Here is a 72,089-nt window from a genome sequence, read left to right as displayed (position 1 = left end):
ACCCAGGCATGAGAGGATGTTCCCATTCAACCTGTATACGGGTGTGGCCTTTTTAATAAATAATTAATTGATTTTGCTAAATCTATTTTCAATTCATTCTGTTACCTAAAAACAACTCAAACAGCAACAAGATGGTTAATTTAATAAACCCTAAAAGGTATTCAACAGGTGGGGGCTCGTAGTTTGGACCTATGTATCTCAATCTCTTCATCGAATTCTCAAAGGGGTGTGCCAGCCAGCCAGCAGCTGAGGATGGAAGGAATATCCCAAGTCATTACAGCACTGGAAAGTATAGAATATCATGGTATGTGCTATATTCCAGTACATGCTGTTTCTATACCTGCCAGCTGTCTGTGTGATTTTATATGTAGAATGTGAGAATTAGGAGTGGAGAGATTGACTAAGATAGGAAAATAACCCAGGGATCAGTTTGTTGTTGTGTAAATATGATAAAGTAATCACCCTATGAGTAATTCTGTGAGTGAATGCTTGGATTTTTTTATGAGGTTTGAATGAGTTCCAATCTGAGCTCACAGTTAACTCTGTGAGTGTCAGATAAGATAAGGACCAAAGTAATGTGAAAACACATAAATCACATCCCTAGTGAATAGCGACACACATGTGCAAGAAGGGTAAATGAAATAAATAGGGTGATTACCCGAGGTTATAGTTGATTAAATATAATTTGATTGAAATTTTATACTGTAATACTGTGCAGCTGCTGATTGTTTTAATCATATATGGATTCTGGTAAATAACGGAACCTACGGACCAAGTATATTCTAAGTCTGTTTATTAACATTGTTTATTGTGCACAAAAGAACTGAGCAACTCTAATGAGGTGTTGTGTTAACTATAACCTAAGTCTGTTTGCTAACATTGTAGTGCACTAAGAGACAAGCAACCTTTAAATTGGCATGTTGCTGTTAGTCGCCGGGGTCCGCTTGTCTGCGCGGACCGACGCCTAGCAACTAGAGACGCCGTGCGCGTACAGCCGTCGGCTCCCTAGCAACGCTAGACGCCGGGCGCGCTGAGCCGCACGGACCCTAGCAACGGGGACGCCACTGGCGGACCGCGTTCCCCGTTGCTGGGTTTTTTGTAGTAATAGGTTCACCTGCTCTCTGGCCGTGCAGCAAGGCAGCTGCACGGCATTTATTATAATCAGTCCTTGTTGCAGCTGCTTGGAGGACTCCTGGTTAAATACACTCCCAGGGCTTCTCACAGATGCCGGTAATAGCTTCCTGCATGCTGCCTTTGTTTGCTGAGAGTCTGTTTCCAGTCCTGCTGTATCCGGTCATTCCAGTCCTCTGAAGTCCTGTACTCGGGAGTTATCATCTCGTCCCTGGAGTCCTGACTGATCACCGTTTAACATCCAGTGGTGTTCGTGAGTCGCGGCTCTGCCGTGTGTAGCGGCTCGGCCGCTTTACCCTTTATAATTTGTGTTTGGAGCATTTTGCGGAGGGTTCCGCTTCCACAGGTCCACTCTGGTATTCGGCGGTGCTGGGTAGGAGTATTGGACAAGTGGATTTTGGTTGTCCTTTTCCCTGGCGGTTTTTCCGCACATACTTTAGGTTTTTCTTAGTTAGCTCGTAGCCCCTGGCCTGTTTGTTAGTTAGAGGGCCTCTTGTTATCATCCTGCCTCGGATTTCCCTTTGTCTCTCATTAAGACCGGTGGGCATTGGAGTTGGGCAGACATAATCCGCCCTTCAAACGCGGCTGCCAAGGGCTCAAGAAACCATAGTCTCGCAAGGGATTTCTGACAGCACGGGTGAGACAACAGAGTTAGGGCGCCAGGGGCTATTATTCTTTTCTGCTCCCGTCCCTAGCATTCCATTCCAGTGCTCCGGTCCTTGTCATAAGATCTCCTCTGACCAGGAGTGCTGGAATCATAACATTATTACCGGCCATACCAAAACTTAAAATTAAACGGGGTTTAATTTTTTCTCATTCAGTTTTGTGAGAGTTTATCGGCCTCATGAATCCAACAGGTTTAGGGCCAAATCCTGGTTAGCTCTTAGTCAGCCAGATTCAAGAACTTACTCAGATGGTTCAGGATCTTTCTCTTCGGGTGAAGTTGCAGGAAGATCTTTTGCGAGCTTCCCCGAAGGTAGTCCCTGAACCAAAGATGCATTTGCCTGACCGTTTTTCTGGTGATAGGAAAGAGTTTTTTAATTTTAAAGAATCCTGTAAACTTTATTTTCATTTAAGACCGACTTCCTCGGGTACTGAATCTCAGCGGGTCGGGATTATTATTTCTTTGCTCCACGGGGATCCTCAGACCTGGGCATTTGGTTTAAAAGCAGAGGATCCGGCATTGTTGTCAGTTGACGCTTTTTTTGGGTCTTTAGGGCTCTTGTATGATGACCCTGATAGAGAGGCGTCCGCTGAAAGTCAGTTGCGCGCTCTCAGACAGGGTAGGAATCATGCGGAGGTTTATTGTACAGAGTTTCGCCGTTGGTTGAACGACTGTGGCTGGAATGACCCAGCCCTGCGCAGTCAGTTTCTCCTCGGCTTATCAGAGTCTATAAAAGACAGTCTCCTTCAGTACCCCGCTCCTGAGACTCTCGATAAGCTCATGGAGCTTTCTATTAAGATTGATCGTCGTCTCAGAGAGCAGAGGGCTGAAAAAGGAGCACCTGTAAGGTCAAGTCCGTGTGTATATTCCATTCCTGAAGACGTAGAGGAGCCCATGCAGATGGGTCTCTCCCGGCTGTCTCCTGAAGAAAGAGCCAGAAGGCAAAATTCTGGTCTTTGTCTGTACTGTGGGGGTAAGGGACATTTTGCTCGTAATTGTCCGAACAAGTCGGGAAACGCTTTGACCAGGTGAATTGTGAGGGGGTTCACCTAGGTCTGCAGCTTATCTCCTCGAATAACTCCCTTTTAGTCCCAGTTAAAGTTTCCTTTGGCAGCCTCAGTTCTTCGGTGTCGGCTTTTGTTGACAGTGGAGCTGCAGGAAACTTTATGGATTTAACTTGGGCTAAGGCCTTGGGCATTCCTCAGTTACCTTTGGGTAGGTGTGTCACCATGCATGGCTTAGATGGGAGTCCACTGTCCAATGGGTTTATTTCTCTCCGTACACCCCCTGTATTACTTACAGTAGGAGCTCTACATTCTGAAAAAAATCGAGTTCTTTCTTACTCATTGCCCAGCAGTTCCAGTTGTTCTGGGTCACCCTTGGCTGGCCTTTCATAATCCCACCATTGATTGGCGGTCAGGGGAGATTTCACAGTGGGGTACTTTTTGTGCTGAGGAATGTATTACGTTTCCAGTCAGAGTAGCAGCTGTCATTCCAGAACTCATTCCTGTGGAATACCAGGAGTTTGCTGATGTCTTTTCCAAAGGCAATGCGGACATTCTGCCTCCCCATCGGCCTTATGATTGTGCTATTGAGCTAATTACTGGTGCCCCTTTGCCAAAGGGAAGACTATATGCATTATCCGGGCCAGAAACTGCGGCTATGAATGATTATGTTAAGGAGAGCCTAGAGAAAGGATTTATTAGACCATCAAAATCTCCTTTAAGTGCAGGCTTCTTCTTTGTGGAGAAAAAGGATGGCTCGCTTAGACCTTGCATTGACTTTAGAGCCCTGAATAAGATCTCAGTTAAAAACACATCCTTTGCCGCTGATTTCTGTACTCTTTGATCAGTTACGTTCGGCTGTGATTTTTTCTAAAATTGACCTTAGAGGAGCGTACAACCTCATCCGAATTAAATCTGGAGATGAGTGGAAGATGGCCTTCAGTACTCAGTCGGGTCACTACGAGTACCTGGTGATGCCGTTCGGCTTGTCTAATGCTCCAGCAGTTTTTCAAGACCTCATTAACGATGTGCTCCGTGACTTCCTAGGGAAATTCGTGGTCGTTTACTTAGACGACATCCTGATTTATTCTTAATCAATGGAACAACATGTTACCCAGGAGCGTCTGGTTCTTCAAAAGTTACGTGAGAATCATTTATATGCCAAGCTGGAGAAGTGTGAGTTTCATGTCACGGAAGTATCTTTTTTAGGGTACATTATTTCCCCTCGGGGATTTTCCATGGAACCAAAGAAGCTCCAGGCCATCCTTAGTTGGGCGCAACCCACCAATTTAAAAGCAATTCAGCGCTTTTTAGGGTATGCGAATTATTATAGGAGGTTCATTAATTCTTTTTCTGACCTGGTTGCTCCCATTGTAGCTCTGACAAAGAAAGGAGCGGATCCTACCAACTGGTCGCGTGAAGCTGAGTTGTCCTTCCGGGCCATGAAACAAGCCTTTGTCTCGGCTCCAGTCCTCAGACATCCCAATCCAGAATTGCCCTTTGTTGTGGAGGTTGATGCCTCGAAGGTTGGAGTGGGGGCTGTCCTTTCTCAAAAGGATCCGGAGTCTCTGGAGTTACATCCTTGGGCCTTTATGTCCAGGAAATTCTCCTCCGCTGAATCCAACTATGACGTTGGTAATCGGGAGTTACTGGCGGTAAAGTGGGCTTTCGAGGAGTGGACGCATTGGCTGGAGGGAGCAAAACATACTATTTCAGTATTGACTGACCATAAAAACCTGCAATACATCGAATCGGCTAAACGGCTTAATGCCCGGCAGGCACGTTGGGCTTTATTTTTTACTTGTTTCAAATTTATAATCACTTTCAGGCCTGGTTCCAAGAATACTAAGGCTGATGCCCTGTCACGCAGCTTTCTTCCGGTTCACAATAACAGTCCTGTTACTCCCATACTTCCATCCTCGGTCATCTGGGCAGGACTCACACAAGATTTATTTACCCAGTTAAAACAGCTTCAACACCAAGCTCCTGGAAATACTCCTGCTGGTCGTCTTTACGTCCCTGAGTTTTTGAGAGCTACTGTTTTAATGGAATTCCATGATAACAAAGTTTCCGGGCATCCGGGAATCTCTAAGACTTTGGAGTGGCCTGGTCTTTCTAAAGACGTTAAGGAGTTTGTTTATTCATGTCAGGTCTGTGCACAGCATAAGGTTCCCCGTTCCTTGCCTATCGGGCAACTTATGCCCTTAACTGTTCCTCTCAGGCCATGGTCTCATATTTCCATGGATTTTGTGGTTGACCTTCCCCTTTCAGCCGGATTCCGAGTCATATGGGTGGTAGTGGACCGTTTTAGCAAGATGGCTCATTTTATTGCTCTTCCCCGATTGCCTTCTGCCCAAGGGTTGGCAGTTTTGTTTCTCCGCCATGTTTTCAGACTTCATGGGTTGCCTACTGATATTGTTTCTGATCGGGGTCCACAATTCATCGCACAATTCTGGAAATGTTTTTGTGCCTCATTAAAGATGAAATTGTCGTTAACATCCGGTTACCACCCACAATCCAACGGGCAAACCGAGCGAGTTAACCAATCATTGAAACAGTATTTGCGCTTGTATTCTGCCAAACTCCAGAATGATTGGTCCGAGTTTCTTCCGTTGGCGGAGTTTGCTTACAATAATTCTTGTCATTCCTCCACTAAAGAGTCTCCATTCTTTTCAGTTTTTGGTTTTCACCCCAGAGCTAATTCTTTTTTTTATCATTCCTCAGTCTCCTCGCTACCCTTAACCTCCCATCTCAGAGCCATTTGGAAAAAAGTGCACCTTGCTCTCAGAAAAGCGGCCTTTCGAGAGAAGAAATTTTCTGACAGGCTCCGACGTCCTTGCACTTTTAAGGTGGGAGATAGGGTATGGTTGTCGACTCGTAACATCAGGCTTCGACAATCCTCAGCGAGATTGGGACCCAAATTTATTGGGCCTTTTCTTATTATTAAAAGAGTCAATCCAGTTGCCTTTCGGTTACGTTTACCAAGATCTCTCAGGATTGGAAATACGTTTCATTGTTCCCTGTTGAAACAATACGTTTCTTCCAGTAGATTTCCTCGGAAGATCTCTCAGGGTAGATCTCCAGTGGATGTACAGGGACAACAGGAGTTCTTGGTAGAGAAGGTTCTCGATTTCAAATTGTCCCGGGGTCGGCTGTATTTTCTAGTTCACTGGAGAGGCTATGGTCCGGAGGAAAGGTCTTGGGTCCTGGATAAGGATCTTCATGCCCCGAGGCTCAAGAGGGCATTTTTTCGGGAATTTCCTCAGAAACCTGGCTTTAGGGGTTCCTTGACCCCTCCTCAAGGGGGGGGGTACTGTTAGGCGCCGGGGTCCGCTTGTCTGCGCGGACCGGCGCCTAGCAACTAGAGACGCCGTGCGCGTACAGCCACCGGCTCCCTAGCAACGCTAGACGCCGGGCGCGCTGAGCCGCACGGACCCTAGCAACGGGGACGCCACTGGCGGACCGCGTTCCCCGTTGCTGGGTTTTTTGTAGTAATAGGTTCACCTGCTCTCTTGCCGTGCAGCAAGGCAGCTGCACGGCATTTATTATAATCAGTCCTTGTTGCAGCTGATTGGAGGACTCCTGTTTAAATACACTCCCAGGGCTTCTCACAGACGCCGGTAATAGCTTCCTGCATGCTGCCTTTGTTTGCTGAGAGTCTGTTTCCAGTCCTGCTGTATCCGGTCATTCCAGTCCTCTGAAGTCCTGTACTCGGGAGTTATCATCTCGTCCCTGGAGTCCTGACTGATCACCGTTTAACATCCAATGGTGTTCGTGAGTCGCGGCTCTGCCGTGTGTAGCGGCTCGGCCGCTTTACCCTTTATAATTTGTGTTTGGAGCATTTTGCGGAGGGTTCCGCTTTCACAGGTCCACTCTGGTATTCGGCGGTGCCGGGTAGGAGTATTGGACAAGTGGATTTTGAATGTCCTTTTCCCTTGCGGTTTTTCCGCACATACTTTAGGTTTTTCTTAGTTAGCTCGTAGCCCCTGGCCTGTTTGTTAGTTAGAGGGCCTCTTGTTATCATCCTGCCTTGGATTTCCCTTTGTCTCTCATTAAGACCGGGGGGCATCGGAGTTGGGCAGACATAATCCGCCCTTCAAACGCGGCTGCCAAGGGCTCAAGAAACCATAGTCTCGCAAGGGATTTCTGACAGCACGGGTGAGACAACAGAGTTAGGGCGCCAGGGGCTATTATTCTTTTCTGCTCCCGTCCCTAGCATTCCATTCCAGTGCTCCGGTCCTTGTCATAAGATCTCCTCTGACCAGGAGTGCTGGAATCATAACAGTTGCTTTGTGATAGTAGTTTGTGATAAGAGGGACTACTGCAGTTTCCCAGTTGACAGACGTGTCACGTTTGTGAAAGATTGCAGAGATTGCAAATTTTTCAGCGTATGGGAAGGGCAGGGAGGATTAACTCTAAGTGTGCATATCATGTTATGGAAGAAATATTCCATATATGCATAGAGTTTTTACAGTACTGTGACCTAAGGGTACAGTCTACAGAAAATGTGAAGAAAAAACAAACTATGTTGTGCTTTTAAATTGTGCTGCATAATATTGGCCTGATCAACCAATACTAAGCATATTTTGAAATCGGCAAAACTGTTGAAATCTGCAAGATATTAAAGTCTGCAAATGGTTAAAATTTGCAAACTGATTTTTATTATTTCATTTATGGGCGCCCTACTTAGGAAACTATAAAACTATGGTACCAAAAGAACATGCCCTTGCGCTGGCGAATCTGTATGTTTTGTGTTTTATGATGTCTTGTGTGTGGGACATAAAAGTTCAGTGTTTGTTCCGTTAAGTATATTCTCAGATCTGTGTCTAATAGAAACCTTCTGTCTGTGACTGTTTGGCATGGTTACAAGTTTTGTAAATAAGGTTATATATATATGTGGTGAACTGAGGAAACAAAAGAGTTAATGTCTGTGTTCAAATGGCTTTTGGAAGATCTGTAGTTAAAAATATGTGTTTATCTAATGTTTATCTGATGTTAGTATTTAACTATGAAGCAAAGTTTCCCATATGGGTTTAATACGTAAATATTCTTTAATGCAATATATTGTGAGAAGGTCTGCCAGCAAACTTAATGGCTGGATGCCGTGTGTTGTATTGCGATATAAAGAAGGGAAAAAAAGTTTTTCTTCCCTGTAAAATAAGTAAAAAAAAGCCTTCAGTTTCCAACGCTGTGTAGCACGGAGAGCTAGGGAGCTGTGACAGCCCAAATCTTGTGCTCACCCCCTTCCTGCAGCATCCATTATGACGTAGTAAAAAAAAGAAAAAAAGAAAAAAAAGTGTTCAGTGAGCTTTGACCTTTTTTTTTCCATCTAATAAGATGGATCATAATAAGCAGCACTCTAAATATATTTTGTGCTACAAATGCTGTTGGAAGACAATGATTTGCAATTTTAAATGTTTGTTATACAAACGATCTACTCTAGTTTTAATATAAGAACTAATATCTTAAACAGATAGTCTGTAGAGAAAGCTGCCAATAATAAAAAAAGTGTGGTTATGGGAGCATAACTGTAATTAGGAAAAATCCCAGCAACATATACAGGCTAGAAATGGCAGCTCTAACAGCGTTAAAGCTAACAGATCTGCATCTGGCAGACAGTCAAGAAAACAACGCCCTATCGCTGCACGGGGGGAGTTTTTCAAAACCGCTGCAGCTAGAATCATAGGGAAAGATAAAGGTATCATTCTGTAAAGTATATGCTGTAAATCACAAATTGCTACAAGTAATTAATCACTACGATTCCAGTATTAACATACTTTTAGGCAATTCTTCAAATTTATTCGGAAGAAACCTAATTAGTAAGATACAGTGTAAAATATACTGTATCACGGAGGAGGTATTTCTACAAATTCCAGAAAGTATAGATCAGGGACAGATTCAGTTGGATACATAACATATATATATATATATATATATATATATATATATCTATATCACTTACCCTGTGATTCTATGAATGGAGGTAAAGGATATGCTTGCTAAAATCCATAACAAAGTATAGGCATTGATATATTAGATATAGATTGCAAAAGTTCTTAGTGGACTGCACGATATGCAGTGATGAACCAGGTTCCGTAGCCAAAAAGTGTGGGGATATGATTGTATAGAAAAGCACAGATAATGTGAGCGATGGTGTTGTTAAGTAAGTGAGTTTTCAGGAAATCCGTGTGTGTGGCAAGGCATTCCATAGAATGGATGCAGTCCAAGGAAAATTTGTAGTTTTGCTTGAAAGCAAGTAAGGAGTGTGGATGTGAGAAGTAGATCTTGTGAAAAGTGGATTGAGAGGACTGTCCAGTCTTAGAGATATTTTGAGATAAGCAAAGAAATGTATAGTATGTTAGTGTAGTAGGATTACTAACCTGGTGTGTAAGTAATGGTAGGATACAGACTACCCAATGAGAAAAATGTAATGTTGATGGAATAAATGACACTGTATTGGACTAGATTATGCAAAAGATTTATAGACAATCTTTCTCTGTACTTGCAAAAATAACCTACATTCTTTTGTACCTACATATGATGTACCTGATGTACCCATTATGTGGATGATCTACTGTGGTGCTATAAATTATCTGAAGTGTTGGTGTCAGATACTAAACAGTTGTGTTTTCTTGCAGAACAGGACACAAGGTGTCTCAAGACAAAAGTCAACCGTGTGTTGACATAGTTAACTATCTAGGTCATTATTTGGCGCTAGGCCAAAGATAGTTAAAACCCTTTGAGGGTGGAGCCTTGGTATACATTTATTAATAGATATTTATGTATGACCAGATGATAAATCTCTAGATACAGCAATTTTTTTTTGTAAATGCTATGTGCATGCATTCAAGTTCATAACCAAAGAAATTATAGAAAGTAATACAGTATTACACTTTATCATAAATAAGACATTATGGATACAAAGTCAGAGCCAAACCATGAATTTATGTATAAGCAAGAAAAAAAATATGTTTAAGACTGTGGTTAAACAGTAGATTTTGTATGATGTGTACATCTTACCTCTGACAGTATACAACTGTTATGATTCCAGCACTCCTGGTCAGAGGAGATCTTATGACAAGGACCGGAGCACTGGAATGGAATGCTGGGGATGGGAGCAGAAAAGAATAATAGCCCCTGGCGCCCTAACTCTGTTGTCTTACCCGTGCTGTCAGAAATCCCTTGCGAGACTATGGTTTCTTGAGCCCTTGGCAGCCGCGTTTGAAGGGCGGATTATGTCTGCCCAACTCCGATGCCCCCCGGTCTTAATGAGAGACAAAGGGAAATCCGAGGCAGGATGATAACTAGAGGCCCTCTAACTAACAAACAGGCCAGGGGCTACGAGCTAACTAAAAAAAAACCTAAAGTATGTGCGGAAAAACCGCCAGGGAAAAGGACAACCAAAATCCACTTGTCCAATACTCCTACCCGGCACCACCGAATACCAGAGTGGACCTGTGAAAGCGGAACCCCCCGCAAAATGCTCCAAACACAAATTATAAAGGGTAAAGCGGCTGAGCCGCTACACACGGCAGAGCCGCGACTCACGAACACCACTGGATGTTAAACGGTGATCAGTCAAGACTCCAGGGACGAGATGATAACTCCCGAGTACAGGACTTCAGAGGACTGGAATGACCGGATACAGCAGGACTGGAAACAGACTCTCAGCAAACAAAGGCAGCATGCAGGAAGCTATTACCGGTATCTGTGAGAAGCCCTGGGAGTGTATTTAACCAGGAGTCCTCCAATCAGCTGCAACAAGGACTGATTATAATAAATGCCGTGCAGCTGCCTTGCTGCACGGCCAGAGAGCAGGTGAACCTATCACTACAAAAAACCCAGCAACGGGGAACGCGGTCCGCCAGTGGCGTCCCCGTTGCTAGGGTCCGTGCGGCTCAGCGCGCCCAGCGTCTAGCGTTGCTAGGGAGCCGGCGGCTGTACACGCATGGCGTCTCTAGTTGCTAGGCACCGGTCCGCGCACTCAAGCGGACCCCGGCGCCTAACAGTACCCCCCCCTTGAGGAGGGGTCAAGGAACCCCTAAAGCCAGGTTTCTGTGGAACTTCCCGAAAAAATGCCCTCTTGAGCCTCGGGGCATGATGATCCTTATCCAGGACCCAAGACCTTTCCTCCGGACCATAGCCTCTCCAGTGAACTAGAAAATACAGCCGACCCCGGGACAATTTGGAATCGAGAACCTTCTCTACCAAGAACTCGTGTTGTCCCTGTACATCCACTGGAGATCTACCCTGAGAGATCTTCCGAGGAAATCTACTGGAAGAAACGTATTGTTTCAACAGGGTACAATGAAACGTATTTCCAATCCTGAGAGATCTTGGTAAACGTAACCGAAAGGCAACTGGATTGACTCTTTTAATAATAAGAAATGGCCCAATAAATTTGGGTCCCAATCTCGCCGAGAATTGTCGAAGCCTGATGTTACGAGTCGAAAACCATACCCTATCTCCCACCTTTAAAGTGCAAGGACGTCGGAGCCTGTCAGAAAATTTCTTCTCTCGAAAGGCCGCTTTTCTGAGAGCAAGGTGCACTTTTTTCCAAATGGCTCTGAGATGGGAGGTTAAGGGTAGCGAGGAAACTGAGGAATGATAAAAAAAAGAATTAGCTCTGGGGTGAAAACCAAAAACTGAAAAGAATGGAGACTCTTTAGTGGAGGAATGACAAGAATTATTGTAAGCAAACTCCGCCAACGGAAGAAACTCAGACCAATCATTCTGGTGTTTGGCAGAATACAAGCGCAAATACTGTTTCAATGATTGGTTAACTCGCTCGGTTTGCCCGTTGGACTGTGGGTGGTAACCGGATGTTAACGACAATTTAATCTTTAATGAGGGTCAAAAACATTTACAGAATTGTGCGATGAATTGTGGACCCCGATCAGAAACAATATCAGTAGGCAACCCATGAAGTCTGAAAACATGGCGGAGAAACAAATCTGCCAAACCCTTGGGCAGAAGGCAATCGGGGAAGAGCAATAAAATGAGCCATCTTGCTAAAACGGTCCACTACCACCCATATGACTCTGAATCCGGCTGAAAGGGGAAGGTCAACCACAAAATCCATGGAAATATGAGACCATGGCCTGAGAGGAACATTTAAGGGCATAAGTTGCCCGATAGGCAAGGAACGGGGAACCTTATGCTGTGCACAGACCTGACATGAATAAACAAACTCCTTAACGTCTTTAGAAAGACCAGGCCACCATACTGAGCGAGAGACTAACTCCAAAGTCTTAGAGATTCCCGGATACCCGGAAACTTTGTTATCATGGAATTCCGTTAAAACAGTAGCTCTCAAAAACTCAGGGACGTAAAGACGACCTGCAAGAGTATTTCCAGGAGCTTGGTGTTGAAGCTGTTTTAACTGGGTAAATAAATCTTGTGTGAGGCCTGCCCAGATGACCGAGGATGGAAGTATGGGAGTAACAGGACTGTTATTGTGAACCGGAAGAAAGCTGCGTGACAGGGCATCAGCCTTGGTATTCTTGGAACCAGGCCTGAAAGTGATTATAAATTTGAAACAAGTAAAAAATAAAGCCCGACATGCCTGCCGGGCATTAAGCCGTTTAGCCGATTCGATGTATTGCAGGTTTTTATGGTCAGTCAATACTGAAATAGTATGTTTTGCTCCCTCCAGCCAATGCCTCCACTCCTCGAAAGCCCACTTTACCGCCAGTAACTCCCGATTACCAACGTCATAGTTGGATTCAGCGGAGGATAATTTCCTGGACATAAAGGCACAATGAATGAACCTCCTATAATAATTCGCAAACCCTAAAAAGCGCTGAATTGCTTTTAAATTGGTGGGTTGCGCCCAACTAAGGATGGCCTGGAGCTTCTTTGGTTCCATGGAAAATCCCCGAGGGGAAATAATGTACCCTAAAAAAGATACTTCCGTGACATGAAACTCACACTTCTCCAGCTTGGCATATAAATGATTCTCACGTAACTTTTGAAGAACCAGACGCTCCTGGGTAACATGTTGTTCCATTGATTCAGAATAAATCAGGATGTCGTCTAAGTTAACGACCACGAATTTCCCTAGGAAGTCACGGAGCACATCGTTAATGAGGTCTTGAAAAACTGCTGGAGCATTAGACAAGCCGAACGGCATCACCAGGTACTCGTAGTGACCCGACTGAGTACTGAAGGCCATCTTCCACTCATCTCCAGATTTAATTCGGATGAGGTTGTACGCTCCTCTAAGGTCAATTTTAGAAAAAATCACAGCCGAACGTAACTGATCAAAGAGTACAGAAATCAGCGGCAAAGGATAAGTGTTTTTAACTGAGATCTTATTCAGGGCTCTAAAGTCAATGCAAGGTCTAAGCGAGCCATCCTTTTTCTCCACAATGCGGAAGCCTGCACTTAAAGGAGATTTTGATGGTCTAATAAATCCTTTCTCTAGGCTTTCCTTAACATAATCATTCATAGCCGCAGTTTCTGGCCCGGATAATGCACATAGTCTTCCCTTTGGCAAAGCAGCACCAGGAATTAGCTCAATAGCACAATCATAAGGCCGATGGGGAGGCAGAATGTCCGCATTGCCTTTGGAAAAGACATCAGCAAACTCCTGGTATTCCACAGGAATGAGTTCTGGAATGACAGCTGCTACTCTGACTGGAAACGTAATACATTCCTCAGCACAAAAAGTACCCCACTGTGAAATCTCCCCTGACCGCCAATCAATGGTGGGATTATGAAAGGCCAGCCAAGGGTGACCCAGAAGAACTGGAACTGCTGGGAAATGAGTAAGAAAGAACTCGATTTTTTTTCAGAATGTAGAGCTCCTACTGTAAGTAATACAGGGGGTGTACGGAGAGAAATAACCCCATTGGACAGTGGACTCCCATCTAAGCCATGCATGGTGACACACCTACCCAAAGGTAACTGAGGAATGCCTAAGGCCTTAGCCCAAGTTAAATCCATAAAGTTTCCTGCAGCTCCACTGTCAACAAAAGCCGACACCGAAGAACTGAGGCTGCCAAAGGAAACTTTAACTGGGACTAAAAGGGAGTTATTTGAGGAGATAAGCTGCAGACCTAGGTGAACCCCCTCACAATTCACCTGGTCAAAGCGTTTCCCGACTTGTTCGGACAATTACGAGCAAAATGTCCCTTACCCCCACAGTACAGACAAAGACCAGAATTTTGCCTTCTGGCTCTTTCTTCAGGAGACAGCCGGGAGAGACCCATCTGCATGGGCTCCTCTATGTCTTCAGGAATGGAATATACACACGGACTTGACCTTACAGGTGCTCCTTTTTCAGCCCTCCGCTCTCTGAGACAACGATCAATCTTAATAGAAAGCTCCATGAGCTTATCGAGAGTCTCAGGAGCGGGGTACTGAAGGAGACTGTCTTTTATAGACTCTGATAAGCCGAGGCGAAACTGACTGCGCAGGGCTGGGTCATTCCAGCCACAGTCGTTCGACCAACGGCGAAACTCCGTACAATAAACCTCCGCAGGATTCCTACCCTGACTGAGAGCGTGCAACTGACTTTCAGCGGACGCCTCTCTATCAGGGTCATCATACAAGAGCCCTAAAGACCCAAAAAAAAGCGTCAACTGACAACAATGCCGGATCCTCTGCTTTTAAACCAAATGCCCAGGTCTGAGGATCCCCCTGGAGCAAAGAAATAATAATCCCGACACGCTGAGATTCAGTACCCGAGGAAGTCGGTCTTAAACGAAAATAAAGTTTACAGGATTCTTTAAAATTAAAAAACTCTTTCCTATCACCAGAAAAACGGTCAGGCAAATACATCTTTGGTTCAGGGACTACCTTCGGGGAAGCTCGCAAAAGATCTTCCTGCAACTTCACCCGAAGAGAAAGATCCTGAACCATCTGAGTAAGTTCTTGAATCTAGCTGACTAAGAGCTGACCAGGATTTGGCCCTAAACCTGTTGGATTCATGAGGCCGATAAACTCTCACAAAACTGAATGAAAAAAAATTAAACCCCGTTTAATTTTAAGTTTTGGTATGGCCGGTAATAATGTTATGATTCCAGCACTCCTGGTCAGAGGAGATCTTATGACAAGGACCGGAGCACTGGAATGGAATGCTAGGGACGGGAGCAGAAAAGAATAATAGCCCCTGGCGCCCTAACTCTGTTGTCTCACCCGTGCTGTCAGAAATCCCTTGCGAGACTATGGTTTCTTGAGCCCTTGGCAGCCGCGTTTGAAGGGCGGATTATGTCTGCCCAACTCCGATGCCCCCCGGTCTTAATGAGAAACAAAGGGAAATCCAAGGCAGGATGATAACAAGAGGCCCTCTAACTAACAAACAGGCCAGGGGCTACGAGCTAACTAAGAAAAACCTAAAGTATGTGCGGAAAAACCGCCAGGGAAAAGGACAACCAAAATCCACTTGTCCAATACTCCTACCCGGCACCGCTGAATACCAGAGTGGACCTGTGGAAGCGGAACCCTCCGCAAAATGCTCCAAACACAAATTATAAAGGGTAAAGCGGCCGAGCCGCTACACACGTCAGAGCCGCGACTCACGAACACCACTGGATGTTAAACGGTGATCAGTCAAGACTCCAGGGACAAGATGATAACTCCCGAGTACAGGACTTCAGAGGACTGGAATGACCGGATACAGCAGGACTGGAAACAGACTCTCAGCAAACAAAGGCAGCATGCAGGAAGCTATTACCGGCGTCTGTGAGAAGCCCTGGGAGTGTATTTAACCAGGGGTCCTCCAATCAGCTGCAACAAGGACTGATTATAATAAATGCCATGCAGCTGCCTTGCTGCACGGCCAGAGAGCAGGTGAACCTATTACTACAAAAAAACCAGCAACGGGGAACGCGATCCGCCAGTGGCGTCCCCGTTGCTAGGGTCCGTGCGGCTCAGCGCGCCCGGCGTCTAGCGTTGCTAGGGAGCCGGCGGCTGTACGCGCACGGCGTCTCTAGTTGCTAGGCGCCGGTCCGCGCAGACAAGCGGACCCCGGCGCCTAACAACAACTTTGATACAGCTGCATACTTGTCTTCCTCACCCCCAAAAGTGGGGAGTATAAGGAATATAATGTGGATGAGTAAGACAATTATAAAGAATTACATTGCATTTAAAGAAAAAAACTGACAGTAACAGGAAAATAATTTCTCTAGCATCCATATGGGATAATGGGATGGTGAATTACAGTGTGTTAACTGAAATTAGTATGGGAATTAGTGAATTAGTATTAGTAATAATAAAGTGTTTCTGCCGACTTTTATTAAGGGGAAAAGTCATGAGTTATGCACATCTAAGGGTAACTAGCATGAAATAGATTCACAAGCTTTCTATGGTAGGATGAAGTTTAATGGAGAAGTGTACATTGTGTTCTGGCATATGACCAAAATAACAAATTATGTGATAATGAGAGGGATAGTGATGGTGATAAAGAAAGCTATAGCATGTTTTCTGCAGATGTTTGGGTTGATTAAAAACAACATTGTTTTAATACAACATAGCTTAATGTTAAAAAAAGGAACTATAGTATGTGTAACTGTTAGGATCTCCTGCTCTGTGCTGCCACATCGCCATGGCAACCTGGAGGCAAGTGTTAGCGAAGTAACCTGAGCGCAGCTGATACTCCGGTCCGGGTTTTTACTGTGTAGTGGTTACAGGCTCTGTGCACGGCAGGGAATCCGGCGCTGGTTTTGTGCTCACAGTCTGTGAGGTCTGAGTGGGGCGTGGACAGCACCTGCTATATAAACCAACCTCTCAGGCTAGGCAAATGCTGCTGAATCTTTGTTTGTTAGTCAGTTCCAGAGAGTTAGCTAGTACTGTGTGACTTTGTATTTACTTGTTGCTTACTGCAAATAGGCCTTGGGATTCGGTACTTCATTCTGACAATCCGGACCTAGCAGTAAGACTGGAGTCCGTTGTTTAACCTGCTGGGGTTCTTTTGCTATTCTGTGAACCCAGCAGGTTTACGGCTGTACTCTCAGACCTGCTTGCTTAATCCTCCCTCACTGTGCAGGGCGTCCAGGTGTCAGTTTAGTGGCAGTAAGCTGAACCTGTGCCCTGCAAGTGGGGGTTAGGATTGTGGATACTCTCCTTGTGTCTATATTTCTATCTCTGACCAAGGAGATTATTCCCACACCCGTTGGTAACCCTTTGGGGTTTTTTCTGTTGCTCTTAGCAACATCATTTCGGGTGCTCCACATGTTAAATCACTACATCTCGCTTCATTGTCCGCTCTATTCCATCTGAGCATTCCTGACACTAGGGAGACACCCAGTTCCTGAGCCTTTGGGCTTCTCCGTTCACTTTGTGTTTATTAGTTATTCCATCACCTCCTGTGTATGTTATGTTATACTGTCTTTGAGTGAGTTTGCTTCGCATCCCTCTCTGTTCATACACCGGTATACTCCTGTTAGCACTGGTGTGCGTAACAGTAACAGGTGTTAATGGGTAAAGTAAAGCAACAGTGTTCTATGTGTGATCTATTGTTTCAAAGACAGTAAAGTTTCTTTACTGATAGAAAGAGTTTATAGGAGTTTTAAAAATATTTTGTGTTTAATATGTGTAATGTTGAGAATAAAAAGTCATAATTTGACAGGGAAGATTTAAAGAATTAAGCATTATTAATCTACAAAAGAGACAGGAAAGGCAGAATTTGAATCATGGCATGGTCCAATCATTGGTTCAATAGTGGTAGAATTACACCTAAGCCTCTGCTTAGTCTCTCTTCTATATAATTTTTTTGTTACTCTTTTTGGAATCCAGCAAATATATATTATCCAGAGCAAATATATATTATCCAGAGCAAAGATATATTATCCAGAGACTGATTCAAAACTACAAAATGATTTGACGGTTCAAATGTGTCACACAAATTATTTAAACAGTTACAAGAGTATAATAAGCTGCAAGAACCTTGGAAAGATTTTTAAACAACACGAAAACACACAGTCCGGCACAGGACAATCACTAAAGAAAGTGAAGACAGTGTTATGGTTAGAGGTTGCTTATGTTTCGGTTCCAATACAGATCGCATAGGATGGTCCTGGGCAAAAGTACAGCTGACTACTGATACAGCCGTTGCAAAGGCTGCAGAAGAAGGACACCTAGATCCATGAGCTTGCAATGAAATGAAAAGGTCAGAGAACAGAGCTTAAAGGAACCTAAAACAAAAAAAAAACAATTGTATGGAGATACAGAGACTGTTACTACTGTTATTACCACAGAGTTATATTTGAATGAACCCTTCAATCGAGATGGAGATGATTATGATCATTGATAATAGACTATGTGCTTATAAGCTAATATCCTACAGAACTTTTAACATTTCTGAAAGTATACTGGGAGCGATGTTATTTATAACAGCATTAAGACTGACTTGATTTTTTTTCTTTGAAGAGAGAGCGAGCAGACGTGTGGTGTAGGTATGAGTACTCATCCATTATTGTGGATGGGAATTATTTCAATAAGACCCTTCCTTCCTCTTTTCTTTTCTAAGCAGGAAATCCAGAGAGATTTATGACCGGTGTAACAAACACACCTTGAAAAACGTGGTTGTGAGTATTATACTCCACTTGAAGAGAGATATATAGATTAATGTATGGATAATTTAATAATTTATTATAGTATTCTGAGGAGTATCCAGTCCAGCAATACCATTAATTGTTGGAAAGGTTTTGGGTACTGCTGCTATATAAATTGTATTGCTAATTATCATTATTATTATAATTGTTAGATATATATACAAAGACATCAGCATTGTATAATAGCAGGCCAAAGTTCTCTATGTAAGTTACATTTGATGTGATTACCAAAACTTTATAGAGTTGTGATAATAGTGAAACAGGTATATGTGTATAGATACAACAGTATCTCAAGAAAGAACCACTAGTGATAATATCAGCTACACATATGGGGTGTATTTCAGTTAGTGGAAATAAAATAGGTCAATAATACAGAAAAAAAAATTATCTTATGCAGATAGGAAAGGTTGATTTAAGGGAATGTGAAAGGATTGTTACAATATACTAACCTAATGTTTCTAGATGTGCTAGAAATAATGAGTTAGGTATATAAATACTAATGGTTACATAGGATGTTCATTAAAGTTTATGATTTAGTAAATGTATTTTAACAGGAGTAGATTCAAAAGCTAAAGAAGATATCATACATAACGGGGAATGTTAGTTGTCACTATGTCCTTAGGATATGATATACAATTGGTTACCTAATAATTCTGAAGATGTTTGTTATTTAAGAAGATTCTTTTAGCAATCTTATGCAAAAACACATAATAACTTGAGAAAAGTTTTCTTGCAGGATGAACTATTCCTAAAAAGAGTAATTGACTCAGTAATCAGGAAACATGTTCCTGCCACCAGAGTATCAATAAAACCTTGAATTGGTAAAGGTGGCTAATAAGTTCTCCTATGGCTAATGAAGTCGTATGATTGATCAACTGGGAGTTGACGTTTTATTTCGTTTAAGTTATTGATAACATGATTGAACTTTATGATAGGACATTCCAGGACAGTGGACATTTATGATGATTCCAGGACATTGGACATGAACTATTACAATACCACATTGTTCTACATTCTTTAATGCCACAAATTGGAGGATATTGTTGATTTCCGGAAACAGCACTTTGAGCTCACTGCTGTGCTTATTTGACCAAAGACATTACGGATACTGATACGTGTATTTGAAACAAGAATATTCCAGCAAAAAGGCGCTCAGTGCAGTTTCATAAGAAATAATAATACTTAATGTCCATAGATGTCAAGAAAAATCTTGCTCCTATATGTCTCCTCCTGCAGTGATGAGGATCAATCTTCCACTCCACCAATTATTTCATGAAGATATGGAAAAAAACATAAATAAAAACACATCATAGTGTAGTATGTCCCATATAAAATCTGTGTCAGGCTGCAACAAATCCACTAAAAGCAGATGGCGTACCCCACTCACAATCAATGTAAACGATTTCCACATATAAAGGTATCTTTATCTGTGCACACAGAGAAATGAATGAATGGTGATGCGTACCATACTTACTACCGTAATTGTAAAGCATGGATCCTCCCATAACGGTTTCTTTGAATGTTGGTACCAAATCAGTCACCTTTCGTGTCCAGAAATGATGCAGAATGATGATTAATTAAAATATACTTTTATTCACTAAAAAAGTTGGCATAGGCAGTGTAAATGTACAATTAACAAATCTCAAGAGAGGAGTTGAATTACTGGTATGGCCGTCGGCCGAAAACGGCACTGACCAGTAGATGGTAACACACAATTCCAACCTCAAGAGAAGTGTCTGACAGAAAACAAATGCCTGCGCTCTTCCAACGCGTTTCTCCCTGTTATTAGGGCTTTTTCAAGGAAAAAGAGTGCTATTGAATACCCAGTATTTAAATCTAAAAACCGGAAATGTATGCAAATTAACAATCACGCTAAAACGAACTGGTTGCCATGGCAACACGTGTACACGTGTGTCCATAATTCCATGCTTCTAAATTGGACTTCCTATGTCTGCGCGCCGTCGATCTCCCTTAACAGGAGACGACTTCCGCCCTTACATGACGTGTTTCCCGTCCGCGTCATTGTGGTGACGCGGACGGTCCGGAATGGTTATCGGCTGCATCTCTATGGCAACCGAGTTGGTACGTCTCATAGCAATGGCACCGTGTATCCACGGCAACCAATACATACCGATGAACCGCCTCCTAAAAGACACGGACAGATAAGATGTAATACTACGTTTCCATGGGAATTAGCATAATTATAATGCCGCGTCTCCACGGCAACCAGTACAAATTTCTGTATAGGGATTATACCTGCAGGTCACCTCTTAAATAGGTTAAGTCTCTAGAGAAATGCTAATATGTATTTAGCATCCCATCAACAGTATATATAGGACTCTGAAACTGGGAAACGTTTTATAATGAATCCAAAGGGTAGGCATGGTAAATAATAACACTTTCAAAATGAAGTTGCAGTTATGTGAGATCATAATTTTTTTTTCAAAATAATACAACCAGAAAAAGATCTATAAAAACCATCGTAGTTCAAATTCATGATTCAACCCATTAGGTGCCAAAGTCTGTAAATTAAAAATCCATCTCATTTCGCTTCTAGCCAGTCTATTGTCCCTGTTATTATTTCGCCATTGGTCCTTGGTCAGTTCAATCCCCCAAAATGTCACAATATGGTCAGTGGAACAATTATGACTCTCTTTAAAGTGGAGGGAAAAAGGGTGGGTAGCCAACCCCTTGCGTATATACGGTATACAGTGTTCCTGTAAAAAACTTTATATAGGTAAGACCAGCAGAATGTTAAAAATTCGCTGGGCAGAACATATACGAAATATACGCAAGGGGTTGGCTACCCACCCTTTTTCCCTCCACTTTAAAGAGAGCCATAATTGTTCCACTGACCATATTGTGTCTTTTTGGGGGATTGAACTGACCAAGGACCAATGGCGAAATAATAACAGGGACAATAGACTGGCTAGAAGCGAAATGAGATGGATTTTTAATTTACAGACTTTGGCACCTAATGGGTTGAATCATGAATTTGAACTACGATGGTTTTTATAGATCTTTTTCTGGTTGTATTATTTAAAAAAAAAAAAAATTATGATCTCACATAACTGCAACTTCATTTTGAAAGTGTTATTATTTACCATGCCTACCCTTTGGATTCATTATAAAACGTTTCCCAGTTTCAGAGTCCTATATATACTGTTGATGGGATGCTAAATACATATTAGCATTTCTCTAGAGACTTAACCTATTTAAGAGGTGACCTGCAGGTATAATCCCTATACAGAAATTTGTACTGGTTGCCGTGGAGACGCGGCATTATAATTATGCTAATTCACATGGAAACGTAGTATTATATCTTATCTGTCCGTGTCTTTTGGAGGCGGTTCATCGGTATGTATTGGTTGCCGTGGATACACGGCGCCATTGCTATGAGACGTACCAACTCGGTTGCCATAGAGATGCAGCCGATAACCATTCCGGACCGTCCGCGTCACCACAAGGACGCGGACGGGAAATACGTCATGTAAGGGCGGAAGTCGTCTCCTGTTAAGGGAGATCGACGGCGCGCAGACATAGGAAGTCCAATTTAGAAGCATGGAATTATGGGCACACGTGTACATGTGTTGCCATGGCAACCAGTTCGTTTTAACGTGATTGTTAATTTGCATACATTTCCGGTTTTTAGATTTAAATACTGGGTATTCATTAGCACTCTTGTTCCTTGAAAAAGCCCTAATAACAGGGAGAAACGCGTTGGTATAGTGCAGGCATTTGTTTTCTGTAAGACACTTCTCTTGAGGTTGGAATTGTGTGTTACCATCTACTGGTCTGTGCCATTTTTGGCCGACGGCCATACAGTAATTCAACTCCTCTCTTGAGATTTGTTAATTGTACATTTACACTGCCTATGCCAACTTTTTTAGTGAATAAAAGTATATTTTAATTAATCATCATTCTGCATCATTTCTGGACACGAAAGGTGACTGATTTGGTACCAACTTTCAAAGAAACCGTTATGGGAGGATCCATGCTTTACAATTAGTAAGTATGGTACGCATCACCATTCATTCATTTCTTTGTGTGCACAGATAAAGATACCTTTATATGTGGAAATCGTTTACATTGATTGTGAATGGGGTACGCCATCTGCTTTTAGTGGATTTGTTGCAGCCTGACACAGATTTTATATTGGACATACTACACTATGATGTGTTTTTATTTATCTTTTTTTCCATATCTTCATGAAATAATTGGTGGAGTGGAAGATTGATCCTCATCACTGCAGGAGAAGACATATAGGAGCAAGATTTTTCTTGACATCTATGGACATTAAGTATTATTATTTTTTATGAAACTGCACTGAGCGCCTTTTTGCTGGAATATTCTTGTTTCATATATTGTATTTATTATTGGTGAAGTGGCCCCTTTCAATTTCTATTGGCTGCATAAGTGTGTTTGCGCCTTGGGTACCTGATTTCTTCTTTTTTTGCCACTGATACGTGTATTGCCAAGTATATAAAGGAGGCCCATGATATAAAAGAAGAACTTTAACCAAGGCATTATGATATGGACTGGAAAAGATAAATGTTTAAATCCTAGTATTCAATTTTCAGGATTAGGAAAATGTTTTTTAAGTATATTGAATGTGATTGTATGGGATGATGTATTCTGTGATGAGGTTTATTCTTTGGTGACCCCGATGTGATTATAGCCATTCGTTTGATGTTCAATGCCTACAGGTGCGGCCTACGTTGTATTTAGAAGGCTACTGTTAGATGCAGAATAGCTATACTACATGAAATGATTATTAGCGAACTATACGTTCCCAGAAATTCTCCTGAGATGACAGGGCACATGGATAATGTCCCTCATCAAAGGGTGGAGCTGTCGAATACTGTGACATAGACAACCTGCTGAAGGCCTAACAGTTATATATATGTACTACGGGATAGTACGTATATTATGTATACACCTAATAATCACAATATCAAAGGTGATCTATTTTCACTAGTATAGTATAAAGCATAAGAGAATCCATTTTGTTTCTAGCTAGATGATACAGCAGATTCATCTTGAACTTTGTACAGACTAAGAAAGACGAAAAACAACTTTGTTGGCTAGTATTGATTCCACATACGCACATCCGAAAAGCTCATAGTGTCCAGCTTAATTCTTTATATGGACACATAGTTGAAGACCACGAGTATCTTCTTGTTTGTTCCTGCCAATTGTCCTAATATTGCATAACACTGTATTCCTGATGAATGAACTCATATGGGAGGGTTATAAGAATGGGGCGTAACTGGTATGTTGTAAAAATCATTGTTTTTACGTGTATCTGTTGTTGAAACATTTTGACCCAGGCTTGAGAGGATGTTCCCTCTCAACCTGTATATGGGCGTGGCCTTTTTAATAAATAATTAATTGATTTTGCTAAATCTATTTTCAATTCATTCTGTTACCTAAAAACAACTCAAACAGCAAAAAGATGGTTAATTTAATTAACCGTAAAAGCCATCTTTTGTGCTTAAACAATATTTGCTACTTCTTTCTCAATCTACACTGGCTTCATTTCCTTGTGTTTTTCCTAACACTTTTGATACAAAGGTCTGTTGCCTTTAATATTGCACTTTCTAATGTTTCCCACCTCTCCTGCAGTGCTTCCAAATTCCTCCATTCTGCCAAAGAATCGTTTACACATTTTCCCATCTCTACAATATCAGCCTTCCAAAAATCCAACACCTTTGTTTTTGTATGGGACGAGTCAGTCTCTGTCTTTATGCGGAACCATACTGTTTGATGATCACTGGATCCCAAGTTTTCACCCACTTTTAAGTCTGATATTCTGTCTCCATTTGTAAGTATTAAGTCTAATATTGCGTCTTTCCAAGTGTGCTCCCTCACCAATTGGTGTACAGATTCTCCCTGAAGGGAATTTAAAATGTCTATACTTCTAATGGAATTAGCAACAGACACTTCCCAGTTTACAGCAGGAAGATTAAAGTATCCCATGATAATTACCTCTCCTTTTAATGACATTTTAGTTATGTCCTGCAATAGGTGTTTGTCCAGTTCTTCTTCCTCTCCTGGTGGCCTGTATATCATGCTAATATGAATAATCAACTTCTCCCCTGTTTCTATGGTCACCCAAAAGGCCTCTGTTTTTTCTTCAATACTTTGTATTAAGGTAGTATTTGAGCTTTTTTTTATATAAATTGGTACCCCTACTCAAATTTTTCCCATTTTGTCCTTCTCAAATAATGTATATCCCGGTATATCTACATCCCTGACATGATTTTCATTGTACCCTGACTGTAATTGCCACACTATCTAGATCATCCCTTGTCATCATTGCAGTTATTTGACGATGAGGTAAGTGTCGCGCGCAGTTCTTGCAATTGAGAAGATCATTTTTCTTTTTGGAATGAGTGTAAGACATAAGGTTGCCCCTGAGGACAGCTTTAACAGCACCCCAAAACAACAGCATATCTGCACCCTGTTTACTATTATCTAAAGAATAATTAAGCCAAGTCTGTTTGAGGTGAAGAAGAAAATCAGTGGAGTAGCGTAGATATGTGGGGAAGCGCCAACATGTAGAAAAATGGTGGGGCCGTACTAACTGAATATGTAGAGATAGGGGGGCATGATCTGATATCACAATATTAGCAATGGACATGTAAGTGTTCTTAGAAGCAAGATGTGTAGTAGTAAAGAAATAGTCAATACGGGAGTGAGACGAGTGAGGGTGAGAGTAGTAAGACTATTCTTTTTGAGTAGGGTGTAATATGTGCCAATGCTCAAGCAAATCAAGTTGTGAGCAGAAGGAGGGAAAAAGGTGAAAGAGAGGAGCAGCAGAGCAAGTACTCACCTGAGATCTATCCATGGATGGGTCGGCGACATGGTTAAAGTCTCCACCAACAATCAGGGTCTGACCGCCCCAAGGGAGAAGCATCATAAAAAAAGCTGCAAAAAAAGAGTCAGAAGAAATGTTGGGAGTGTACAGGTAAGAAGGGTATAAACAAGTAATGTCAATGAATAAATCATGTAAAATAAGTCTGCCATCAGGATTTAAAAGCTTCCTGTGAATAGATTATTGTAAATTGGCATGAAAGAGAATAGCAACACCTCTAGATTTAGTGTGGTGTGGTGCTGAGATACACTAACCAATGGGATACAGTTGTTAAGTCGACAGTCATTAGATCGACAGTCCTTAGGTCAAACACTATTGGTCGACATGCAGTAGGTCATCAGGGTTACCATTTTATTTATCTATAGATAACCTGTGTTGCTCAATTAATCTTTTCAGTGCAGCCTGGTTTTACTCATTAGGTCCACCAAACCCATAAAAGTGTTGTATACCTGCCATCTTACATACTTTCCTTTATATACCATGTATTCCTTGTTTTTAAAAAAAAAAATCCTTTTATTTATTTATTGAGGTCCACCGCTTCCTGTGAGGCTGGACGAGGCCTTGAGTCCACCACATGGTCCGGAAGTGTTCTAAATATAAAAATGTACCCCTCACCGAGGTAACGGACCTGACACAAAGGAGTCTGTCTCAGAAGTACGGGACTTCCGGTGTGGTGGAACGCATTTGATGGTAGAACGTCACTTCCACTTCTGCCGGATGGATGCGGTGGAACGCATGGAAGTGATGGGTGGATGGCAGTGTGAACATTTGAAATGTTGGTGCCCAGAAACACATGAACTGGTAGGAGCTATTTGGCCTTGTTTAGTATAAATATCTGTATTGTGACACTGTACACCATGCTTCTGAGGAAGGTCCAAAATGTGTTAAGCAGGTGTTCTTTTGAAACTTGGATGGAATAGGACTGGTACTCTTCATTGGATGTGGTGAATCAGGATATTTGGGTCGAACCCACCATGGTTTTTATTAGAGATGAGCGGGTTCGGTTTTACTCGGTTTTACTCGGTTCTCAAAACGGCATCTAATTGGCTCACGGATGTCACGTGTTTTGGATAGCCAATAAGGGTCGGTTTTGAGAACCGAGTAAAACCGTGTAAAACCGAATCCGCTCATCTATAGTTTTTATGAGGACCAGACTTTCCTTATGTTTTATGCTTTTTATTATATATGAAATGTGAGTGTAATTTTTAATTACATTTTTACGGAAGTCCAAACAATGTTGCACTAAGTGTATTTCCTTCCGAAGTTGACCTGAAGATATTTGGAAAAAGATTTTGTGCCTGAATAAGTTTGGAAACTTATGATATGCAATAAACATTATCCATACATGTGAGTGGAATGAATTAATAAATTGAAGATATTTGATTGTCCGACAGTGCTGCACTAAATTATTTTTCTTCTGAGGTTAACTACTTTGGATTGAAGCTGTATGCATTAAAGGAAGGAATAATCAAGATATTTGACAACCCTATATTGTTTTAGGTTGTGTTGTTATTGCATGTTTCCTTTTTCTTGCGCCATGGGTTTCACTCTTATTTTTGCATTGCGCCAGGGTTACTAGGTCGACATGGTCTATAGGTCAACATGAGTTTTTCACAATTTTTTTTCTTCATTTTTTCAACTTATTCATACTTTACGATCCACTACAATTGGGAAAAGTAACCTGTGCTGAGCGCAGCGGTAGTGGAGTGGGTAATTGAGTGAGGCACCTTGTCCGAAACATGGCGAGTTAAGCCGGTACACTAATCAGGGTTCCTGTTCACTCTACAAAGAAAACATTACCAATTTTTTTGACTCGTGTCTACCTTTTTTCATGTCAACCTATGACATGTCGACCTATAGACCATGTCAACCTAGCAATCCTGTAGACCTACTGCATGTTGACCAATAGGGGTCAACCTAATGACTGTCAACTAAGCATGGTCGACCCAATTACCCATACCCCTCATTAATCCAGGGGGCATGTAGGGTATGTCTTGGGTCATCCAATCAATGTGTTTCTTGAAGAAACATAATATGGGGGGCCAAATGTTTTAAATGAGAATCACTTTCCTATATTTAACCAAGTGGTTGAGTCCTTCCACATTCCAGGATACAATTCTTAACAACTATCACAAGAATCTCCATCTATATGCGATTGGAGGGAGGTATGAGATGTTATACTAACCTACTCCCACAGCAGTAAAAAGTGGTGAGAGTAAAATTAGGATGAAATGGGGTCCATCCCCATCCCAGTGAGAAGTAGGGGGCTCTGGCCTAGGCAGACATAATATGAAAAAATTTGAAAACAGCAACAAGAACATCAAATAAGTCAAACATACAGAAACTGAACTAGAAGTGTAAATATACAATATACACAATACTTCACAGGTAAAACCAAAATTCAGAAATTAGATAACAACGAGCAAGCTTTAAGAGACATGTTAAAGTCAAGTTCAGGTCGGGAGAATTCAACTTTGCTGCATCAGGGTTATCATAGAAGAGCGGCTTTCTATCTTCAAAGATGCGTAGGAGAGCTGAGCAGAATAATGAAAACTTAACCTTTGTGTTGAAAAGATGCTTGCAGATGGGGCAAACTCTTTGTGTTTAGTAGCCAAGAGAGTGGAGATGTCCTGAAAGATGAGAAGGCAATCTCCTTTGTAAGACAGGCTGGCAGCTTTGTGATAATGATCAAGGAGTTTTATATTATCTGCATAGTTCAGGACTCTCATGATTATGGCGGGGACGCCTAGTAGAGCTTTTTCAGTCCAGACTAATTCTGTGGGCTCTCTCAATGAGAAGTGGAGTTCCTTTAAAATCCATAGCTAACTGTTCTGGGTTTTCTGATGAAATAAGATCCATAAGTTTATATTCCTTGACAGACTTCAGTATGCCTATGACTCACAGATTGTTAATATTGCTAAGATTCTACAAATCATCGATTTTGGCAGATACAGTATGAGTGAGATCTCTAGTTGCTTAGCCTGTTTGGTTTGCTGAGATGTGACAGGTCGTCTTCCAAAGATGATATCCTCTGCTTTGCCCCCTCCAGATGACCAGAGTGCTGGTTAAGCTGAGTTAGAGTGGACTCAAAGGCTTCCTTGATACCAGACAGTTTTTTGTCCAAAAGAGGGCCTAAGACATCCAGCAGGTCAGTAGGTTTAATTCTCGGTTGTTTGGCGGGCAGTCTGGACTTGCGTGTGTGCTGGGAGGCAGAATGCGAGGTCGATTGGTCATATTCAGAAGAGTTACCACAGGGAGTTTCTTCCTGGGGTAGCAATGCAGCTCCCGTAGCGGTCATTGACGTAGGCACTACAAACTTTTCCATGCAGATGTTACAGACTAGAGGAGCAATAAAAAATAGGAGCACGCAGAGAGTATGAGATGAAAAGAGTATGTCAGGTCTCACATATGTAGTACAAAGTTGTCAATTGGTCACATCTTGAACATTAAAGCACAGGGCACGGATACAGAACAGTATGGATATCCTGAGAACAGGTGGAAATCACATAGTGAGTGTAGTTAGTACCAAAAAGCTGGAAGTAGAGGACAATCAATGAATATGGGGGTATACATATAGCAATACAGTTCCACCAAAAAGGCAAGGCAATATAGCTGACGTAGATCAATTATCCAACACATGGGGGTTTATTTACTGAAGTCCCGATTTTGTCCGAATTTTTTTATTTCTAAGTGGCAACACAGGAATTAACTGAGCACAAATTTCGGCAGTGTTGGGGCTATTCGTTATGGTTTTCATGGCAGAGATCAGAAATATGAATGAATAGACCATCGGTCAAACGTGGCTGTTTTTCATACAACACAGGAATTTACTAATCATTCGTATTTGGGTGTTTGTCTCTGAATGGTCAATTGCGGTTGTATTTTTTTTGCGATTCGTTAAAACAAGCAGCAAAAAAATAGACATGCTTTTTCCTGGCATGTTTGGATAGTCATGCACGGACTTGTAGTTCTTCTACAAAAAACAATATTCTTTATTTTAACACTATGGCTATCAGCCTCCCATCCACCGCGCATGGATGGGGGGACAGCCTCGTGCTTCACCTCTGTTCCTTAGGTGGGTGGAGGGGGGACCCCTTGATTTAAGGGGTCCCCACTCCTCCAGGGTACCCCAGCCAGGGGTGTCTAGTTGGGGGGGGGGGTAATGCCACGGCCACAGGGACCAGTATAACAGTGTCTCCCAGCTGTGGCATTATCTCTCTGGCTAGTGGAGCCCGGTGCTGGTTTAAAAAATTCAGGGGACCCTTACGTCTTTTGTTCACCATATTTTTTGAACCAGGACTGGACTCAGAGCCCGATGCTGGTTGTTTAAATATGGGGGAACCCTATAAAAAAAATTCCCTGTATTTTTACAACCAGGACCGGCTCAAAGAGCCTGAGGCTGGTTATGCATAGGAAGGGGGACCTCACACAATTTTTTTCCAGTTTTTAACCCTTTCATCACTTCTCAGAATGCACACAATGAAGCCGTGCACGGATCTCACAGAACCGGCCGGGATTCATTGTCTTATGTTAGGCAGTGTTTTACTAATCACTCCCGTAAAACACTGCCCGACAACACGAATCACATCGACATCGGAACATATGGAACTAGAAAATTTGGCAGCTTAGTAAATTACCATGTATGGATGCAAAAAGTTGCAGTAAATTATGTCCGATAAAATTTGAGATCATACTCCCTTAAAAACGGCACAAACACGAATATTAGTAAATAAACCCCATGGAGTGTAGAAGAACAAACAAAGGGCAATGCCCAGTAAAGTTGCTTGAGTGGGGGCAGAAGTGATATGAAGGAGTAGTTATGAGTAGCAAGGATACAGGAGTCATGGAAGCAAATGGTGGTGACAGTGGTGGAAGGAGCAAATCCACATTTACTGGGGCTTACCAGCTATTCTTGAAGAGGAGTGGGGAGACCGCACTGAAAAATCTGTGCTCTGTCTGCTGTGCTCATCCCAATCTTAACCAAAGTCTGTAATCTCTCTCTGTCTACTGGTATCTTTCCTTCTCTATAAAAGCAAGCAGTGATTACTCCCATTCTGAAAAAAACTAAACTCTGACTCTAACTCTCATGCCCCTCCAAACTATTTGAAAGACTTGCCTACACTCGCCTCACACACTTTCTCAACTCACACAGCCTACTGGACCCACTTCAGTCAGGATTTCGTGCCCAACACTCCACAGAGACAGCACTGACTAAGGTAGTGAATGATTTGGTCACTGCTAAATCTAAAGGACATTACTCTCTACTTATTCTCCTTGATCTCTCTGCTGCTTTTGACACTGTTGACCACTCTCTTCTTATACAAACACTACAATCCCTAGGTCTTCAGGACACAGCTTTTTCTTGATTCTCATCCTACCTATCTAATCGCTCCTTCAGTGTTCATTCTTAGATTCTACCTCCTCTACACTACCTCTCTCATTTGGAATACCGCTAGGCTCAGTTTAGGTCCTCTGCTTTTCTCTATCTATACTACATCTCATGGCAAACTAATCAACTCTTTCGGATTTCAGTACCATCTGTGTGCGGATGATACTCAAATCTAGCTATCCTCCCCTGATTTGTCACCATCTGTATTGGGCCATGTCACTGAATGCCTTTCTGCCATTTCATCTTGGATGACATCTTGCCACCTCAAACGTAATATTTCCAAAACAGAATTAATTATATTTCCACCGGCCAATAGTAGTTTCCAACCTGATATCTCTATCACTGTTGAGAACTCGGCAATCATCCCTACCCCAAAAGCTTGCTGCCTAGGTGTCATTCTTGACTCTGAACTGTCCTTTATTCCTCACAATCTGTCTCAAGATCATGTTACATACATCTAAGAAACATATCCAAAACACGACCATATCTTACAGAAGACACAGCAAAAACTCTAATCCATGCTCTCATTATCTCCGGCATTGATTATTGTAATAGTCTCCTGACCAGTCTTCCCAAACATACAGTAGGCTCTTACCACAACAATCCTTTTTGAATGCAGCTGCGAGGCTAATCTTCATCGTAGACATTTGCCTGCAGATCCGCTCTGTCAGTCCCTCCATTGGTTACCAGTATTCTACCGTATAAAATATAAAATACTTTTACTGACATACAAGGCTATTATCCAAACTGCACCAACATACATATCTTCACTCATCTCAAAATATCTCCCTACCCCACCTCTCCGCTCTCCACAAGATCTACGTCTCTCATCCACACGCATTACTTGTTCACACTCAAAATTACAGGACTTTATCCGGGCTTCACCCACTCTGTGGAATGCCCTCCCAAGCACAGTAAGACTCGCCTCTAGTCTCCAAACCTTTAAACATTCCCCGAAAACTCACCTCTTCAGAGAAGCCTATCAAATTCCAGACCCACCCACATAACCTTCAGTGCTTCCCTATCTAATTACATCCTCTCTGTACAGTATACATAACATCACATATTTTGTATTTCTTTACTCTCACACCCTCCTGACACTTGGCCAACAATACGAGGTGATCATATCGTACAACCCATTAAGAAACTAGCAATCTGGTGGACCATTATGCAATAGGTAGCATCTTTCCTTGTGTATCAATGCCTATTTCCCTATAGATTGAAAGCATGTGATCAAGGTCTTTCTACCTCTATGTATGTCTATTTTTTTAAACAGTTTTGTTCTATTACTGTTGTTCTAATTGTAAAGTGCAACTGAATATGCTGTGCTAAATAAGAAACTGCTTATATATACATAAATAAATAAATAATATGTTCTGTGTGTCATTTTGCTTTGTTCTAGAGCAGTATGTTCCCGTACCACTAGGTGTCATCAGGGAGCATATTTGTGTGGCGCACTTCTGGATTCTGCCTAAAGGCCCATACACACGGTGAGATTCGGGCTAGGTTGTGTCAGTTTTGAATATCTTTTCTGCAACATAGTCAAAATTGACTTGTTTGCACAGTCTGTCTATGCTTGCGATTCCAACCGTGCGGGACTCTGCATCGGCATCAAATCGGGATCGCAAGGTGACTCTCACTTGCGATCTGCACTAACTTTTCTTATGATTTTGACTATATTGTTAAAATCGTAAGAAAAAATCTCCCCATGTGTATACACCATAAGACACTGCAGTTCTCTCTTGGAATTGTAGTAAGGTATCAGGTATTCTGATTTAATTACCAGCATGGAAAACACGTGACTCCTTGATTGGCCTACTTAATCCCCCTGGACCCAGCATTCAGTGCTGGGTCATTAATGTTGTCTGCCTGAAATCTGGATGCCTGTGTTAGTCCTGTGGATACCATTTTCATGTTTCCAGTTTCATTCCTGTATTTTGTGATTCTTATGGATTCCAGTATCAGCCACAGGTCTGTTACTCTTAAAGAACTTCTTCCACAGTTCAGGTTATCCCTCTCTTATTATTTCTGGACATTTGTTTGCTATTCATTCACATCAGGACTCCAGTTTATCAGTATGTGTCATCCCTGCACTTATGAGCTTGCTTGCATTCTGCTGTAATTCTGGATTTTAGTTTTTTGGCCCCTGAAAAGGGATTCCAGTTTGCCAGTTTCACAGAGAAACTTTGTGCCCAGCCAGAGTCTCCACCTGGAGCTTCCCAACCGGAGTCTCCACCCAGGGCTGCCCAGCCGGAGTCTCTACCCAGAGCTGCCCAGCCGGAGTCTCCACCTGGAGCTGCCCAGCCGAGTGACTAGTGACTATGCCCCAGGAGGGGTTTTGAGTGACTATGCCCCAGGATGGGTTTTGAGTGACTATGCCCCAGGAGGGAACTCGTGTGCCAAAGCCCCAGGAGGGAACTTGTGTGCCAAAGCCCCAGGAGGGGACTCATGTGCCAATGCCCCAGGAGGGGACTCATGTGCCAAAGCCCCAGGAGCAGAATTGTGTGCCAAAGCCCCAGGATGGATCCCTATTGCCCTTGCTTCCGGGTCTGAGGTTCTGTCTGCCCTTGCCTCCGGGCCTGAAGTTCTGTCTGCCCTGGCCTCTGGGCCTGAGGTTCAGTCTGCCCTGGCATCTGGGCCTGAGGTTCTGTCTACCCTGGCCTCCCGGTCTGAGGTTCTGTCTGTACTGTCCTCCATGCCTGAGGTTCTGTCTGCCCTGACCTCTGGGCATGAGGACCTGCCTGCCTTTGCCTCTGGGCATGAGGACCTGCCTGCCCTTGACTCTGGGAAGGAGGATGGCACTGCCATGCCTGAGGATTCTCCGAGGTCTGCCGTGCCTGAGCGGTCTCCGAGGTCTACTGTTCCTGACTGGTCTCTGAGGTCTGCCATGCTTGAGTTGTCTCCAAGGTCATCCGGGCCTTAGGAGTATCCAAGCTCTGTCATGCCTGAGTTTCAGCCGATGTCCTTGTCTGATATTCCATCGGCTTTTGAGGATACTCTTCGTAATAACCAGTCTGTATTTTATATAGAGATATATCCCAGTTTAAGTAATTTCTCCTCCATCTGGAGTCAATTGATACTACCCACACAGACACTACCAACTCAGATATTATTGCCAGTTTGTTTATGTGTTTCAGAGGAGAGGCACGTTCTTTAGTGGATTCTAAAGACTACACTTTGCTGGATTTGTCCATTTTCTCCAAGGCAGTAGTTAGCTGGTTCAGTCCACCAGATGACCTGGCTATAGTGGGTTATTCTTTCTTTTCTGAACAGTGTTTTAAGACCTCACTATGTTCCTTCTCTGATGGGACAAAGAAGAAAAGATAATCCTTAAGGCATCTGGAATCCGCCTACTGATAAAACTTTATTTTGAGTTCACTGCCATCTCCAGTCAATTGTGGTTTCTCTGTTACCCAGGGAAGTTCAGAACAGAGTGGTGAGCTGGTGTCAGAGCACCGGCCAGCATAATGAGAGCTGCAAAGCTTATCCCAGACAGGCAGGTGTGAGGCAGCAACTTCTGGGCTGACCCACATTTATTCAGGCAAATAATGGACCCCAGGCATGGAGAGAGGGTGAGCCAGACTGTCCAGCAGTGTGGCCACAGGTTCAGGTGACAGGCTTCTTAATAGCAGCCTTAGCAGGGACTTCCATGCCAATTGACCTTCCGCGGTGGAGACGCCAGTGTACTTGAGGCCACGGCTTCAGGAACAAAAGAGATTGAGTGTGTGTGTGTGTGTATATAGAGTGTCTGTGTATACTGTATGTCTAACTGTGTATTTGTGTAATGTATGTACAATATGTACTACAACGATATGTACGACAACTACAAAAACTCACACGAAAACTTGAACGTCAGTGGCGTAAATCTCGTATTTCAAGTGACTTCCTCACATATAAGACAGTCTACCATTCTTATAAAAATGCCCTGGACACTGCCAAACAAACATATTTCAAAACTCTTATCTCTGCTCAAGCCTCTAACCCCAAACGACTCTTTAATACATTTAAATCACTTCTGAATCCTCCCGCACCTACCCCACCAGCCACTATCAAGGCACAGGATCTTGCTTCCTACTTCAAGGAGAAGATTGATAAGATCCGAGATGAAATGGTATGCTCTTCGGCAGCCAGTGACCTGCTCCGTTCTTTACCTGAACCCTCTGGCACTCTTTCTTCATTTGATCCCAAAAATGAAGATGAAGTATCATCACTCTTCTCATCCTGCTTCTCTACTACCTCTCCTCTTGATCCTTTACCCTCACAAATAAGTAAAGCTCTGTCTCTGGTGCTCATCCCTACCTTAACTAACATCTGTAATCTCTCACTCTCTACTGGTATTTTTCCTTCACTCTTCAAGCATGCAGTGATTACTCCCATTTAAAAAAAACAAAATTCTGACCTTAATGCTCTCTCAAACTACCGCCCTATCTCTCAGCTCCCTTGTCTCTCTAAGCTACTTGAGAGACTTGCCTACACTCGACTCACACACTTTCTTAACTCATACACTTTGTTGGACCCACTTCAGTCAGGCTTCCGTTCCCTACACTCCACAGAGACGGCACTGACTAAAGTGGTTAATGATTTGGTCACTACAAAGTCTAAAGGCCACTACTCACTACTTATTCTTCTAGATCTATCTGCTGCATTTGACACTGTAGACCACTCTCTTCTCATACAGACACTACAATCCCTAGGTCTTACAGACACAGCCCTTTCTTGGTTCCTATCGTACCTATCTAATCGCTCCTTCAGTGTTCGCTTCTCTGAATCTACCTTCTCTTCGCTACCTCTTTCAGTTGGAGTACTGCAAGGCTCAGTCTTGGGTCCTCTGCTTTTCTCTATCTATACCTCATCTCTTGGTAAACTAATCAGCTCTTTTGGTTTTCAGTATCATCTGTACGCAGATGATACTCAAATCTACCTATCCTCCCCTGACTTGTCCCTATCTGTACTGGACCGTGTCACTGAATGCCTTTCTGCCATCTCATCCTGGATGACATCTCGCCACCTCAAACTTAATATTTCAAAGACAGAGTTAATTATATTTCCACCGACCAATAGTAGGTACCAACCTGATATCTCTATTACTGTTGAAAACTCGACTATCTACCCTACCCCACAAGCTCGCTGCCTAGGTGTCATCCTTGACTCTGATCTGTCCTTTGTTCCCAACATTCAATCTGTCTCAAGATCATGTTACATGCATCTAAAAAACATATCCAAAATACGACCATACCTTACACAAGACACTGCTAAAACTCTAATCCACGCTCTCATTATCTCCCGCATTGATTATTGCAATAGTCTCCTAACTGGTCTTCCCAAAACGAGACTCTCACCACTACAATCCATTCTGAATGCAGCGGCGAGGCTTATCTTCCTCGCTAGACGTTCATCGTCTGCAGATCCACTCTGTCAGTCCCTCCATTGGTTACCTGTACTCTACCGCATTCAATATAAAATACTTTTACTCACACATAAGGCCATTAACCAAACTACACCAACGTACATCACTTTGCTTATCACAAAATATCTCCCAACCCGACCTCTTCGCTCTTCACAAGACCTGCGTCTCTCATCCACACTCATTACTCGCTCCCACTCACGACTGCAGGACTTTCATCAGGCTGCACCCACTCTGTGGAATGCCCTACCACGCACAATAAGACTCTCCTCTAGTCTCCAAACCTTCAAGCGTTCCCTCAAAACTCACCTCTTTAGGCAAGCGTATCAAATTCCTGAACCACCCACATAACTTTCATAAACCTTCCTATCAAATTACATCCACTCTGTACAGTCCACACATATCCTCACATGTCTTCTCATTCTATGCAATAGATAGCACCTTTCCTTGTGTACATATGCCTATTTCCCTATAGATTGTAAGCTTGCGAGCAGGGCCTTCCTACCTCTATGACTGTTATCACCCAGTTTGTTATTGTTATTTCAAATTGTAAAGCGCAACGAAATTTGCTGCGCTATATAAGAAACTGTTAATAAACTGTTAATAAATAAATATGTGTGTGTGTGTGTGTTTGTATATATGTGTCTGGTGTGTGTGTATGTGTGACTGCGGCATAATGTGTGTAAGCGTCACTGGTAAAGGAGGCACTACGTGTGTAAGCGGCACTGGTACAGGGGGCATTACTTGTGTAAGTGGCACTGCCACAGGGTGCGTTACTTTGTGTAAGCGGCACTGGTACAGGGGGCATTACACGTGTAAGCATCACTGCTACAGGGGGCATTACGTGTGTAAGCGGCACTGCTTCAGGGGGCGTTACATGTCTAAGCAGCACTGGTACAGGGGGCGTTACGTGTGTAAACATCACTGGTACAGAGGGCGTTACATTTCTAAGCGGCACTGGTACAGAGGGCATTACGTGTGTAAGCGGCACTGGTACAGGGGGCATTACGTGTGTAGGCATCACTGGTACAGGGGGGCGTTACGTGTGTAAGCGTCACTGGTACAGAGGGCATTACGTGTGTAAGCGGCACTGGTACAGAGGGCATTACGTGTGTAGGCATCACTGGTACAGGGGGGCGTTACGTGTGTAAGCGTCACTGGTACAGAGGGCATTACGTGTGTAAGCGTCACTGGTACAGAGGGCATTACGTGTGTAAGCGGCACTGGTACAGAGGGCATTACGTGTGTAGGCATCACTGGTACAGGGGGGCGTTACGTGTGTAAGCGTCACTGGTACAGGGGGCATTACATGTGTAAGCGTCACTGGTACAGAGGGTGGTGTTACGTGTATAAGCGTCACTAGTACATAGGGCGTTACATGTATAAGCATCACTGGATCAGGGGACGTTACATGTGTAAGTGTTTGTGGTACAGGGTGCGTTACATGTGTAATTGTCTCACGACAGGGGGTATTATGTGTGCTGTGCCTTTGTAAAGTATGTGAGGGTGCAAATTTATAGTTTGCATGCAGCGTCGAACACCCTAGCACCGGCCCTCACTGCACAGCACTGTCACCTTTTACATTGATTCCGCATCCAGACATTAACCTCCGTGATATCATCCACTCTATCCATTACATTAGCAATCTCAGTGCTTCCAGGCCGGCAGCCCAGGTGCTGTGTTGCGGAGTCAGGGCCTCTGGGGATCCAGATGCAATGGGCTGATTTTGGGGTGTGGGGCTGAAGCTGCAGCTCCATCAGTCCCATTGCTAATCCTGCTCTTTGAAAACACAGCAGCCAAAGGACAGAGCTTCCCATTGGATGTAAGCTGTGGACTGGGTGTGATAGACCTGCCACTAACTCAATGAGAGCTCCTAGCCACACCAAGCTTTAGAGGTCCAGGCACAGAGTCACAGATCTTGGCTATTATATAGGAGATATTTAAATATAAATTTAAAAAATAATTAGTATGATTTATTGTTTCAGTAGATGATCACACTGTCACCTGCATTCCCATGACATCTCCTGAGGATGATAAACCATCACTCATATCCTGGTTACTGATGAATACACTGGATCCTGGTAAATATACACAGAATTATTTGCAACCACCCTATATATTTGTTTCCTAAGGAGGTGAAAATGGATTAAATGTTTTGCCCAGCAAACTTTTGCCCGGTTGAAACCAGACACATCAGCCAGTAGTAATATAAACATACACGGTGAAGTCACATTATTATGACCACCTCCTACATTTGACGTCGATAGTGCATAGCCCATGAAGTACGTCACATGTTGTGCGCTGGCTTGGTGGGTATATAAGGTGTGTGATAGGCCGTCTGCACATATCACTCATTGCTGTCCTGGGTAAAAGGGGTGATTTATCCAAGTTGCAAAAAAGGGATGATTATCAGCTTTCAGCACAATGGGGGCAGTATTTCTGAACGAGCGCATTTTGTGAAATGTACACATGCTTGAGGTGTATTGTGACTGGACAAATGGCACCACTGCAAATGACCGACGTGGAAACTGTAGAACACCACGTGCCATTGATGTGAGAGGTGAACATCAGCTATGAAGGTACTTGAGGGCAGAACGACACACTACAGTGGAGCAGCTCACCATCACAATGAACCTGGGTGGATCCAGACATCTCTAAAATGACACTTCAGTGAACCCTGCTGCATACTGTATGTGGCTCCAAAGCAGCTGCCATGGCTATTAGCTGGTGGTCATTATAATGTGAATGGACCATGTAAATTCTTTACATATATCTTTCCTGTGCAGCCTGACCACCAGCCCCTTACCTCTGTTCCCTCTGTAAGTGATACTGTACTATTTCATTGGGTTATCCCAGATTCTGAGCTGAGCTATCAGGATGGTATAAGGATCTCAGTGCTTGGGATGTCAGCAGTCATATTACGAACAGCTGCATCCCAATGTTAGGATCCAAACACCTTGTAGGTAAGTGGACTATCCCTAATCCATAACCTCCCTAACTCTTCTTTTCAGCAGCCTGACCCTAAACCTCCTCCCTAAACCCTAACACTAACATTCCACCACAGCCTAACACTAACCCTCCCCTCACACTAACCCAAACCCTCCACCACATCCTAAACCTCATCCCCTGCGGCTCACCTGTCCTCAGCCACAACAGACCTTCATATGGTGCAGGGATTGTATTCTATGTCAGGATTCCGGCATCAGTACTCTGACTGCTGGGATCCCATGTGCTGGGATCCTGACCGGATCACAAGTTATCACGAGTTATCATATCTTATCTTATAATTGCTATCAGATGGCTTCGGTCTTAGTAGTGAAGTCATTAGCAAAGGTCACACCACAGAAGAACCTGACAGCATTTTTCCAGACAAGATTCAAGAGATAACACCTAACATCAGGTGTGAGAGTGACTTCAACTCACTTAAATCAAATTTACAAAAACGTGCAAGACAACAAAAGGAGAAAAAAGAGACTCTTTTGTGGGCGCACTCTTGTCTTAAATTAACGTATGAGACGATCAGAAGAATCTTCTAAAAATTAACTTTTATTAATATAATAATAAAATATTCAGTGGTCAAAAAAGCATCAGGATAATATTCAAATTTTAACAGCAGTAAATAAGCTGATATTAAGTAATATAGTGCAGTACTACAATAAATAGTAATTAAATGCTGAAACTCGCATGATAAATATTCGCTGCCGATATCCCTGGTCTAGAGAGATGTATTAGCCCAATCAATAAACGTATCGAATAAAGCACTGAAATGCACTAGTTAAATACTAGTGTAATTAGAGTGCATGATGATGTGATATACCCAGCCATCATAGGAGAAGACAGAAGAAAAGATGTATGAAATGAGATAACAGAGTGAATCTGCTGTCAGTGTTAGACTCTGAGCGTGATAAGCCAATCTCTTCTCTGGTACGCCTACCATCGAAAATATTCCGAAAGGGGAATTCCTTAGACTGAGACGTAATTGTACTGAAAATTCTGTGTACAAACAAAAAAGTCTAGAACTGGCGACCCGATTACAAGCTCGAGGGTATAGTAAGCGTGCACTCAAAAGAGCACAAAACTCTGTCCTTAAAATCAATAGGGAGACTTTGATCTTCCAAGACAAACCCAAGGACAAAAGTGGGGACTCTCGGATTCGGTTTGTGGGCACTTTTTGTCCAGAATGGCGCCAAGTAAAAGATGCAATTCAGAAACACCTACCAGTCTTACACCTGGATGCAGACTTATCGCCGCTTTTAGACTCTACTCTTCAAATCAGCTGGAGGAGATCTAGCAACATGAAGGATATGCTAGTTCAGAGTCATTTCACACGAGATGCCACCAGATCCAGAAATGTTACTGGATCTTTCCCATGTGGACGTTGTAAAGCGTGCCCTCAGATCCAGATAACAGACCAAGTCAAAGACAAATGGGGACAGGACATTCCCCTGAAACACTTTTTCAATTGTGATACACAAGGCCTGGTCTACTGTCTAGTCTGTAGCTGTAATCAACGGTATGTCGGCATGACCACAAGAAAATTCAAAATGCGAATTTTAGAACATATGGGAACCATCAGAAATGCCTCATCAGACCTGCTCAAAGGTAAAAAACTAACATCTGTAGCAAGACATTTTCATGCACAACATTCAGATTCCCCTTGTGAGATACGTGCATTCGGTTTGGATAGAGTGCACTTAGGCATACGGGGAGGTGATTTGAGCAAGGAACTCATTAAAAAAGAAAGTGAATGGACATTCAGGCTAGGAGGATTAAAACCTGGGGGCCTGAACGAGTACATCAACTACAGTGCCTTTTTATAAGAGTTAATGTATTTTGCCTTTTTTACGCAACAATCAAAAAAATTTTTTCCTCATTGAGTCACCATAGATTACCACCTATGTTTAGAAAATACTTCTGATTTCCCCTACTCCCTTCTTTTCCCTTTTCTCTTTTACACTTTAGTCTGTCATTATCTTATACACTTAGTATTCACCATACATCTCATACGCCTTCTTCGTTTTTCCTCTTATAAAGCAGCTCCATCAAGCATTTCACTTTTCTGTCACTTCTAACAAACCCATTTTTCTCCTTCCTCTCTCACACGTCCTTTTTATTTTATTATTTTTTTCACTCGACCAATATCCCATACACCCATTTATTAATACATCTGAGATACCTTCCCTTATTGTTTCCTTTTCAGATTGCAGCATTTAATAGTATGTTCACCTTTCTAACCTGTGTATCTCATTAATTTTCTACACTGAGGCCATGCTCAATATTCTCACCACACCACATCGCATTTTTTCACCCATTTTCTAAATTTAGCACTATATATAATTTTTACATCTCAATTACTCTTTCTCACCTCACCAGTATTCCAAATTTGTGCATTTCTCTCAGCACTACCCAGTTATTTTAATGTCTCTCTTACCATTTATTTTGTAACAATTTTCCTAATGACTCTCTGTTCATGGACAGGGGACTAATTAAGCCCCTAGCAATGTAATAATCATTGCCCGGCACCGTAACCTTACTTAATAATATAATAATTGTATATATCATACATCTTTTTATGTTATTATATCAATACGTATGTATAGTCATCTGACGTAATTAGCATTGTATAGACAATGGTATGAGTCCTCCATCCCCCATACTATAGCCTATATTTATCTTTAGTTTATCTGCATTTTAGACAGGTTCACGAACTTCCACTGAATCTTTGTCATGCGTTATCTTTGCTATTCCTTTAGATATCAGTGGTTATTTATTTACTTATTAATTATTGCCTGAAGTCCAACGAAGTACCAATTAAGTTAATGAACATTTTAGTATAATGTTCAAACATACATGCTTTCCTCTAAACCTTTCACTATGGATGTACTTCTAGTCTTACAAATTTTTTTGTTTAGCAAATTTGGCTGTGTTTTTAAAATTGGTTTTAAGTGCATATGTTTTTTATTTACTTATTTGTTTATCATTATGTCCATTTATTTATTTTTTCTTAATTATTTTCTCTTATTTTTATTTTTTCATGACCCTTTATAACAACATGGGCTCCCCTGCCAAGTCCGACTCTGGCTGCGTTATATCTAATGGATTCAGCTGTGCAGTGATATATCCACTATTTGATTGGACACCCGCCAGCCCAGCCAGTATTTATATCAGCAGGATCCTAGCCCGTGACAGGAAGTGATCAAGCCCGGCCACGGGTGAAACGCGTCTTCCCATTCGTTTCTTCGACTGCCGTTCTCAGGTGTTCCTGCTGCCCGATACATCTTAAAGCCCAGCATCTCCGTCTCCGGCGTCACACATCCATTGCTGTCCGACGTCTCTTCAGCTCCGCTTGCAGGTGACATCCTCTTTGACTGACTTCATTTTTTCCACGGGACTCCGGCGCCCGTCCGGGCTCACGGACAACACTGAGCCTAGACGCCTGCGGCAAGTTCATCTATACATGTACCCTGCTAGGCGGCTACTCACAGCTGCACGGACATTGTCTCAGTGTTCTGAGGCAATTTCATCGCACTCACGGACAGTTCATATCTGGAAATAGAACTGTTTCACCGGTTAACAGTTATTACACCTCGCTACGGTAATATCAGTGTCTCATTACCATCTCTTTCCCCCTTTCCTTGTCATATTGTTTATCCAGTCATTTTTACTGTAATAGAATTTTTTCTACATATTATCAGTACCTATGCAATTGTTTTGGCAGCATTCCATAATTAATTCCTGTTCTTCCATACATTTTGATGTATTCAGCATTTTAATAATACGTGCTTTATGTATCTATGTACTTATCACAAGGAAACCTGTCGTCTGGGTACAATCATCTGCTCAATTTAATTTAGGATACATTTAACTAATCAGATATTTATTTACCTATTTTTTCACAGTTGTTTGATACCAGTTCCTCATTGACATCTTCTTGTATCTATTACAATGTTTAAATATTAGTAGCATATGCTACACAAGTATCATTATTGTTGCAATCTCTCAGCACACAATATTACAGACTTCTAGCAGACTGTACTCTAGTGCTTTACTAAGATATTATTATTCCCTTGTTAATTCATGGCATAGATCTATGTTCAGTATTTGCTGAACTCTATATCTAGCCCCAGAACTAATCACCCCGGATTATTTCAGATATTAGTCTTGTCCGGCTATCAGATTTGAGGGATTCTTTGATTTATTAGGCACCCAGGAGTCCCTTCCTGCTTTTGTCTGTTTCATTCTTTCTCTATTTTTTCATGGACTCTCACCACTGATTCAGGGTCGTCCCTGTCTAACACTGGCAGCAGATCCATCTTATCTCTGACATTCTATGATACTATGTAGTTCGTGAACTCTCATCAGTGATTCCAGTAGCACCGGATTCTCCTTTATACTTATCTCTACTATCATACCACACTGGTAACGCCCAAAACCGTCCGATCTTGGAAGCTAATCAGTGTAGGGCTGGGCCAGTATTCAAGTGGGCGACCCTTGAAGAATACTCAGTTTAGTAGAGAAGAGATTGGCTTATCACGCTCAGAGTCTAACACTGACAGCAGATTCACTCTGTTATCTCATTTCATACATCTTTTCTTCTGTCTTCTCCTATGATGGCTGGGTATATCACATCATCATGCACTCTAATTACACTAGTATTTAACTAGTGCATTTCAGTGCTTTATTCGATACGTTTATTGATTGGGCTAATACATCTCTCTAGACCAGGGATATCGGCAGCGAATATTTATCATGCGAGTTTCAGCATTTAATTACTATTTATTGTAGTACTGCACTATATTACTTAATATCAGCTTATTTACTGCTGTTAAAATTTGAATATTATCCTGATGCTTTTTTGACCACTGAATATTTTATTATTATATTAATAAAAGTTAATTTTTAGAAGATTCTTCTGATCGTCTCATACGTTAATTTAAGACAAGAGTGCGCCCACAAAAGAGTCTCTTTTTTCTCCTTTTGTTGTCTCTAGTTACCATTGACTCAGGGTGCACCACCAAATTAAAACTAAGAAATTAAGGTTTTCTTGATATCAGTTTATGTTGGTTATTATATTTAGCTGTTAGATTTGTAGACCAGTGCGGTATTCCCCCCTAGACCCCAAAAACGTGCAAGAGTCAGGACAGAACCTAGGATTTTTGTCACCAGAGGCAAGGCAGTAATTTGGTGCCCTTCCCCCAGTGTCTCTGCAGCAGCCTGTGCCCCCTGTTGTATCTACAGCAGTCTTTGTTCCAACTTACCATATCACTGCAGCAGCCTGTGTCTCTCCCCATATCTCTGCAGCAGCCTGTATCTCTCCCCCATATCACTGCAGCAGCCTGTGTCTCTCCCCCATATCTCTGCAGCAGCCTGTGTCTCTCCCCCATATCTCTGCAGCAGCCTGTCTCTCCCCATATCACTACAGCAGCCTGTGTCTCTCCCCCATATCTCTGCAGCAGCCTGTGTCTCTCCCCCATATCTCTGTAGCAGCCTGTGTCTCTCCCCCATATCACTACAGCAGCCTGTGTCTCTCCCCCATATCACTGCAGCAGCCTGTGTCTCTCCCACATATCTCTGCAGCAGCCTGTGTCTCTCCCCCATATCACTACAGCAGCCTGTGTCTCTCCCCCCATATCTCTGCAGCAGCCTGTGTCTCTCCCTCCATATCTCTGCAGCAGCCTGTGTCTCTCCCCCATATCTCTGCAGCAGCCTGTGTCTCTCCCCCATATCTCTGCAGCAGCCTGTGTTTCTCCCTCCATATCTCTGCAGCAGCCTGTGTCTCTCCCCCATATCTCTGCAGCAGCCTGTGTTTCTCCCTCCATATCTCTGCAGCAGCCTGTGTTTCTCCCTCCATATCTCTGCAGCAGCATGTGTTTCTCCTGCCATATCTCTGCAGCAGCCTGTGTTTCTCCTGCCATATCTCTGCACCAGCCTGTGTTTCTCCCTCCATATCTCTGCAGCTGCCTGTGTTTCTCCCTCCATATCTCTGCAGCAGCCTGTGTTTCTCCCTCCATATCTCTGCAGCAGCCTGTGTTTCTCCCTCCATATCTCTGCAGCAGCCTGTGTTTCTCCCTCCATATCTCTGCAGCAGTCTGTGTTTCTCCCTCCATATCTCTGCAGCAGCCTGTGTTTCTCCCTCCATATCTCTGCAGCAGCCTGTGTCTCTCCCCCATATCTCTGCAGCAGCCTGTGTTTCTCCCTCCATATCTCTGCAGCAGCCTGTGTTTCTCCCTCCATATCTCTGCAGCAGCCTGTGTTTCTCCCTCCATATCTCTGCAGCAGCCTGTGTCTCTCCCCTATATCTCTGCAGCAGCCTGTGTTTCTCCCTCCATATCTCTGCAGCAGCCTGTGTTTCTCCCTCCATATCTCTGCAGCAGCCTGTGTTTCTCCCTCCATATCTCTGCAGCAGCATGTGTTTCTCCTGCCATATCTCTGCAGCAGCCTGTGTTTCTCCTGCCATATCTCTGCACCAGCCTGTGTTTCTCCCTCCATATCTCTGCAGCTGCCTGTGTTTCTCCCTCCATATCTCTGCAGCAGCCTGTGTTTCTCCCTCCATATCTCTGCAGCAGCCTGTGTTTCTCCCTCCATATCTCTGCAGCAGCCTGTGTTTCTCCCTCCATATCTCTGCAGCAGTCTGTGTTTCTCCCTCCATATCTCTGCAGCAGCCTGTGTTTCTCCCTCCATATCTCTGCAGCAGCCTGTGTCTCTCCCCCATATCTCTGCAGCAGCCTGTGTTTCTCCCTCCATATCTCTGCAGCAGCCTGTGTTTCTCCCTCCATATCTCTGCAGCAGCCTGTGTTTCTCCCTCCATATCTCTGCAGCAGCCTGTGTCTCTCCCCTATATCTCTGCAGCAGCCTGTGTTTCTCCCTCCATATCTCTGCAGCAGCCTGTGTTTCTCCCTCCATATCTCTGCAGCAGCCTGTGTTTCTCCCTCCATATCTCTGCAGCAGCATGTGTTTCTCCTGCCATATCTCTGCAGCAGCCTGTGTTTCTCCTGCCATATCTCTGCACCAGCCTGTGTTTCTCCCTCCATATCTCTGCAGCAGCCTGTGTTTCTCCCTCCATATCTCTGCAGCAGCAGCCTGTGTTTCTCCCTCCATATCTCTGCAGCAGCAGCCTGTGTTTCTCCCTCCATATCTCTGCAGCAGCAGCCTGTGTTTGAGCTACCCCTCCTCCAACCACCACTTACCTGGATCTTCTCCTTGCTACTCCTTTAAGCCATGGAAGTAGCATACTCCTTACACACTGGGGGCCAGTCTAAGTTGATCATGGCTGTGCTAAATATAGCACAGCTACTATCAGGAACTCCAACATGCGGGAGGATGCCCTGCTCAGGGCCAGTCCAACCCGCATGTCAGTGCCGCCCCCCCCCCACAGAAATGCAAAAGAATCATCACGCAGCTGCTGCTGCCCACCCCCCAACGGTCCGGCCATGCCTGCGTTGGCCGGACTATGACCCCTAAACGGCGGCTTAGTGACATCATCCAGCCCCCTCCCGCCCAGCGACCGCCTCTGCCCGTCAATCAGGCAGAGGAAATCGCTACAATACAACAGCCTTTGGCCGCCCAGCATGCGCCGGCGCACTACGGCGCCAGCACATGCGCAGATCTGACCCGATCGCTGTACTGCGATAAACTGCAGTGAGTGATCAGGTCCGAATGGCTCCCACTGTTCTTAAGTGTATCTGATGTAATGACATCATGTGCACAGCGCAAATAGGAAAAATAGGATTCTCATTACCTACCAGTTAATCAATTTCTCATAGTCCATAATGGATACTGGGGTTCACTTAATACGATGGGGTATAGATGGGTCCAAATAATCCGGTGCAATCAAAATTTCTCCAACTGGGTGTGCAGGCTCCTGCCCTCTATGCCCCTTCCTACAGACAGTAAATGTAAAACTGTGCCCGAAGGAGAATGGACATACTTGAGAGAAGGAACATAACAACAATGAGAGTTGAGATTCACACACCAGCACACCAATAACATAAAACAACCAGCAATGACTGGTAACAATAGAGCAACAGCTGAACAGGTAAACTTTCACAAAGAAAAGCCAGCAGACAAGTTAATGCACTGAGGCCCAGTATCCCTTATGACTACAAGAAAAGGATTTACCGGTAGGTAATTAAAATCCTATTTTCGCTAACATCCATAAGGGATACTGGGGTTCACTTAATATGATGGGGATGTCTCAAAGCTTCCAGAATGGGCGGGAAAGTGGGGAGACATCTGCAGCACCACCTGCCCAAACTTGGTATCCTCTTTGGGCAGGGTATCACACTTGTAGAACTTCACAAAGGTCTTCTTCCCTGACCAGGTAGCAGCTCAGCATAGTTGAAAGGGCAGCCACTCAGGAAGACCCCTATTATCTTGTAGAGTGGGCATTCAGAGACTGTGTAATAGGTAAGGCTACTGACACATAGGCCTGTTGTATAGTCAACTTATGCCAATGAGCAATGGGCCACCTAGAAGCAGGGCAACACTTTTTCTGCGCATCATAGCACACAAACAAGGAATCCATCTTTCTTATCCGAGCCGTCCTTTTGATATAAATCTTAAAGGCTCGCGCAGCATTCAATGATTTAGGAGGAGCAGAAGTGCCAGAACTTTACGGGACTACAATTGGTTGATTCAAGTGGAACGCAGAAACAACATTTGGCAGGAACTGCTGCCTAGTCCTGAACTCCACTCTGTCCTCATAAAAGACCAAGTAGGGACTTTTACATAATAGGGCCCCCAATTCTGAAATGCACCTAGCAGAAACAAGGGCCAGTAACATCATCGTCTTCCACGTGAGGTACTTGTTTTCTACCATCATCAGAGGTTCAAACCAGAAGGACTGTAGAAATTCCAACACTGCATGCAAATCCCAAGGTGCCATGGGTGGCATAAACGGAGGTTGTATGTGAAGTACACCTTGCAAGAAGGTCTTAACCTCTGGCAATACTGCCAACGTCTTCTGGAAGAAAATTGAGAAAGCTGAAATCTGGACATTAATGGAACCCATACATAAGCCCTTTTCCACACCAGCCTGCAGGAACCATAAGAAACATCCCAAGTGAAACTCTGTAGGTGGATATGTGCATTTCTCGCACCAAGAGACATATTTTTTCCAGATATGATGACAGTGTTTTGACATCACATGCTTCCTGGCCTGAACCATTGTAGCAATAACCTTTTTGTAAAGGCCTTTGTGTGCTAAAATGTTCTTCTCAACCTCAAAGCCATCAAACGAAGTTGCTGTAAGTCCGGGTAGATGAACGGTCCTTGTTGAAGAATATCTCTTCTCATTGGCAGAGGCCAAGGGTCTTCGATGGACATGTCCAGAAGATCTGCATACCACGCCCTCCAAGGACAATCCAGGGCATTCAGAATTGCCTGGACTCTGATTCCTGATTTGCTTTAGCACTCTCGGAAGCAATGGAATCGGAGGAAACAGGTAGATCAGCCGGTAAGGACATGGTGATGTTAGTGCATCTACTGTTCTAGCCTGAGGGTCCCTGGTTCTTGAACAATACCAGCAAAGTTTCTTGTTGAGTCGAGAATCCATCATGTCTATTTGTGGACAGCCCCACAGGTCAATTATCTGCTGAAACACCTGTTGGTGGAGACCCCACTCTCCCAGTTGGAGATCGTGATGACTCAGGAATTCCGCTTTCCAGTTGTCCACTCCCGGAATGAAGATGGCAGACATTACTCTTGCATTTCTTCTACCCAGAGGAGTATCTTTGACCCTTCTCACATGCAGGCTCTGCTTTTTGTCCTTCCGTTTCAATTTTATTTAAGCCACGGGCGTGGCGTTGTACAACTGAACTTGGATCGTCTGATCCCTGAGAAGAGGAGAAGCCTGAAGCAGAGCATTGTAGATCGCCTGAAGTTCCAGAATGTTGATCGGAAGTAGGGCTACATGGGTCGACCATCTGCCCTTGAATTGTGCTCCTTGGGTGACAACTCTCCATCCTCTCAGACTTGCACATGTTGTGAGGAGGATCTAATCCTGAATCCCGAAACTTCGACCTTCCAGCATGTTTGAGGACTGTAGCAACCACAAGAGGGAAATCCTGGCCTGAGTTGATAGATGTTTTATCCAGTGCATCTGAAGATGAGAACCAGACCACTTGCTCATGAGATTCAATTGAACTATTCTGGCATGGAACCTTCTGTACCGGATCACCTTGTATCCATTTTTCCCAACAATCTTATGCAAAGATGGATGGATAACCCAGTAGGCCGTGCAACCATCTCCTGGAGTGCCCTTGCTTTGTCCTCTGGGATGAACACTTTCTGAGCCATAGAATCTAAAAACATTTCCAGGAACAGGAGTAACTTAGTAGGCTCCAGGTGGGACTTCTGTAAATTGAGGATCCACCAATGTTGTGAAAGAAGGTGAATAGTGTGGTTTATGTTGAGCAATAGAAGCTCCCTGGATCTCGATTAACTCAAGATATTGTCTAGGTAAGGGACAATATTGACCCCCTGGACTTGGAGCTGGAACATCATCTACACCATCAACTTCGTTAAGACCCTCGTAGCTATGGACAGGCCAAAAGGTAGCACCTGGAACTGGTAGTGATCGTTCAGCACGGCAAACCACAGGTAAGCCTGGTGAGGTGGCCAAATCAGGATATGAGTCCTTTATATCCAGTGAACCCCTGAACTCCTGTTCTCCCAGACCAACAATCACTACTCGCAAGGATTCCATTTTGAACTTGAAAGTTTGCAAAAACCGTTTTGTCACCTGACATTTTTTATCATGATTTTTCCAGGTTTGCTGCAACATGTCATCTAGTTCCTGAGAATCAGGGAAAGTGACACTGATTTTTTTTCGGTGCTAAGAAAAATGACTGTGGCACTGCAGCATCTTCCAAAGAGATTTTTAACACATACCTAATAGCAAGTATGAGGGGTTCAATACCCTGTGCAGAAGATAAATCCTCTTTAATAGGATCTAATTCCTCCCCCTCCTCCTTTACTTCTTCCTCAGATTCTGAGAGTAATCAGACAGCCCACATTTATGTGGCCCTGAATTAGAGAGGGTGGGTGCTGTTTGTCATCTGCCTTTGCAGCCAGGTCTGCTACAGCCTGTGCAGTTGCTATGTCTTTTGATTATTAGCAGTGAGCTGAGATGACATGTCTGCCATCATAGTTTTTATGGCACAGAGCCAGGATGGCTTCTGACCCTCCCCCCCAGCCTCCTCACTAACTTGGGAGGACTGACTGCATTGTTCACATAATAGGGAAACACTATCAAGGGAGAGAATCTTGTATGACATACACTGCATAATTGGTGTTTGACTATGTTTACAGTAGACAACACACACACAAACACACACACACACACACACACACACACACACACACACACACGTATTACAATAGCAAGCCTGCCCTTACTGTATATGAGAAGGAGACTCAGAATGAGAGAATGACAGCATACCCAAACCTGTCAGGCTCAGTAAGACTGCAGGCTGTATATATCTCACAGTGAAACATCAGGTTTTTGTCCTTTTGCAGGACACTAAATATTTGCAATAGCAGTTTTCCCCTTTATTTACACCCCTGTACCAGTTTCCTGAGTATTGTTGAGTGTCTGGAGGAGCTGTGTGTCCTTGCTGCTGCAGCTGCAAGCAGAGGAAGGCACCAAAATTCCACTGGTCCTGCTCTGAGGATGCTCCACCCCCTGTAATGGCGCTGGAGCTATATAGTTATTTATACTGGCAAAGTCTCCCAACAAGTGTAAAACATCACATAAATGCCTGTTTTCACCACTGCTGCCAGTGTACATAGGGGGGCTCTAACGGATCCCCCCCAGGGGGGTCTATATGCTGCCCCTGTGATTGCTCTGCTCCAAGAATTAGGGAACCACCTTATTGAGGACCTTGATTTGTACTCACCACTCTTCAGGCTTTGTTAGGGGTGTGCGGCGTGCTGCGATTGCGTTCACCAAGGCACAAAGTCCTGCGGTACCAACAACCTCTCAAGATGGTGGTCCTGCTGCGGGGAAGTGGCTCTAACACCTGAAGAGACTGGTAACCATTAACCGCCTAACTCCCATGATGCAGGTATACTGTTGCCCAAACAGTATACCGAAAATAACAAAGTTTACAATAAACTGAAGAAAAAATCCTCTGGAGCTCCAGAGTGCGCATCCTCTCCTGAGGGCACATTTTTTTAAACTGGCTGTAGGAGGGGGCATAGAGGGTAGGAGCCAGCACACCCAGTTGAAGAAACTTAAAGTGCAACGGCTTCTTTGGACCTCATCTATTCCCCATCGTATTAAGTGAACCCCAGTATCCCTTTTGGAAGTTATAGAAAAAGTTATTGTGCTATGTGTTCCCAGACCCTTTATGCCTGTGCTTTGCTGATTAGTCTAGAGGTGAAGGTATGGAGCCTGGTCACAATCATCAGACTCAGTTAAAATGGGTTGGGAGAGCTCTGGCCAGTAGGCCCCCAGAGAGAGCGGGCCTGGGGGCAATAACCACCTGTGTGGCCCCTTGAAATGGATTCTGAAGGGGAAGGGAAGCCAGTGAAGGGCTTGTAAGTGAGGGGAGGTGCATACAGTACATTTGGTGAGGAAGATGAGCCGGGCAGCAGCATTATGGATAGAGTGGAGTGGAGAGAGGCATTTGCCAGAGATGCCAGATAGGAGAAGATTACAGCAGTTTAGTCTGAAGATGAACAGTGAGTGGATACGGGTCTTAGTGGTAACCTGGGTGAGAAAGGGTCTGATCTTAGAAATATATTTGAGATGAAAATGACAGATTTGAAAGAGCTTCTGAAAGTGTTATTTGAAGGAGAGAGAGGAGTCAAGGATTACTCCAAGCAAACATACTTTGTGGCTAGGGGAGATAGCGTCATCACAAGATAACAAAATTTTAGGAGGTCAGATAGTGAGAGGGTGGGAAGATGATCCGCTCAGTATTAGATATGTTAAGTTTAAGAAAGTTCTGGGACATCCAGGAAGAGATAAGGCCCATAAACAATAGACAAGATTTTGAAAGATTTCGCTCAGAATGGCCGATCTGAGCGAGATCTTTCACAATCTCGTCCAGTGTGTACACTAAATGTCAAGCAGTAAGTGGGAGGAAAGAAAGGCAGTAAGGTTGTTGTAGACCATACGTTCAAGAAGATGGAGGCAAAAGGGAGGAGAGATATGGGTCTTAAGTTGAAGTGAGTGTGTGGATCAATGATATGTTTTTTAAGAATAGGAGAGATGAGTGCATGCTTGAAGACAGAGGGGACAGTGCCAGATGAGAGGGAGAGATTGCGAGGTGGGCAAGATGGGAATAGGCAAAGGAAGCAGAGGAGGCATGAAGGGGTAGGGTCAGATGGGGAGGTTGAGGGGGGGGGGGGGCAAGTGGATAAGTGCCATGACTTCCTCACTAAATACATGGGAGAAAGATGTCAGAGTTGGTAAGAAGGATGGGGATGAATAGCAAGGGAGAGGAGGTGGCTGTTTGCTGATGGTTTGGTTGGATATGATGTCCTCGAGTATGGAATCTATTTTGGAAGTGAAGTAAGTGGCAAAGTCAAGAGCAGAGATTGAGGAGGGGAAACGAGGTGGGGAGGACAGAGGAGGGACTTGAGAGTGTTAAAGTGGAACCAGGGGTTTGAAGACTGGGAGGAGAAGAGATTCTTGAATTATGACTGTTTAGCAAGGGAAAGTGCAGCACTGAAGGATGATAGCATAAGTTAGAAATCTGCATTTGAGCGTGACTTCCTTCACTGTCCCTCAGCAGTACATGAGCATTTTTGCAGATATCTGGAGCATTTGGTGTGCCAGGGTTCAGGTGTTGATCTGTGAAGGTGAATGGTGGTTGTGGAGCGACAGAGTTAAGAGCAGAAGTAAGTGAAGCATTGTATAGGAAGTAGTGATGTGCACCGGAAATATTTCGGGTTTTGTGTTTTGGATTCGGTTCCGCGGCCGTGTTTTGGATTCGGACGCTTTTTTGCAAAACCTCCCTGAATTTTTTTTGTCTGATTCGGATGTGTTTTGGATTTGGGTGTTTTTTTACAAAAAACCCTCAAAAACAGCTTAAATCATAGAATTTGGGGGTCATTTTGATCCCATAGTAGTATTAAGCTCAATAACCATAATTTACACTCATTTTCAGTCTATTCTGAACACCTTACACCTCACAATATTATTTTTAGTCCTTAAATTTGCACCGAGGTTGCTGGATGACTAAGCTAAGCGACCCAAGTTGCCGACACAAACACCTGGCCCATTTAGGAGTGGCACTGCAATGTCAGACAGGATGGCAGATTAAAAAAAATTGTCCCCAAACAGCACATGATGCAAAGAAAAAAGAGGCGCAATGAGGTAGCAGTGTGACTAAGCTAAGTGACCCAAGTGGCTGACACAAACACCTGGCCCATCTAGGAGTGGCACTGCAATGTCAGGCAGGATGGCACTTCAAAAAAATAGTCCCCAAACAGCACATGATGCAAAGAAAATTAGAGGCGCAATGAAGTAGCTGTGTGACTAAGCTAAGCGACCGAAGTGGCCGACACAAACACCTGGCCCATCTAGGAGTGGCACTGCAGTGTCAGACAGGATGGCATTTAAAAAAATAGTCCCCAAACAGCACATGATGCAAAGAAAAAAAGAGGCGCACCACAGGTATAGAATGTAGATGCATAGTATACTTAATGATGACACAGAGGTAGGTACAGCAGTGGCCTTCCGTATCGTACTGCTATATATAGTATACTGGTGGTCACTGTGTCAGCAAACTGCAAAACTAAAATGCACCACAGGTATAGAATGTAGATGGATAGTATACTTAATGACGACACAGAGGTAGGTACAGCAGTGGCCTTCCGTACCGTACTGATATATATAGTATACTGGTGGTCACTGTGTCAGCAAACTGCAAAACTAAAATGCACCACAGGTATAGAATGTAGATGGATAGTATACTTAATGACGACACAGAGGTGGGTACAGCAGTGGCCTTCCGTACCGTACTGCTATATATAGTATACTGGTGGTCACTGTGTCAGCAAACTGCAAAACTAAAATGCACCACAGGTATAGAATGTAGATGGATAGTATACTTAATGACGACACAGAGGTAGGTACAGCAGTGGCCTTCTGTACCGTACTGCTATATATAGTATACTGGTGGTCACTGTGTCAGCAAACTGCAAAACTAAAATGCACCACAGGTATAGAATGTAGATGGATAGTATACTTAATGACGACACAGAGGTAGGTACAGCAGTGGCCTTCCGTACCGTACTGCTATATATACTGGTGGTCACTGTGTCAGCAAACTGCACAACTGAAATGCACCACAGGTATAGAATCTAGATGGATAGTATACTTAATGACGACACAGAGGTAGGTACAGCAGTGGCCTACTGTACCGTAATGCTATATATTATATATTGGTGGTCACTGGTCAGCAAAACTCTGCACTGTACTCCTCCTATATAATATTATACTGGTGGTCCCCAGTCCCCACAATAAAGCAGCACACTGAGCACAGATATGGAGTGTTTTTCAGGCAGACAACGTATACTGGTGGTCACTGTCAGCAAAACTCTGCACTGTACTCCTGCTATATAATACAGCTGCTCCCCAGTCCCCACAATTAAGCAGTGTGAGCACAGATATATGCAGCACACTGAGCACAGATATGGAGCGTTTTTTTCAGGCAGAGAACGGATAACTGGTGGTCACTGATCAGCAAAACTCTGACCTGTACACCTCCTATATTATACAGCTGCTCCCCAGCCCTCCCTACAATTAAGCAGTAGTGCATAATCAAGTTCAACAATAACGGAGAGGACGCCAGCCACGTCCTCTCCCTAACATTTCCAATGCACGAGTGAAAATGGCGGCGACACGCGGCTGCTTATATAGAATCCGAATCTCGCGAGAATCCGACAGCAGGATGATGACGTTCGGGCACGAGAATCCGAGTATGGCTCGGACCCGTGTAAATAGGGTGAAGTTCGGGGGGGATCGGTTTCCGAGAAACCGAACCCACTCATCACTATATAATACTGCTAGTCCCCAGTCCCCACAATAAAGCAGTGTGAGCACAGATATATGCAGTACACTGAGCACAGATATGGAGCTTTTTTCAGGCAGAGAACGTATAATACTGGTGGTCACTGGTCAGCAAAACTCTGCAGTGTACTCCTCTTATATACTACTGCTGGTCCCCAGTCCCCACAATAAAGCAGTGTGAGCACAGATATATGCAGCACACTGAGCACAGATATGGAGCGTTTTTCAGGCAGACAACGTATAATACTGGTGGTCACTGGTCAGCAAAACTCTGCACTGTACTCCTCCTATAATACTGCTGGTCCCCAGAATAAAGATATTTGCACTGCAGCCCCCTGAAACAAAGTGAGAGGACGCCAGCCACGTCCTCTCACTATCATTTCCAATGCACGAGTGAAAAATGGCGGCGACGCGCGGCTCCTTATATAGAATCCGAATCTCGCGAGAATCCGACAGCGGGATGATGACGTTCGGGCGTGCTTGGGTTAACCGAGCAAGGTGGGAGGATCCGAGTCTTCCTCGGACCCGTGTAAAAAGGGTGAAGTTCGGGGGGTTCGGATTCCGAGGAACCGAACCCGCTCATCACTAATAAGATTATGGAGAAATTTCTCCAATGATCTCACCTTTAAAATGCAAAGCAAGTACTTGGCTAAGATGTTACAGAAGAGGGGTACCATAATGTACTGATCAAAAAAGCTCAATACATGGTTGCCAAAACCTCAAGGGACTCACTTATCTTCACTCATAAAAAAGACTGCTGAGAACCCAAACTATGGTTTATTAATAACTACTGTAACAAATGGCAATATTTGAAGGACTATGATTATCATCACCGTGATCTCTTAGGTATTATATGTATTATATTATTTCAATATGCACCTACTCTTTTTTTTCTTTTCTATTTCTACTTTCTCTTTTCTTTTTTTTTTCAATATATATTTTATTGAAGTTCGTACAGTACAGCAATATGCAGTAAAAGCAGGAACCTGAGACATATTTAAAAAATAAACAGTAAAGCATACTAGATATATCAAGGCGATTAATATCAACCAGTACCTCAAAAGGTTTTCATTTTTCAACATATAACACATACAGAACTAAACCATTCCAAAACACTGTAGTAAACATAAAAGTCATTGATAGGTCTGAATTAGCAAATAGAAGTACCTGAAAGAGCATCCATCCATGTGGTTAACAAAACCAAAAACATAAACAATAACACAAATAGATATACATTTATTACCAAGGCCATGAGACCACCTACCCAACATTGGAGAGACCAACTTATTTTTGCCCATTGGTCTGTATTGCGCAACTCAAGTTAAGTCCTGTTTTGGTCATATGAAAACTGACCCATTTTCTTGCAAAATCACATGGATCTGGGATACGTTGGCAGATCTATGTATTTTCATGGGGTCGATTTTGAAAATGGGTGATTTTTCAGGGTTTTTCTCATATCAGTTTTCAGGGTTTTTTTCAGGTCAGTTCTCAGGGATTTTCTTTGCCTACCTCCAATCAGGTGAAAAAAAAAATCCTTGATAGCACTGGTTTTAGGGGCTACTTGGATAACCCCCGAGGGATCCATCAGCCATGGTAAGTTATCGTAGTTAATTGAAATCCCCTGTAAGTTTTTTTTATCATCAATAATCTTTATTAAGAGCACAAAATGCAATATTTTTTATGGGGGAATAGGATATAGAAAAGAAAAAGAGGGGGGAGAACAAAACCATGGAAAAGGGAGGTAGCAAACAATCCAGACAAATCAAACACACAAATACAGCGAGCATGTTAATCAGAGAGTACATACACAATAGGAAATAATTTTACAAGTAATCATTAGACATACTATAAAACTGAACAGTAGGTAATAACCCCATAACTGCGGTGAGACATAGAGAAAAAAAGGGGTCTAGGAAGATTTAAGATGGAGAGGAGGATCCTGCACCACCCGACACATATTCATGCCAAGCCATCCATTTCACCATAGGTCAGGATGCCAGAGATGAATAGGACATAAATTCAGTTTCCATAGTATAATGAAATTGAATCTTTTTAACAACCAGAGAAAGGGAGGGAGGAGATGGTTGCTTCCAACACTGAGCTAATGCAGCTCTAGCAGCTATACATATATGCACCAACAGATATCTCTGATGAGGCAATACTTCGGCAGGGAAAATGTGTAATAAAGCCAAGGCCGGAGAGGGAATCAACAACAAATTCAACACCTCATTAATTAGTTGAAATATTGATGACCAAAAGCTTTGGATGGGCAAGTCCAAAATGTATGAAAAATATGACCCACCTCCTCACAATTCCTCCAGCAAAATTTAGAACATGAGGGCCAAAAAGTATGAATTCTATCAGGTGTTAGGAACAACCTTTGTAAGAATTTAATGTGCATCTCCGTGTAAATCAGACATCTCGACCTGCGATAGGATAAAATAAATATCCTTTCACACTGACCCTTAGATAATGGAATCCCCTGGTCTTTCTCTCATTTCCATTGCACCCTAGATTTTGTGGTATCAAATAAACCTAAAAGTATTTTATACCAAAAAGAGATAACTTTATTTGAGTTAAGAAGTGCAAAGCGTTCTACAATGGCCTGAGCTGAAGTTCCCGGGTTAGCCAAAGATCAAGGCAAACTTTTAAACCAATGTAGTACCTGAAGGTAGTGAAATAGTTCCCTGTAAGGAAGGTTTGCAACAATGAAAATGGGAACATGACCGTACCTCCAAGATATTTATTTATTTATTACCAGTTTATTATATAACACAGCATGTTCCATTGCGCTTTACAATTAGAACAACAGTAATAGAACAAAACTGGGTAAAAACAGAAAGATTTAGAGGTAGGAAGGCCCTGCTTGCAAGCTTACAATCTCCCCTAGGGACTGTAGGTTACATGCATACCAAGTGGAGAGATTAACATTGGGGATTAATCAGTGGTGCAAATAGAAATAATGTCTTATAGGTACTGTGCGCGCGTGCCGAATGCACGTGTGCGCCCAACAATGGGCATGGTCAAATGCCACATGGGGAATGGCCAATGAAAATGGGGGTGTGGTACACATATGGGGGGCGAGATACACATATGACTCCAATAGTGCCAGATACCCATTGCCCCACAGTGCCAGATTAACAAATGCCCCCACTGTGCCAGATACACAAATGCCCCCACTGTGCCAGATATACAATGCCCCCACAGTGCCAGATATACATTGCCCCACAGTACCAGATATACATTGCCCCCACAGTGCCAAATATACAATGCTCCAAAGTGGAAGATATACATTGCCCCCCTGTGCCAGATATACAATGCTTCTACAGTGCCAGATATATATTGCCCTTACAGTGCCAGATATGCAATGCCCCCCCAGTGCCAAATATACATTGCCACCCTGAGCCAGATATACAATGCCCCCCTGTGCCAGATATACAATGCTACCCTGTGCGCTCATTGCCACCCCCACCCCTTACCACTGGCTCTGTTTCTTCTGTGTGAGGAGAGGAGAGCGCAGCACCTCTACTGCCCCTCAATTCTCTTTGATGCCTGGTCTCACTCTCCAGCAGCAGCGGGGTCAATCTGAAATGAGGTGCCAGTTCATTAGCCAATCAGAGCTCATGGAACAGCAGCCAATCAGGAGCCACGGCTGCCGATCCATGATCTCTAAATGGCTAGCAAACCGGTGCCTTATTCAAATTGACCCCGCTGCCACTGGAGAGTGAGACCGGGCATCAAAGAGAATTGAGGGGCAGGAGAGGCACTGTGCTGTGCTCCCCTCCCCTCACCAGTGGGCAGGATGTAGTATGTACTAACCTCCCCACCACGTTATTTGGCTTTTCTCAGCGCTCTTTGTATTATCTTCGCAGCTACTGGTCACCACTCTGCTGCCTGGCGCTACCAATTGCTCTCCCATGCTCCCCGTCTTCATTCTCCTCTCTGCCATCTGCATCATCACCGCCATGGCCACTGAGTCCTTTGCTCTCTATAGAGCTTGGTCAGCGCTGTGCTCCCTTTGTCAACTGCCTGCCAGGAAGCTGTGACAAGTGCGCATGCGCAGCTGACAAGGGGAGTTCTGCTCTGACCAATCTCTATGGAGAGCTGAGGAATCAGTGGCTGCGGCGGTGATGATGCGGATGGCAGAGAGTTGAATGAAGACGGGGAGCATGGGGGAGCATTGGCTAGCGCCAGGCAGTGGAGTGGTGACCAGTAGCCGCGAAGATAATACAAAGCGCACTGAGAAAAGACAAATAACACGGTGGGGGAGGTTAGTACATCCCGCCCGCAGTATGGTGGACGGCCCGGCGGTACTTGTTGGGAATTTCTTACTGATACGCTGTACCACCCCATACCGCCATACTTGCAGCACTGGGATTAATTTAGCTACAGAGCATAATGATAAAGCTGAGTATTGATGTAAATGCCCAGGGAGGCAGCCTATCAATTTATCCCAAACCATAGGGACAATTTTACAGACAGGAGAAGTGTCAATGATAAAGGTCTTAAGCTTGATGGTATTTTGAGAAGGTCTGCTAGAGTAAGAGCCCAGCAACCCACTCTATCAAAAACTACCCAGCTGACAAGAGAAGGTCCACCCAGCCAATATTTAAGTTGCGCTAGCACACAAGCCTCCCAGTATAAAACAAGATCCGGCAGAGCCAAGCCTCCATTTCTGCAGGGAAGGATTATCCTAGAATGAGCCAGTCTAGGGAGTTTGGCCTTCCACACATAACGCAATAATATAGTGCGACCCTTATCTAAATACATTTTAGGAAAGGAAAAGGGTATTGTGTGATATAAATACATTTTGGTAGGACATTCATTTTAAATTCTGCCAATCTCCCCAACCACGAGATCTCATAAGAGAGCCAAGACATTTTCAAGGCCAACAGACTATCAAGTAGCGTATGTAAATTAACTTCAAAAACAGAAGGGGTGGCATATGGATCCCTAGGTATTGAAGTGAAGTTGAGCGAAAAGTGTATGGATACTGGGACTTAAGGACAGAAATGTGTACTATCACTAACCGTAATCCCTGGAAATTCCCTATACATCTGAATTTTTTCAGCAAGGGGTTCAATGCCCAAAGTAAAAATCAAGGGCAACAAAGGGCATCCTAGTCTGGTACCATTTGTGATTGGGTAAGCAGCCGATAAAAACCCTTTGCTGAAAACACGAGCAGAGGGGCAGCTGTATAAGGCTGGTACTGAATTTGATCACTAAATCCGATTTTCTCTAGGACCAAATGCATGTACAACCAATTAAGTCCACTGAATGCTTTGTCTGCATCCAGAGAGAGCAGCTGGAGGCCATTACTAGAACCAATTGTGTTAATCAAATCAAACATCCTATGGGTGTTGTCCGAGCCCTGTCTGCCAGGCACAAAACCGACTTGATCAGTATGAATCAAGGACGGCAAATAAGCATTCAAATGGGTAGCTATAAGTTTGGTGAATATTTTAACATCTCCGTTCAGGAGAGCAGTAAGCCTATAGTTTTGACAGTGTGCTATATTTAGTCACTGCTCAATTAAAAAAGCCAAGTGGCACACAAGCCAAACTTCCAGAGAAACGCTTATCTTTCCACATACTAAGACCCTGCAAAACACAACCAAACAAGAAAACACTTTGATATTTGTGGGACATTCTGCAGAGATTGGAGAGAAATCCAAGAATCCATTCAAAGACACTGGTTGGTGCTACTTTTAGACAACGATCTGGCAGAAAAACATAAGACAAAGGGTACCTATGAGTTGATGGTCTAGAAACTTAAAAGACAAGCTCACCAGTAGCCACTTTATTAAAAATCCCAAAAAGAAGCCGACTATCAAGGGATCTTTTCCATGTGGAATTTGCAAAGCCTGCCCACACATGATCAAGACATCATCCCTATCCAAGCGGTACATTGAAAAAAATAACAATCAAACAATTTATAAACTGCAATGCAGTTGGGGTGGTCTATTGCATTTCCTGTACCTGCAATATAAAATACGTGGGCATCACTACAAGAGCTTTGAAACAACGCATTCTTGAACACATTGGCTCAGTGAGAAACACACCAACAGATGTTTCCAAAATTAAGAAACTGACATCTTTAGCACGCCATTTCTACAATCATCATCATAGTAATCCAAATGACTTAAAGGCCTTTGGCCTAGAAAAAATAAACCTCGGAATACTTGGATGAGACCTCATGCAGGAACTACTCAAACATGAATCAGAATCGACTTTCAAACTAGACTGCTTGGCACCAAAGGGCATGAATGAACACATTAATTATGCAGTATTTATATAAACCGTTATTTCACTTTATAAAAACAGAAAAAGTATGCAACTTATATTTGTATACAAATAGGATTGACTTAACGTATGATAACGTGCACATTTGTTCCAACTCGCACGTCTAACACCTTGAACCTACCAATTAACCCATGACACAGGACTTTACTCTTATGACACATCATTACTCTTCATTAACAATTTTCCACATAGCTGGTATCATATCTAAAGGTGCTCGAAAAACTCACTGTCACCCTCCCACTCACCACTCACCTTCATGCCGCTATATAATCACATCTTCAGACATAACGATATGCTCACACTACCAATTGATATTAAAAATCATTATACTTGTTTCTCATTAGATTTACCTTTTTTCACCTATATATTTACTGTATATCTGGTATAATTACAACAGATTTTTCAACACACCCTTTGACTGATGATTCACCATGTATTTTAATTCTACTATTGTCTTGTACATACACACAATCCCTACACATGGACAGTAAAGCCTTGGCTCATTTACAATCAAAACACATAAAAACACTATTTTCTCCAAGCCAATTCTGGCAATACAATAGGCCCTGGTCAGTGCTACACCTCTAAAAGGTACAGTGGAGGTTTTTCGGAATATGGGCACCTTTTCTCAACACCAGGGTGCTGATTGAACTTCCTCTATACCAGGAAGCCTTCTCACTAACGATCAGATGCTTGTATGTTTAACATACTATGAATATCATATGGCGAATATCTCGGATAAATAACATTATCTAGTTATGTTTAACATCTTCTTTTACCCTTCCCTTTCCTTCTTTCATCTTGACAATAATTCCAGTTTGGACACAGTTTGTGCATTACACTACACTATTTGGACTTACAATGCTTCAATTTTAGAGCTAACTATTTGTGAAAAATATATATACATATCTAGTGCAAACACGTGACCTGCGTTTCATACCTACTAATATTAATTTAAAAACAAGGACTTGCTGTGACTAATACAAAGCAGAAACTATAATAAGCAACGGAACACAATGGAAACTTACTCACTGATAACGGTGATCAGCTACATACATACACATTTAACGATGCACCATGTATAGATAAGTTTGATTGATGTAGAATGTGCTGTGTGTGCTGAACAACCAATAGAAATGTCACCATGCATGTGAACCCTATATATATATATATATATATATATATAATCATATATATGCATGGAAACCTTACTCATTAAGACATCGGCTGCTACTATGCCTGGATATCCAGGAATCGGTATAGAGAGTGCTAGGTTTAGTAATATCAACATGCATTAAAACCTTACTAAGAAGGATCGTTTCCTAGCGATGAACACAAATACTCAGCGATGTGACGTAACTAATACAATGCAGAAGATCCTACAAATAAAAGCCAAATGCCACGCCATAGCACGGTGCTTTACTGTACCATGATTCACTCTCTTTTCACCAAACATTGCATTGGACGCTCAATAATACATTGCATTGGACCATCTCCGCTACTGCAGCATCAGAGAAGGTTGCCCAGCAATCCTATACAGGTTGAGTTCCCTTATCCAAAATGCTTGGGACCAGAAGTATTTTGGATATCGGATTTTTCCGTATTTTGGAATAATTACATACCATAATGAGATATCATGACGATAGGACCTAAGTCTAAGCACAGAATGCATTTATGTTTCATATACACCCCATACACACAGCCTGAAGGTCATTTTAGGCAATATTTTTAATAACTTTGTGCATTAAACAAAGTGCTTGTACATTCACACAATTCATTTATGTTTCATATTGAAAAAATTCTGTATTTCGGAATATTTGGATATGGGTTACTCAACCTGTATTAACATAGAGTCTAACACCGCAATGCTACATCAGATCACGGGAACAGACTCTATCGTATTCTAAGGGAAGTCTTCCTAGCAACTAACATACACAACAATGACTGTGACACGATCTGTGTCACACGGACATGAACGGAAGTGATGTGCAGTATTTAGTGGTTGCTTAGCAACCACCGGGCGAACGGCTATGGCTTTGCACATATGGATCAGGCAGTTTGCGTATAAGGAATGCACAGGTATGCACTCACACCACTACCTTGGACATCATTGCACTTAAGTTGCAAATAGATAAATAAATATGGTGATGTCACACCCGAATCTAGTAACTACTCAAACAAGGTATTAGATCAGGTATGTTTACAACAGCCTGGTTACTCAGGAGACACCTTTATGGAACACGCCCCTGGTGTAGTCTCCACCTGCTCTCCCTCCCCTTACTACTTTATATACAGCAGCTATTCAAGGGGTCCACATACAGTGAACAAGCCACCCTCCGGTGAAACGCCCGTCTGTGGACATGTGAAGCTGAACAGTGCACGGTTCAGCTCACACACCAGCACCTTTTGGTATTGTATCATTCCATTTGGAATACAGATTATCTATTTCTCCTGCTGATATTGTTCTCAACTATTTTGGTGAAACTCTGACCATCAACTGTTTAACTATTGTAATACAGTATAACCTTAATTGAACCTTGTACATTAATATACGTCAGTAATTATACTTAGAGGATGATTTAAAATGGATTACTTCTCTGAGGGGATTCTATGCTGACACAAATTTCTTTGAGAGCTATATGTTTTTATGCTCACATGCATTGCTTAATGTGTTGATTCTCACATCCCAAGCATATATATATATATATATATATATGTATAAATTTATATATGCATTTTTTAAATGGATCACAGACTCTCATATATGACCTCTCACTCTGATCTAATTTCATATATTCAGTAGGGTAAAGTAACTTACCTCTGTCATCCACTGTCCTCTATAGACTTCATTTATATGACAGAGGACAGCAGAAAGTGGAGCACCTACCCTATTCTCTCCTCCTTCTCTGCTTTATCCTAAAATCTCAATACTCTCTCATCCATATGCCAGTAAAGTACTCTCTGCAATGCTAAAGGTAACAGAGAATCTGAGCTAAGAAATTGGACTGCAGAAGTACTGTAACTCTAGGTACATGTCAGTAACCATGCTCTCTCATTTGTTCTAAATTGGGTATATTACTGCCATATGTCACTGGTCACGCCCGATCTCATCTGATCTTGGAAGCTAAGCTGTGAGGAGCCTGATCAGTACCAAGATGGGAGACCACTAGGGTATATTAGGTGCATTAATTAAGATCCCCTACCTAATACAAACAGCAGAAGCATTGGAGCAACCTTTTACCTTTACCACTGTTTTTCTACCTTTTATTTTTTGCATAGAGCCATAAGCACGCAACAGACGAAGCAATACCACAATGGTGCAAACAAGAAGCACTTGAAAGTTGTACATATTACAGTCCTTCATTATAAAATTCAGCTTCTGCTCTCACATACCCTCCAACATTTTACACAGAAAAATCGGTACAAATACGAAAAAGGGGATTGGCCGCGTGTAAAGGGGGCGTGGCCATGCCCCTTTTCCTATACTTTCAATGGAAGTTTGGAGAGGCAAAAATCGGTACAGACCATGAAAAAAAGGTACAGTTGGAGGGTATGCTCTCACTTACTCACTTACCTATTGATATCTCAGCGAACAAGAAGCATCTTAAATTTGACATATCTTAGTCCCCAATTATAAAACTTGGCTTCTGTCCTCATTTCTGGATAACAATTGTTATTCCAACTCAATATTTTTCACCTCAGGTTCACCAATATCTATGAGATTTCAAATATAATGAAGAATTTTTTCACTGGATGTGGAGGTGACAAGTTTTAATTTTGTGTTTTGTATGTGTATTTATTAATATTTTACTTGACAGAATTAAAAGTTAAGTTTTAACATATTTTATCAAATCAAGCATGCCCCAGCACAGAGTATTTCTTCTCCTCTTCTTGCCAACTAACCTCATACCACTGACTCTGGGACTCGAATTTGATTTCAGATATCCATCCTAAGGATTTCATATTAACCTTATTGTTGGTTAACAGAGGGTTGTATCTAACATAACCTCTTTAAACCTTATCATACATCCTGTGCGGAACCCAACAAATCCCTCATGAAGTCTGTATGATGTAATTCATGGGCTACTTCATGGGCTATGCACTGCTGATGTCAAATGTAGGAGATGGTCAATATAATGTGACACGACCAAGTATAATTATATTACTACTGGCTGATGTGCCTAGTTTTCACTGGGCAAAGGTTTGCTGGGCAAAACATTTTATCCCTTTTCACCCCATTAGGAGTCTAATTTAGAAAAATTGCAGCTCATTGGGTGGCTGAAAATAACTATCAAAGTTTGCAGACCATTCAGCAGGTCACATGTTCCAGGTCACCCAGCAGGTGCACAGGGAGAGCTCACCAGCTGTCAAATTTTCCAGAGTACAATGGTGACACATGTAACTGGTAGGTGGGTGTTTTGCCACATATCTCTGAAATAAAGCAACCAATTACCATGCTATTTTTCTGCAAATCTATGGACCAGGACCTTTAATTTGGTATGTGATGTGACCCGCTCAGACAACGCCAGTTGTAACAGCTGTCAGTCTTCGTTTAATATATAGATATTTATACTGCTGTATATTTACACTAAATTGTGTATTTTGTTCTACTTCCCTGCAGTCATTACAATTATCTATCAAAAAGAAAGAATAATGAGATTTCATTAGTGTATACCTACTTTTGGGCCACCCTGTATATATTTTATAAAAAGGTTCGGAAAGAACTTTATCTTCATTACAAAAGCTGGTGTCCATTATTTGGAAATTATGAAGACTCTGATATATTATATAACAATGTATCTTTATTACTCAATAAACTGGGATTTCTGTAATTTATATAGTATAACAGGGTTGGGGAAATAAAAACACATGACAGGTAAGTTCCCGGTCTAACAGTGTCTTTTACTGAAAGCAGACACTGTACTTCATCAAATACAGACAGTAGCCTTCAAAACAGGCATAGTAATTAAATAAACAGGTGTACTCAAAAAATCCCAGCACCAGATTTACTAGAGTTCGTTCTGCTGCACTCCAGGGCTGTACTCCAGATTTACTAGAGTTTGTTCTGCTGCACTCCAGATTTACTAGAGTTAGTTGTGCTGCTCTCCTGCCATGCTTCCCAGCATACTCTGCTCTACTTACAGGCCACTATCCAGCATCAGTGCCCAGTTTTAAGCTCTTCCTGTTCTTTATTGATGATTCCCATCTTTATTTGCAGCCTGTAAAACCCAGAGTTCCAAACCCCCATTGCTGCTTAAGAGTGCACAGGCTTTGCTTTCCTCTCCCTTGGAGGGAGCTGATCCCACAGTATGTGGGCAATTCAGGTGAGAGAAAACCCCTCTCACCACAATAGATATTGTAGAACACACAAATACCTACCAAGAGATCAGGAGTTGGTCATGTGTCAGTGTGTGATGATTAGAGATGAGCGGGTTCGGTTTCTCTGAATCCGAACCCGCACGAACTTCATGTTTTTTTTCACGGGTCCGAGCGACTCGGATCTTCCCGCCTTGCTCGGTTAACCCGAGCGCGCCCGAACGTCATCATGACGCTGTCGGATTCTCGCGAGGCTCGGATTCTATCGCGAGACTCGGATTCTATATAAGGAGCCGCGCGTCGCCGCCATTTTCACACGTGCATTGAGATTGATAGGGAGAGGACGTGGCTGGCGTCCTCTCCGTTTAGAATAGATTAGAGAGACACTTGATTTACTAATTTTGGGGAGCATTAGGAGTACTCAGTACAGTGCAGAGTTTTGCTGATAGTGACCACCAGTTTTATTTATAATCCGTTCTCTGCCTGAAAAAAGCGATACACAGCACACAGTGACTCAGTCACATACCATATCTGTGTGCACTGCTCAGGCTCAGGCCAGTGTGCTGCATCATCTATTATCTATATATAATATTATATATATCTGATTATCTGTCTGACTGCTCAGCTCACACAGCTTATAATTGTGGGGGAGACTGGGGAGCACTACTGCAGTGCCAGTTATAGGTTATAGCAGGAGCCAGGAGTACATAATATATTATATAGTGAGTGACCACCAGACACACAGTGCAGTTTATTTAATATATCCGTTCTCTGCCTGAAAAAAGCGATACACACAGTGACTCAGTCAGTCACATACCATATCTGTGTGCACTGCTCAGGCTCAGGCCAGTGTGCTGCATCATCTATATATATTATATATCTGTCTGACTGCTCAGCTCACACAGCTTATAATTGTGGGGGAGACTGGGGAGCACTACTGCAGTGCCAGTTATAGGTTATAGCAGGAGCCAGGAGTACATAATATTATATTAAAACAGTGCACACTTTTGCTGCAGGAGTGCCACTGCCAGTGTGACTAGTGACCAGTGACCTGACCACCAGTATATATAATATTAGTAGTATACTATCTCTTTATCAACCAGTCTATATTAGCAGCAGACACAGTACAGTGCGGTAGTTCACGGCTGTGGCTACCTCTGTGTCGGCACTCGGCAGCCCGTCCATAATTGTATATACCACCTAACCGTGGTTTTTTTTTCTTTCTTTATACATACATACTAGTTACGAGTATACTATCTCTTTATCAACCAGTCTATATATTAGCAGCAGACACAGTACAGTGCGGTAGTTCACGGCTGTGGCTACCTCTGTGTCGGCACTCGGCAGCCCGTCCATAATTGTATATACCACCTAACCGTGGTTTTTTTTTTTTTCTTTATACATACATACTAGTTACGAGTATACTATCTCTTTATCAACCAGTCTATATATTAGCAGCAGACACAGTACAGTGCGGTAGTTCACGGCTGTGGCTACCTCTGTGTCGGCACTCGGCAGCCCGTCCATAATTGTATATACCACCTAACCGTGGTTTTTTTTTCTTTCTTTATACATACATACTAGTTACGAGTATACTATCTCTTTATCAACCAGTCTATATATTAGCAGCAGACACAGTACAGTGCGGTAGTTCACGGCTGTGGCTACCTCTGTGTCGGCACTCGGCAGCCCGTCCATAATTGTATATACCACCTAACCGTGGTTTTTTTTTCTTTCTTTATACATACATACTAGTTACGAGTATACTATCTCTTTATCAACCAGTCTATATATTAGCAGCAGACACAGTACAGTGCGGTAGTTCATGGCTGTGGCTACCTCTGTGTCGGCACTCGGCAGCCCGTCCATAATTGTATATACCACCTAACCGTGGTTTTTTTTTCTTTCTTTATACATACATACTAGTTACGAGTATACTATCTCTTTATCAACCAGTCTATATATTAGCAGCAGACACAGTACAGTGCGGTAGTTCACGGCTGTGGCTACCTCTGTGTCGGCACTCGGCAGCCCGTCCATAATTGTATATACCACCTAACCGTGGTTTTTTTTTCTTTCTTTATACATACATACTAGTTACGAGTATACTATCTCTTTATCAACCAGTCTATATATTAGCAGCAGACACAGTACAGTGCGGTAGTTCACGGCTGTGGCTACCTCTGTGTCGGCACTCGGCAGCCCGTCCATAATTGTATATACCACCTAACCGTGGTTTTTTTTTCTTTCTTTATACATACATACTAGTTACGAGTATACTATCTCTTTATCAACCAGTCTATATATTAGCAGCAGACACAGTACAGTGCGGTAGTTCACGGCTGTGGCTACCTCTGTGTCGGCACTCGGCAGCCCGTCCATAATTGTATATACCACCTAACCGTGGTTTTTTTTTCTTTCTTTATACATACATACTAGTTACGAGTATACTATCTCTTTATCAACCAGTCTATATATTAGCAGCAGACACAGTACAGTGCGGTAGTTCACGGCTGTGGCTACCTCTGTGTCGGCACTCGGCAGCCCGTCCATAATTGTATATACCACCTAACCGTGGTTTTTTTTTCTTTCTTTATACATACATACTAGTTACGAGTATACTATCTCTTTATCAACCAGTCTATATATTAGCAGCAGACACAGTACAGTGCGGTAGTTCACGGCTGTGGCTACCTCTGTGTCGGCACTCGGCAGCCCGTCCATAATTGTATACTAGTATCCAATCCATCCATCTCCATTGTTTACCTGAGGTGCCTTTTAGTTGTGCCTATTAAAATATGGAGAACAAAAATGTTGAGGTTCCAAAATTAGGGAAAGATCAAGATCCACTTCCACCTCGTGCTGAAGCTGCTGCCACTAGTCATGGCCGAGACGATGAAATGCCAGCAACGTCGTCTGCCAAGGCCGATGCCCAATGGCATAGTACAGAGCATGTCAAAACCAAAACACCAAATATCAGTAAAAAAAGGACTCCAAAACCTAAAATAAAATTGTCGGAGGAGAAGCGTAAACTTGCCAATATGCCATTTACCACACGGAGTGGCAAGGAACGGCTGAGGCCCTGGCCTATGTTCATGGCTAGTGGTTCAGCTTCACATGAGGATGGAAGCACTCAGCCTCTCGCTAGAAAACTGAAAAGACTCAAGCTGGCAAAAGCACCGCAAAGAACTGTGCGTTCTTTGAAATCCCAAATCCACAAGGAGAGTCCAATTGTGTCGGTTGCGATGCCTGACCTTCCCAACACTGGACGTGAAGAGCATGCGCCTTCCACCATTTGCACGCCCCCTGCAAGTGCTGGAAGGAGCACCCGCAGTCCAGTTCCTGATAGTCAGATTGAAGATGTCAGTGTTGAAGTACACCAGGATGAGGAGGATATGGGTGTTGCTGGCGCTGGGGAGGAAATTGACCAGGAGGATTCTGATGGTGAGGTGGTTTGTTTAAGTCAGGCACCCGGGGAGACACCTGTTGTCCGTGGGAGGAATATGGCCGTTGACATGCCAGGTGAAAATACCAAAAAAATCAGCTCTTCGGTGTGGAGGTATTTCACCAGAAATGCGGACAACAGGTGTCAAGCCGTGTGTTCCCTTTGTCAAGCTGTAATAAGTAGGGGTAAGGACGTTAACCACCTCGGAACATCCTCCCTTATACGTCACCTGCAGCGCATTCATAATAAGTCAGTGACAAGTTCAAAAACTTTGGGTGACAGCGGAAGCAGTCCACTGACCAGTAAATCCCTTCCTCTTGTAACCAAGCTCACGCAAACCACCCCACCAACTCCCTCAGTGTCAATTTCCTCCTTCCCCAGGAATGCCAATAGTCCTGCAGGCCATGTCACTGGCAATTCTGACGAGTCCTCTCCTGCCTGGGATTCCTCCGATGCATCCTTGCGTGTAACGCCTACTGCTGCTGGCGCTGCTGTTGTTGCCGCTGGGAGTCGATGGTCATCCCAGAGGGGAAGTCGTAAGCCCACTTGTACTACTTCCAGTAAGCAATTGACTGTTCAACAGTCCTTTGCGAGGAAGATGAAATATCACAGCAGTCATCCTACTGCAAAGCGGATAACTGAGTCCTTGACAACTATGTTGGTGTTAGACGTGCGTCCGGTATCCGCCGTTAGTTCACAGGGAACTAGACAATTTATTGAGGCAGTGTGCCCCCGTTACCAAATACCATCTAGGTTCCACTTCTCTAGGCAGGCGATACCGAGAATGTACACGGACGTCAGAAAAAGACTCACCAGTGTCCTAAAAAATGCAGTTGTACCCAATGTCCACTTAACCACGGACATGTGGACAAGTGGAGCAGGGCAGGGTCAGGACTATATGACTGTGACAGCCCACTGGGTAGATGTATGGACTCCCGCCGCAAGAACAGCAGCGGCGGCACCAGTAGCAGCATCTCGCAAACGCCAACTCTTTCCTAGGCAGGCTACGCTTTGTATCACCGCTTTCCAGAATACGCACACAGCTGAAAACCTCTTACGGCAACTGAGGAAGATCATCGCGGAATGGCTTACCCCAATTGGACTCTCCTGTGGATTTGTGGCATCGGACAACGCCAGCAATATTGTGTGTGCATTAAATATGGGCAAATTCCAGCACGTCCCATGTTTTGCACATACCTTGAATTTGGTGGTGCAGAATTTTTTAAAAAACGACAGGGGCGTGCAAGAGATGCTGTCGGTGGCCAGAAAAATTGCGGGACACTTTCGGCGTACAGGCACCACGTACAGAAGACTGGAGCACCACCAAAAACTACTGAACCTGCCCTGCCATCATCTGAAGCAAGAAGTGGTAACGAGGTGGAATTCAACCCTCTATATGCTTCAGAGGTTGGAGGAGCAGCAAAAGGCCATTCAAGCCTATACAATTGAGCACGATATAGTAGGTGGAATGCACCTGTCTCAAGTGCAGTGGAGAATGATTTCAACGTTGTGCAAGGTTCTGATGCCCTTTGAACTTGCCACACGTGAAGTCAGTTCAGACACTGCCAGCCTGAGTCAGGTCATTCCCCTCATCAGGCTTTTGCAGAAGAAGCTGGAGGCATTGAAGAAGGAGCTAAAAGGGAGCGATTCCGCTAGGCATGTGGGACTTGTGGATGCAGCCCTTAATTCGCTTAACAAGGATTCACGGGTGGTCAATCTGTTGAAATCAGAGCACTACATTTTGGCCACCGTGCTCGATCCTAGATTTAAAGCCTACCTTGGATCTCTCTTTCCGGCAGACACAGGTCTGCTGGGGTTGAAAGACCTGCTGGTGACAAAATTGTCAAGTCAAGCGGAACGCGACCTGTCAACATCTCCTCCTTCACATTCTCCCGCAACTGGGGGTGCGAGGAAAAGGCTCAGAATTCCGAGCCCACCCGCTGGCGGTGATGCAGGGCAGACTGGAGCGACTGCTG

General features: G+C 43.2%; 1 pseudogene; it reads left to right on the top strand.

Annotated features, from left to right (window-relative positions):
• The first annotated feature begins 64,425 nt into the window (after positions 1 to 64,425).
• LOC134967170 (5S ribosomal RNA) lies at positions 64,426 to 64,544 on the top strand (annotated as a pseudogene).
• Positions 64,545 to 72,089: the final 7,545 nt, after the last annotated feature.

This window comes from Pseudophryne corroboree, chromosome 10 (genome assembly GCF_028390025.1).
Source record: "Pseudophryne corroboree isolate aPseCor3 chromosome 10, aPseCor3.hap2, whole genome shotgun sequence".
Taxonomy (NCBI): domain Eukaryota; kingdom Metazoa; phylum Chordata; class Amphibia; order Anura; family Myobatrachidae; genus Pseudophryne; species Pseudophryne corroboree.
The sequence above is the reverse complement of the archived record's forward strand: the minus strand, read 5'-3'. Positions and strand labels throughout refer to the sequence as shown.